The sequence below is a fragment of the Pararge aegeria genome, chromosome 14 (genome assembly GCF_905163445.1).
Source record: "Pararge aegeria chromosome 14, ilParAegt1.1, whole genome shotgun sequence".
Lineage (NCBI taxonomy): Eukaryota > Metazoa > Arthropoda > Insecta > Lepidoptera > Nymphalidae > Pararge > Pararge aegeria.
This window is the reverse complement of record NC_053193.1, coordinates 14,679,914-14,740,861: the sequence shown is the minus strand read 5'-3', so window position 1 is coordinate 14,740,861 and position 60,948 is coordinate 14,679,914. Positions and strand designations below refer to the sequence as shown.

The 60,948-nt window shown below is 35.8% G+C and overlaps 3 protein-coding genes across 8 annotated transcripts; 1 reads left to right on the top strand and 2 right to left on the bottom strand.

Moving 5' to 3' along the window:
* Positions 1-8,041: 8,041 nt before the first annotated feature.
* Positions 8,042-36,365, bottom strand: LOC120629146 (zinc finger protein with KRAB and SCAN domains 5-like). 5 transcript variants are annotated; one of them, XM_039897941.1, is made up of 15 exons: positions 35,977-36,106; positions 32,834-32,966; positions 30,114-30,243; positions 29,024-29,128; positions 25,970-26,053; positions 24,414-24,434; positions 22,487-22,587; positions 20,161-20,283; positions 18,878-18,979; positions 17,810-18,005; positions 16,130-16,352; positions 11,463-11,629; positions 10,196-10,377; positions 8,652-8,840; positions 8,042-8,262 (listed from the first exon to the last, which is right to left on the bottom strand). In XM_039897941.1, exons 1-14 carry the CDS (start codon positions 36,009-36,011, stop codon positions 8,682-8,684), a joined length of 1,761 nt encoding a protein of 586 aa, XP_039753875.1. In that variant the 5' UTR covers positions 36,012-36,106; the 3' UTR covers positions 8,042-8,262; positions 8,652-8,681. The 5 variants fall into 5 exon arrangements, with proteins under 5 accessions (XP_039753875.1, XP_039753877.1, XP_039753876.1 ...); XM_039897943.1 differs by having other exon boundaries at positions 17,810-17,972; XM_039897942.1 differs by lacking the exon at positions 24,414-24,434.
* A 209-nt stretch (positions 36,366-36,574) lies between these two features.
* LOC120629342 lies at positions 36,575-37,283 on the bottom strand. Its single transcript, XM_039898260.1, has 2 exons — positions 37,085-37,283; positions 36,575-36,978 (listed from the first exon to the last, which is right to left on the bottom strand). The coding sequence occupies exons 1-2, from the start codon at positions 37,171-37,173 to the stop codon at positions 36,678-36,680; spliced, it is 390 nt and encodes a 129-aa protein (XP_039754194.1). The 5' UTR covers positions 37,174-37,283; the 3' UTR covers positions 36,575-36,677.
* Positions 37,284-37,897: 614 nt separating this feature from the next.
* Positions 37,898-40,428, top strand: LOC120629493 (peroxynitrite isomerase THAP4-like). 2 transcript variants are annotated; one of them, XM_039898434.1, is made up of 4 exons: positions 37,898-38,109; positions 38,328-38,511; positions 38,711-38,767; positions 40,339-40,428. In XM_039898434.1, the coding sequence occupies exons 1-4, from the start codon at positions 38,036-38,038 to the stop codon at positions 40,345-40,347; spliced, it is 324 nt and encodes a 107-aa protein (XP_039754368.1). In that variant the 5' UTR covers positions 37,898-38,035; the 3' UTR covers positions 40,348-40,428. The 2 variants fall into 2 exon arrangements, with proteins under 2 accessions (XP_039754368.1, XP_039754367.1); XM_039898433.1 differs by lacking the exon at positions 40,339-40,428 and having other exon boundaries at positions 38,711-39,230.
* Positions 40,429-60,948: the final 20,520 nt, after the last annotated feature.

Below are 60,948 nucleotides of genomic sequence, written 5' to 3'. Positions count from 1 at the left end.
ATGGGACAACGATCCAATGCATGCGTACCATCCTACTAATATTATAAATGCGAAAGTTTGTGAGGATAGATGTTTCAACTAAAATAATGGCAACTTACGAACTCAGTCTACCACGTAAAATAATAGCTAGCTACGATGGTTATGATGTTATTATACAAATGATTAAATTTTGTCTCAATTCGAAGCACCAAATGTGACAAACGATTATCTCTGGCGCTATTACTTTTTAATTACTGAAAACACTATAGGGTTTTCAGTAATTAAATTTTGTATCCTTGGAAGTTATTGGCAGGAATCGACCGCCTCAATTTATTTTTGCATTAAATTACTTGACGTCATTTTGTCGCTAACTAAAATTAGAGTAAATTTTATTAGTTTCAGAGAAAATCGTATGTCACATGTGGCGCTGCGAATGGGAACAATATTTAAGCTGAAATTTGTATATTGACAGCCAGTCCGGTGTTATTGTGGTTATTACCAGAGGTCAGTGCGTTAAATTGATTGGAACATTCTAGCATGGCCTGATGTCAACATGTCCGACAAAAAAATACATTTCGTGGTCAGCTTATATTGTGAATAGTGGGAATCAGAGCCTAGCTTAGCTTCTATACTTTGCTAAGGTTGTTGCTGTAGTAGTAGAACTGCTTGTGACGGGAGATTGTCCGGGGAAATACTGTACTTATTTCTGTCCTGTGTTCCTTGCATGCCCGCGGAGTGCAAAGTTTAGAGGCGATGGATTTCCACTAACTACCAGGTTTATAGGTATATAAAACACCTCCGTCTGCAGTGCCTGATTAAGCAAGCGCGGGCCCGCTAATTCTTTAAAATAGCTCTTGATGTTTGCTATAGTTCTTAAGTTTAAAGTAGTCAAAATACAATTCAATACTAAATAAGTATAAAAGTTAAATACGTATAAAAACAATACGTATTTTCTATTTATAGGTAACAATTTTGTGGTTAATTAATACCTAGTGTAGTAAATTACTATAGGCGATGTCTGTGTGCGTGTCTGTCAGTCAGTCAGTCAGTCAGTCGGTCAGTCAGGCAGAGATGAGTGGTATTAAATATGCGCGGCCCTCTTACGCGCGGGGCGCAGGGCTTGTAGCAATTGCTACTCTTGCTCCGTGGTTATTCGGCACTGCCCTTCTGTAGAAATAATGAAACAAAAAGTAAGAAATCAGCGACTTTATTTTTTTAATCTCATCGTTTACAAATACGTTTGCATACAAAAAAAAAATACATCGTAACTCATCAATGGAGCTTGAATTGTCTATTTACTTAGTATAAAGCTTTACAGATTAAAATACTTGAATACTACACAGTAAAAAAATGTATAAAAATAACGATCTAACTTGGTTAACTTTTATCTCTAATTACGAGAAAAATTCGAACTTTTTAATTGTACAGTGCTTTGATTCGAGTTGAAGTGTTTAAACAAACATACTCGTACCAGGAATTTATGTTAATTTTTACTACTCACACTGAGTTTAATGGTGTTTACCCTGTGCTCATACATAAGAAAAGGTTAAAACATGTCAAATTTTAAGTCCATGGAATAAATTTAAGTCCATTGACAACCTACCTACTTACATGCTTTACAACTCTAGTTCTAGCCCTTTTCAGCCATCAGAAACTATCGTCGACGAGTTTTGTTTACTTAAAAACTTATACTTAAAGCACTGTTAAATATAAAACTACAATACTTATAAAATCTAAACTGACATATGCAAAACGAAACGGCCTTAGGCGAAACTTGTTAGACAAATTGCGATTTTTTTATTAAATCCAACAATCAACGATTTAATCTGTTATTTTAAAGCGAGCATAAATAATATGTTTTCGGTTAAAACGTGTGGGAACTATAGACAAATATAGTTTACTCAGTTTTATGTAATTCGTTATTTGTATTCGCCTCTTCAAAATAGCAGATTCAATTGCAACGTTCGTCTATCACCATTTCTGTACGGCCGCCTCTAGTGGACTTTTAGGTCTTGAACACAGAGTAAAAGATAAAAGACAGACAATAGACCCTCGAGATAAGATGTTAAGTTGGACAAAAATGGACGTTAATGCTATGTTTTGAGGTCGTTTCCGCTCTGGCTGAGGACACAATTGAATTTTGTTTGTGACGGTAGTAGTGTTGGTGGTACCACCAAATCGTAGAATGCAGAATAAATAACGTTCATAAAAAGCTAAGCTAAACGTAAGAATTAAATCAGCCGATGATTTAATTCTTAAGTTAAAACTTTTCGATTTTTAATGTGAAAACTTATTGTAAAGTTTATGACAAAACGAAAAGTGCACATCGTAGTATTTTCTCCATTTTTAGTCTCTTAGCACCCGCAACAAAGTGTCGTCGTGTGTATGGTTCTAATTAAAATCCTCTTTAAAGTATGCTGCCACCTTTACACAACGTTTATTGCCAGTCCGTTAACCTTTAACCTGTGCTCGTTAGTTACTGGTATTAGCGTCTATCTTGACTTAAATACTAAAACTTTACAAAATACCTAGTAAAAAAACGTTCCGAATACAAAACTTTAAGAGCACCTCAATTCAATAGGGATATTCACGTCAATCAAAAGGATGATAACTTAATGAATGTTCATTCTCGAAATATATTTACAGTGATGAAAGGAGTACATAAATGTTAAAGGTGTTAAAGACTAATTCACCTAGTTGTGTGTTTTTTAATTTTTTTATCACTTCGAACTCCACAATTGAATTTTGTTTATGCTTTACACATTTAATCTAAATCATAATTTTTAACCTATTTACTTATAATAATTATGTAAAAATTTTATACTTAGACCCTATTTTTCGGCTTAAAGTCTGGAGTCAAACATCTAAGAGGTCGTCTACACTAGAGAGCGAACCGCAGCGATAGATATTTTATTGGCTTTCGTAGACTGCGTCAACTCAACACGAACTAGCGTCTAAGCAAACCGTTGAAATTGTGAGTTTTATGTTTTTTGATAATAAGGGGTGCTTGAGGTGTGAAACGCGCAACGAATAGTCCCCGTCGAGTTGGTGGGAAACTAAAAAACCAATATCGAATCGAATCTCGTGATCTCTGTAAAATAACTTTACTATATTTTATATAGCTATATTTGTGATGTAAATATTTTACTCGTAGTAAATGATCATTAATGCTTTTGGAAATCAAAGAAAACAAATACAATCTTCATCCTGCATTTTTCAAATTGTTACATTTTAATATAAACATGTAAAATATTTGATAAGAACAATTAACATATGAAAGCTTTGTGGGCATTCATAATTAATAGCCAATATTTATGTTTGGAGAGATCATCAATCATTGATTATGGCTTACCTATAATTAACGGGCATAAATATGCAAAATTATTATATTTTGCTTTGCATGTTTTATTAGAAATATGTTATCGTGAATTATAACTATTTAAGAAGAAAAATTACACCAAAAGGGTCGCAGCGTTTCTCCCGATCGTGTATTGACCGCCTAACACATAAAGCTAAGTACAAAAATATAATTCGAAATTAATTAAACATCTAGGTACGATTAAAGCTGACGCGTAATATCGTGCGATTTAAAGTTGATGTGCACAACTTTTTGTCATTTTCAAGTTGCAGCCACTACATTCGAAATGAGTGAAAAAAAATATAAAAAGGGTTCCGTGGTCATACAAACAAAAAACATAGTAACGAAAACCTCAAGTTTAACCAAACAAAAAAATTATCGGTTGCCTTATTTACGCTTATATACGAATAGTTTCTACAAAGAAGTATACGTAGTACACACCGGAGGAAATTGAAATTATTCTAGTAGTGGCTTATGAGTTAATTGAGTCTTTATAATGCTTTAGAATTTTTCAGACTTATAAATACTACTTTAATAAATTTACTTTAGAGAATTATACGAAAACGATAATCAAATTGACTTTTGGATTAATCTATGAAAATGAGTTATATTTTAGAGGTGATTTCATTTTTAAGGTGATAATTTATTCTTTCTTTCATATAATCAATATTATTTTTCTTTAATGTGACTTAATTTAATCTGATTGACAAGTATTGATATAAAGATAGACGGACAGACTGATGTGACTACACATACATAAAATATGGATACGTCGTTTGACAACGGAACCCTGAAATCGTATCGGAAGCGGAAATACAATGATTATCAATTTAATTATTTAAAAATTCTACTTGTACCGGAAAATATGTAATCCATTGATGGTATACTGATAAGAAAGCCTTTAAAAAATCCTATTATAAATATTGTTCCTTTTATTTACAATTATTTTTACAAAAATAAAATTAAAATACTCATATTATAGTATACAGTCACTTCAAAACCGTATAATCCATTTCTTGATTTCCAGTACCAATTTTAGCACATAGAGTACTTCCAGCGACATATTCAGCTTACATATGCAATTTCAATTTGTTTTTGGACAATTCCTTGGTTTGATTGTATTCAAGGTCAACAGCTGTTTTCCGTATAAACTTCTCGGATTATTAAAAGTAGTTTCGGCGCGACCTTGAAGTTTTTTTTTATTGTATAAAACATAACTGCAAGCTGAATGTGACACAGAGTTATTAATCGCATGTTGAATATTATCATAATAAATCCATAGCATGCATCCGTTTAGAGTTCAGGTACAAGCATGCGTTTTATTATCACTTCCTTTTAACATAATCACAATGAGCGTATCCAAAACAAAGGCGGAAGCGGTCACGGGCGCGTTTGGTCACATTAGCAATACGGTATCCTTGCGTGGACAGGTAATGTAAGCGTATGTAGTTTTTACACAAACTATCATCTGCTGCCTTAAATCAGTACAATTCTTAAATTAAATCTTATTTTACATACACATTATAAATTTAAGGATTAAAATTCTGAAACAAAGAGTTAAAAGTATTAATACAATACTGATTTATGCACCGCGGCAAAGAAGCGCGCTACGAGATAATTATGTCTATCATTAGCCCTGACGGCTAGCATGGATAGAATTATCTCCCCTGGGATAGGATAAAAATGTATCTTCTCCCACAGCTTTATCTATATATTCTCTATGTGTAATAAACGGGGGTAAACTTCTCCTATTTTACCGTGCTCTAGCAGGTGGACACGTTCATCATATCCCCTGTCAGGGGATATAATCGGGGGATATCATTGTCTCCTGCCCGTGTTAGCCCTGCTGTTGTAGGTATAGAAAACGAGCCGAGCTCGATTGAAGCGATTTTTGTGAAGATGAAAATATTATTAAATCCAATTGTTTAAGACACGCAGCGGGATTGGTTGCAGTATTTGCGGGTGCGAACGATTGCCTGTTGCGTGTGCGTGTGATTGTAGATCGTGTCCACACCACACCGCCTTCGCGTCTGTTTGGACAACGCTTTATCGTGACTATACTCCGTAAGACACGCGTACGCTGATTCAGCACTTAGCGTTGCGTAAAAAGTAATAGAAAAATGTAAAAAAATTGTTAGATTACAAGTGACAAATAGTTACACAAACTGGCAGATCTATAGAAAAATATTAATTCAGTTAAGTTTAAAATATTCAATATATTATTATTATTGGTAACATTAGGGTATTACACTCTTAACCAAATATTAATTTATTTTCAACAGATACAAAATAAAATGAAAATTTATAGTGAATCACAAAAAATAAATCAAATTGACTGAATTGTAAAAAAAGTAAAATGCATTAAAGTTTGAAGAGGTCAAAGATATTTAAAGTATTTTATGAAGTGCCTAAAGTCCATATCATGCGTAAACAACGTAACATGAAGGTAAATAATCTCCTCAGATTAGTGTATTGTCATCGGTCCTCGAATATGTCTACAAAGTTTGAACGAAATCTGGCCGTTTAAAGTGGGTCAAAATCGCGCCCAAAGAAGTCGGTTACAAACAAACATACAAACATACAGGTGAAGCTAATAAAAAGCGTGTAAAAACCATGCCCATCGCGCCATTTCGAGCGCGCAATTAAAGGAAAGTTACAGTAAATTATATATAGCACTACCAGTGAAAAGTTCATAAGTTTTGTTTCCAATGTTGTTTTTTTATATTAATTTGTGTAATAAAGAGTTCTGGGGTCTTAAGGTGCTGGAATGGCGACCCCGCACCGGTAAGCGCAGCGTAGGTCGGCCCCCAGCAAGGTGGACAGATGACATCAGGCGAGTCGCTGGGAGCCGCTGGAGGCAAGCGGCCCAGGACCTACAAAAGACCTATGTCCAGCAGTTGACGGCCATTTTGGTTGAAATGATGATCAAAGAGTTTTACTATTATTAATAAATAAAATTATAGTGTGTAATACCCTATTATTAGAACATGATTCCGTCTTATTAATAAGTCTTAATACTAAATACGTACTAATCGCTGTACAGTTTTTATACTGATATGTGTATTTTTCCAGACAGCCAGCCAATAAAAACGACTGTGGTAGGTACCAAGTGACGACGCACAATATCAAAATATATTCCGTCCCCCAAATTTACTATGAGCGAGCGATTTATTAGTTTTTTTATTATTCCTCTACAAGTTAGCTTTTGATTGCATTCTCACCTGGTGGTAAGTGATGATGCAGTCTAAGATGCTAAAGGGCTAATCTGTAAGGGTATCGCAGTTATATTAAACCCATCCTCCCCACCCAACTCTACCCTAATCGCTAGATGCCAGAATTTATATTAGCTGACTGTACTCATTACTGAGTTATTAAGTTTTTAAATGAACAAATGTAAAGCCAATAAATGAAATGTAAAGCCTAATTCATAAAATAGCTAAAGAGTTTGTCTGTTTTGACGCGCTAAGCACTGGGACAATTAGTCGTATTTGAAAAATCTATATAATTGATAGCCCAATCAAAACCAAAGATTAAATGCTATCTAACATCAAGTTCGACTTCAGCAGACAAGCAAACTAAATAAACGCGCGGGAGGGCGATGCGACGCGGTGGGTCGCGGAGTAAATTATGCAGATTGGATGATCAAAGTTTGTATGGAAAAAACTTACTGTACCAGTAGTTGTGTTAAATGGTGCTATTAAATAATAAAGTTTATACGTCCATTTGAAATAACAGAATTATTCTAACTACGCTGACAGCCATGAAATGTTTATTTAGCTTACTCCAAGATGGTGCTGTTTCTATAATAATAGATAGTAACGATCATAATAGATCGGCAACTATCGACCCGGCATTGGGGTTTAATTGTAATAAAATTCATTCACTTAAAAACTTATATAAACGGTACTGATATACAAAATTCTTAGTGAGACAACACATGTAATACATTTTCATTATTATAAAGCTTTACATTGCCCTCAGCTGCCTCCTTTATTATCGCAGAGAGCTACAGTTTAAACCCACCACAACGCTCCAATGCGGATAGGTGGGCTTATTTTTTTAAACACATTGTTACATGTGCCCTCTTAACGCACCGAAAATATCATTTTTCCCAATCGCCGTGCCGTACACTATTTTCCAACAGCACTTTACACTAAAACGTGTAGACTGTGTTTTAAAAAATTATGTCAAATTCTGTAGCCTTGGAATAATTCCGCGCGAATGGCAAACATGCGATTCGAGCTTATTTTTAAATTTTGCGCGAATGAAAATATAGTTTCATGCAAGTACGGACTCAATACTATACAGTACGTTATCACTATGCGGTCAAACGCACTCCAAAAACCCTCCGGATGCCCGCAGAATGCGGTTTAACATGCGGCTAACCGCATAGCGGGTAATCGCTATCGCAACATCCGTTTAAAGCGATCCCTTGAAACGCACAGTGCGATCGGAAAACTATGCGGTTGACCGGCATGACATTTACACGCGTGCCCAGTGAGACGATCAAAAATCGCGCGTAAATAATTCGGTCATTGATATGTTTCACTGAAACTCTCATACACAGAAAGACTCAGCACCCGGTCATAGATACTGCCTATATATAGTTAGAAAATACCGTGCATCAGCCTATTGCGTAAAATCCGCGAGATACTGTTATTCAATTCCGTAACACTCTTTTAATTGTACTTAGGTAACAATAAGTTCGTGTGCAGTATTCGCGCGTAAGAATAACTTATTTCTGAAAAAGCCATGATTAAAACTTAATTATTTATCCAGTGTTTAAAGGTTGTTTTCCAAGCGCCGGTGAATGTTTCAATAACGGAGATTTAAGTAACAAATACGTGAATTTAATCAGGTATTTGTTATGCAGAAGAAATTAGCATAACTCGCATTTCTCTTGTTTTTGGAGCGTTTGTGGAAATCTGAAACAAATAGAATAATATATATATATATATGTATATAATTAAGAACGCAACACTGCAGTAATTAATTAGATAAGTTATTTCAACTCAATAGCAATAATTTTTAAATATAATTAAGTAATCCTGAAAAAGACAAAGAATTTTTAAAAGAAAGATACGAATCAGTTTTAATGTATAAGAATTATTTAATTGTACACAGAAGAAAAAAAGCATTTTACAATTCTTTGGTTAACGAATACAGAAAAAACATTACAAAAATATTCGTCATAATATATATATATTTTTTTAAATTATGCGCCCAAGGATCCCTTTGGGTAAAGACCTACTTGATACAAAAAAAAATAGAGGGTAAAATGTGCAGAGAACGCTGTGTCGTGTGGGTGACGCACCTGAGAGCGCAGCCCGCACCGGCTGTGACGTCACGTGTGTTGCGCAAGTAGCGCGTCTAGCTGCGCATGCGCATCGTTGTTATCGTGCTGTACGGTGCTCGCGGAAGCCTGCGCGGCGGCGAGTGAGGTCATCACGTGCTGGGGGATGTTGATCTGGACGGGCATTTGAAGGTTCGAACTTGTTGGCACCTTGAACAATTCAATTAAAACCCTTCGTTCTTTTATCATTATTAACTCGAATGCATCTATTAAAAGTCAAGTAAAATATTTAATTATTCAAATAGGCACATAGATAGGCACTTTTAAAATACGTACATTGTATTGTCATGGCGATAACTAACAGTAACCCGAAGTGGTAATGTTGCGGTGAGAGTTATTTATTTTTTTATTTTTCTGTTCATTTCTGTTTGTCTGTTCTGTTCTTTTGGGTTTTCTTTGGGTAATATTATTGTATTCAAAAATTCAAATTCAAAATTCAAAATTCATTTATTTCTTATCATGGGAAAAAAGGAACAAGTCCTACAAAGTACCTGACTGTGTCATCGATTGAGGCGTAGGTGTAAATCCTCATGTGCCTATCAACCACACCTTCTTCTGACTGACATTTTAATTTTAATTTCATTTAATAATTCTATTTTGTGTAAAGTCAAAGTCAAATATTTCTTTATTCAAATATGCACATAGGTGACACTTTTAATGCATTGATTATATACAAAATGTGTACATAGCAGTGAGTAGTGATGGCGATAACTACAATCGTAAACTTAAAACTAAAGCTACGAGGGTTCCAAACGCGCCCTGGTCTAAGAAGAAGCCCACAACAAACTTTGCCGTTCTTTTTGTAATCACCATCTCACATTGTACGTTAAATTTTCAAATATGTATTGGCAGTTGACTGTCATTTTTTTAACATCTTTAAAACATGTAATGTGTGTAATATGTAATTATTTAATATTATAATATTGTAATCTTTTAATGTAACCATGATTAAAGAAAAATAAATAATTATGTTTGCAACGCCCTGACAGGGTCCTTGATAGGGTGTACCTACATAATAGTGAACTATATGAAATAAATAAAGGTTGGTCGTCACGTTGTTATTGGTTGGGTGGGACGTTGGTGCAAGATGGCAGCTGTAAACTCTCTGTGTATAGTCATCTCGGGCAGGCTATTATTTGAATTGGCGGTAATGTTGGTTTTGACGTTGATAATACATAATAATAAATAGATGACTATAAACGTGCGAACTCACGTGTCATCGCGGGTAGGATGTTGTTGAAAATCGCGGTGATGGTAGGTTTGGACGTTGGTGTAAGACGACAACTATGAACTCACGTGTATCGTATTCTCGGGCAGGATGGTATTGGAATTGGCGGTGATGTTGGTCTCCACATTTATTTTGGACGTTGTTTCAAGACGACAGATATCAACACACATTTATATTAATTTCCGGCCGGATAGTATTGGAACTGGCGGTGTTGTTGGGCGCCATGTTTTTATTGGTAGGTTTGGACGTTGGTAGAAGACGACATCTATGAACTCACATGTATCGTAATCTCTGGCAGGATGGTATTGGAATTGGCTGTGATGTTGGTGGCCACGTTGTTGTTGGTGGGGTTGGCAGTTTGCGCAGTCTTCGTGTCCGTTGTTCCCTCGTGGTGCGTGCGCGCAGTTTTGTATTCGTGCGACCTCGTGTGCTTGCGGAGGTGGTCTTTCCGGTAGAAACCTAGTAATGGAAAACATACTTAGACGACTTAAATTCTTTTTTTAATTGCGTAAAACAACTGGAATGTACTGCTACTTTAGTGTAAGTAATGTTTTTGACGTGACAACGTCTTATAATTCGATGGAGCCGGCTGCACGCACGAAAAAGAAAGACTCATGCGGCGTTACCTCGATCGGAGGCGTTCCATTTAAGGCTTGAAGTGCAAGCGAGAGCGCAAACGAAAAGAGGCACAATCGGCCTCCGCGTTTGGCAGCGTAAGACATCTGTCTCTCACCTACTTGAGTGAGCGATGCGTCCGCGTGGACAGCTACTATACAATAATACATTTACATGTTTTCGTCAAGTATGAAGTGCAGTCGAAAGTGAATGTGGTGTCAATTGTTTATAGCAAAAAAAAATTTACATAATTGTATTTATGCGTACAAATAAATGTTACTTGATCAATTCAATTGTGATTTGCATTAACCTCCTCCTCTATATCCATACAAAATATCTATCAAACAAATAAAATTAAAATTTTCTTTTTAAAAATGCAACCATTCCATCAGTATTTTCTTATGACGTTGTCACGTTCAACTATCGTCAGTAAAGCGACTTTACAGACAACCGATTTTTATATAGGAAATATATCATAAGAGGGCTTACATGGTCACTCAGCGGGCGATGGAGTTATGTTAAGTGTCTACCTGATAAAATTATAAATTTAGAGGTCCGTAGAAGAACTAGAGTTACCTACATAGCTCAACGAGTCGCGAATCTTAAGTGGCAATGGGCGGGGCACATAGCTCGGAGAACCGATGGACTATGGGGTTGAAGGTGCTGGAATGGCGACTCTGAACTCGACCGGTTTCCAGCACCTTCAACCAGTGGTCTGAGATGTGAGCAAACGACATCAAGCTAGTCGCTTTGAGCAGCTGGCAACAAGCGGCCCAGGACCGTGGTTTTTGAATGTTTTACAAAAGACCTATGTCCAGCAGTAGACGTCAATCGGTTTAAGTTTCGATGATGAAAGGAAGGCCAAAACAAAAACACACTTTTGCATTTATAATATTAGTAAGGAGTTGTAACTTGTAAGTATTATATACCTTTCCCGCATTGTCCGCACATCTCTGTCTTCACGCCGGAATGTATAACTGCGTGCAGATTGAGATGCTCCCGCCGCTTGAACCCCTTGCCGCAAACACCGCAAACGTACGGCCGCTCCGGATTGTGGCCCAATTTGTGCCGCTCTAAGTGCTCCTTGCGTTTCAATCTGCAACACACGAGACGGAATAGTAGAGCTGTTTGTCAGAGCTCGTCCAGGGAAGTTCTTATTTCTGCCGAAAAGCAGCATTGCTATGTTCCGGCCTACAGGGCGTGATTGCCGGTGTAAATACACGCACATCTCCACCAATCTGAAGGACAGGTTGGTGGCACTTTCTAGGACGCTTTCCATGGACGCTTAATTTGCTATACTCCGCGAAAAGCAGGAGAACCTGTATGGTCTAATTTATAATTTCTTCAATCCTTATGCTCCACACCAAACAGATCTTCGGCAATGTAACCTCTACGCTAGTTTCGCTCCGAAACCGGAGCATCCTCAGGAGATTGTTGACTTTACAATGAATAATTGTTAAGAATTTTTTTTTTTTTTTTTATTAGCTTTTCAAGGGAAACAAACAGTAAAATTATACATAAAAGTAATGCCGTATTTTTGTATCACATAGACCAATAAAGTTTCCACAACTTGGTTATACATATAACACGATAACATTAACCACAGTTGCTTAGGAGTAAGTACCTAGTAAGCAATTATTATACAAAAAAAAGAAAAAATAATAATAATGTAAGTAAAACAAAAATGAAAAACAAAAACTTTGTGTCCATTGTTTTTTTTTTACTATTTGTGGTTTACAAATAAAGTGTATAAATAAATAAATAAAATAAAATAATATGATATGAAATACATTGTTTATCTGTATTTTATAAGTATTTCTGTATTTTATTTATAAATTTATTATAATATAAATATACTACGACACCGACAGACCGACAGATCGCCATCTAGCCCCAAAGTAATCGTAGCTTGTGTTATAGGTACTAAGATGACTGATGAATAAATTTATAAATAAAATACAGAAATACTTATAAAATACAGATAAACAATGTATTTCATATCATATTATTTTATTTTATTTATTTATTTATACACTTTATTTGTAAACCACAAATAGTAAAAAAAAAACAATGGACACAACAAAAATAAACTTAAAAAGTAGGATACAAAGGGCGGCCTTATCGCTTAGTAGCGATCTCTTCCAGGCAACCTTAGGATTAGGAAAATATTAGTATGTAATAGGGTGAGGAAAAAGTCTTTTCGCATAGTAGGATATATGAACTTGTAATAAAATCTCTTTGGTTAATTCCAAAATCCAACTAGGAAAATGTGTGATTTTTATTTGTTTTTCGTACTGTGAAGATGAGTGAATCTAATGAAGAAATTCGATTTTAAAATTTTACTACAAAAAAGGTAAAATGCAAAGGAAGCCGCGAAAAAAATTTGCCATGTTTATGGATCTAGTGCAGCGTCTGTGAGAGTAGCACAAATTTGGTTTAAGCGTCTTCAATCCGGAAATTTTGATGTCTTTTTGCACCTCGCTCTGGATGTCCGGTCGTACGGATAAAATGGATGCCATTTTTGAAAAAGTGGAGCAAGATCGGCATATTAATATGCACCACCAACATCTCGTCTTGAGCAGTGTTTTACGCCATTGGTTGCCTGGAAGAGATCGCTATGTATCGGTAAGGCCGCCTAATTGTATACTTCGTGTATAGTTTTTTTTTTATAATTTTCCCCGTATTTCTATGTGGTGTACAAGAAAAGTTTATTTATTCATTAATTCATAAACACCCAGACGCTGAAAAACATTAATGTTCATCACAGAAAATTTTGGCCGGCCTTGGACTCAAAAAGCACAACTGCGCCAACTGCGCCAATTGGCCGTCAAAATTGTTAAAAAAAACATCTTTTTTATATGAAAGAAATGACTGCCATCAGTAATGGAGGCCATTACTGATGCTCTTAAGCACCTCTTCTTCTGTACATGCCTTTCCATTAAAAAAGGCCACCTTTTCAGTTTGCCGGGAGCCGAGCTCGAATCCCAGCACGCACCTCCAACTTTTTTAAGTTATCTGCGTTTTAATTAATTAAAATATCACTTGCTTCAACGGTGAAGGGAAACATCGTAATAAAACCAAATCGTAATGCCTGAGAGTTCTCCATAATGTTCTCAAAGGTGTGTGGAGTTCACCAATCCGCACTGGGCCAGCGTGGCGGACTACGGCCCTAAGGCCTTCTCATGTTGGGAGGTGACCAGTGCCCTGTAGAGGGCCGTTAATTGGTTGATATGATGATAGATTGCAATGTCAAAATGGATATTTTTTTCCCAAGCAACATCAGGTTACCGGGTGATTTAAAAATATAGCATTTACAAAAAGGTACTAAGGCTATATATAGGCCGGGCCCATCTCGTAGTAAATGCACGAGTCATTGCACTTGTGACAATGCAAGCATATATTGTACAAACATGTAATTAATACCACTCAGGTCCCGAAAGCTTGGAAGATTGCCAACGTGCAACCTGTTCCAAAAAAGGGTAGCCGTGCCGACCCATCTAACTACAGACCAATTGCTATCACCTCTTTATTATGTAAAAGTCTGGAGCGTGTACTTAATAACAGACTTCTGGCATACCTAGAAAACAACGAACTCCTGTCAGACCGTCAGTACGGTTTTCGACGAAATCGGTCAACAGGGGATCTTTTAGTGTATGCCACGCACATCTGGGGTGAAGCCATGGATAAGCACGGTGAAGCGCTCGCCGTTTCACTCGATGTATCGAAAGCTTTTGACCGTGTCTGGCATGAAAGTCTTCTGCACAAGCTTCCAGCCTACGGGTTACCCATTAGTTTTTGCAACTGGATCGCTGATTTCTTGAGTGGACGATTTTTTCGGGTTGTCGTCGATGGGTCCTCGTCTGACCTAATGGCCATCAACGCTGGTGTCCCTCAGGGATCGGTTCTTTCCGCTACGCTCTTCCTGCTGCATATAAATGATCTTTTAAAACCCGGCATCTTTGGGTATGCAGATGACAGCACTGTGACGGTTAGATACATGTCCAGTCCACGAGCTAGTGGAGAAGAAACTCTTGTGCTCAGAGAGGCCTTGGTGGAACGCGTTAATCTGGCCTTAAGCGAGGTGTCCGATTGGGGTGACACTAATCTGGTACAGTTTAATGGTTCCAAAACCCAAGCGTGTTTGTTTTCCGCCAAACGGAGTCCGTTCCCCCTAACTCCGACTTTCCGAAATGTATCTGTGCCAATCACAAATAGTATTGAGCTCCTAGGTATCAGCATTTCGTCCAATCTAAACTTTGGACAATGCATCGAGTCCAAAGCTAAAACTGCTGGCAAAAAACTTGGCATCCTCAGCAAAGTTAAGCGCTACTTCACGCCAGAACAGCTTCTAACCCTGTACCAAGCTCAGGTTCGGTCGTGCATGGAGTACTGCAGCCATTTATGGGATGGCTCTGCCAAGTACCAGCTCGATGCTTTGGATTCGGTGGATCGTCGTGCTAGGAGACTCATTGGCAACGACCTTGTAGTCAGTAGACTTCAAAGCCTTGAACACCGGCGCAAGGTTGCTTGTCTGGCTGTTTTCTACAAGATACATTTCGGAGAGTGTGCTCAGGAGCTATTCGATTTGGTCAAACCATCTCCTTTCTACCATCGAACTGCGAGGCACCGTAAGAATCTGCACCGTTACGTGGTTGAAATACCATCAACACGTACGAAGCGTTTTGCCTCTTCCTTTCTGATCCGCACCGCAAAGGCCTGGAATGCCCTCCCATCTTCCGTCTTCCCTGATACCTATAATCTGGGTACCTTCAAATCAAGAGTGAATAGGCATCTTCTAGGCAAGCGCGCTTCATCTTAGGCTGCATCATCATTTACCATCAGGTGTGATTGCAGTCAAGCTCTTGTCTATATACTTTAAAAAAAAAATGTAATTAATACATTAAAAATAAATATATATAAAAAAAAATCCTGTGCAATTTATTTACACACGGCAGAAGTGTAACTTCTGTAAAGTAGCCTACGAGAGATTGAGGTGGATGTAGAGTATCAGAACTATTAGGATAAATGTAAGGTTTATTATTTAGTTTCCACGGTAACTTGAATAGTTAAAAAAATGTTTAAGGTTTCCTACTCACTCTGTCCCATACATGTGTCGTCTATAAATCTGTCTCTTTCTTGATCGTGAAGCATTGCGTTAAATCGAGTTTAAAATCAGTAATTCTAATCCGCCGGCTCAATCCTACACATTTTTGTATTTGTGTGCTCTTAGTTGACGGCCGAGTGGCGCAGTGGGCAGCGACCCTGCTTTCTGAGTCTAAGGTCGTGGGTTCGATTCCCACAACTGGAAAATGTTTGTGTGATGAACATGAATGTTTTTCGATGTTTGGGTGTTTATCTGTATATTGTAAGTATTTATGTGTATTATATTTGTAATAAAATAATCATCAGCTGTCTCAGTGCCCATAACACAAGCTACGCTTACTTTGGGGCTAGGTGGCGATGTGTGTGTATTGTCGTAGTATATTTATTTTTATTTATTTACTTTATCTTACCTGTCGTTTTTTCCGTTGCATCCGGTTCGAAATCACAACGATTCTAAAGATGTTACACTTCAAAAAGTGTGATGGTAACTTACCCAGCTCCACAAATGCCGCAAATGAACCGCCTCTCGATCTTGTGAACTGAGAGATGCATTTCGAGTTGTTCCTTTTCGATATAGGCCATGTTACACTCGGGACAGCAGTACATGGGCGTGCCATCGGCCGCGACTGTTATGTTAACTTGCCCGGGCCTCGGTCGGGCTGCTTTAGGTTTTTTCTTATATTTCTTCTTCTTCTTTTGGATTGTAGTATTGCCATCTGGAAGAGAAATTTAAGTAAAGTTCAACCGTACAAGAGTAGACTTCCTATTTTTTTATAATAATGACTGACAGACCCAACAGAACTCTTACACTGGAATTTATAGAGTAATAATCGACGGACCAAAGAGATGACGGACCAATAATTTTAAATAACAATGTGAGATGGTGATAACAAAAAAAAACACCCGGCTAAGTTTGTTGTGGGCATCTTCTTAGACCAGGACGCGTTTGGAACCCTCGTAGCTTTATTTTTATGTTTACGAATATGGTTATCGCCATCATCTCATTATTCGCATGTACGCATCAAAAGTGCCACCTGTGGGCCTACTTGAATAAAGATATTTTGACTTTGATGGCTCTCTTACACATTTCAATAGTAATAATTGAAAGACAAACAGATGTCTCTCTTACACTGGCATTTCAATAGTAATAATTGTAGGACAAACAGATGTCTCTCTTACACTGGTATTTCAATAGTAATAATGAAAGACTAATATACGTCTCTTTTACACTGGAATTTCCATAGTAATAATTGAAGGACAAACAGATGTCTCTCTTACACTGGAATTTCAATAGTAATAATTGTAGGATAAACAGATGTCTCTCTTACACTGGCATTTCAATAGTAATAATTGAAGGACAAATAAATGTCTCTTTTACACTGGAATTTCAATAGTAACAATTGTAGGACCAAGCAGATGGCTCTCTTACATTGGCATTTCAATAGTAATAATTGTAGGACAAACAGATGTCTCTTTTACACTGGCATTTCAATAGTAATAATTGTAGGACACTTAAATGTCTCTTTTACATTGGAATTTTAATAGTAATAATTGTAGGACAAACAGATATCTCTCTTACACTGGCATTTCAATAGTAATAATTGTAGGACAAACAGATGTCTCTCTTACACTGACATTTTAATAGTAATAATTGAAGGACAAATAAATGTCTCTTTTACACTGGAATTTCAATAGTAATAATTGTAGGACCAAGCAGATGGCTCTCTTACATTGGCATTTAAATATAGGACAAACAGATGTCTCTCTTACACTGGCATTTCAATAGTAATAATTGTAGGATAAACAGCTGATGTCTCTCTTACACTGGCATTTCAATAGCAATAATTGAAGGACAAATAAATGTCTCTGTTACACTGGAATTTCAATAGTAATAATTGTAGGAATTTTTATAGTCATAATCGACGGACCAAGAGAGAACGATTTTCTTTTGTTTTTCCAACTACAAGATAGCGTTTGACTGCAATCTCGCAGATGCAGTCTAAGATGGTAGTGGGCTAACTTGTTAAGGATTATACCAGTTATAATGGATCCATACCACTAATCGGTTTCTACGCGACATCGTACCGGAACGCTAATTCGCTTAGCGGCACGTCTTTATCGTTAGCCTCGGCCGAAGCCAGGAAAAATTTATTATTAATATTACAAAGCCTACCTTCGTCCATTACAGTTTCAGTATTTCTCTCTATTAGTAAATCACTCTTGTCGTTATCGGTGGTCATTTCCACATCAATGGCGACTTCGCTCCTCTTAACTTCCGCCGGATTGTGTTTCAGGAACTGTTGTAAGGATAGGGGGAGGGGTAATGTTTGCGTTTGCTGTAACAACATTTGCATCACTTCTAAATTTTGCTGCAACAACAATAACAAGGGTTTTAAATTATGATACACAAAAAAAACAAAAAAAAACTTACTATCTAATACAAACGCAGGACCGTAGGGGTCCTGCCAGGTGGAAAGATAACATCAAACGAGTCGGGGCTGTCGAGTCGCTTGAATTTTATGAAAATTAAGCTTAATTTTCTATACTCCGCGAAAAGCAGGAGTATCCGTATGGTGTAATTTATATATATAATTATTTATTTAAGATATAATTTCTTCACTCCTTATAATCCACACCAATTAGATCTTTAGCAATGTACCCGCTACGCAGGTTTCGCTGTGAAATCGGAGCATCCTCAGATGTTGACTTTACAATGAATAATTGTTTCACTTAACAATTATTCATTGTAAAGTCAACATCTCCTTTAAATTACACAATACAGATTCTCCTGCTTTTCGTGGAGTATAATAAATTAAGCTTAATTTTCATAATATATAATGGATTTCCGCAAAATAACGCCTGCTTCTATAAAATAAGTCGCTTAAAACAAGCGGCCCAGAATCGTGTGGTTTGGAACGCCCTACAAACACAGCAGCAGACGTCAATCTGTTGAAGTGATGATGTTGACGATGAACTAATACTGAATTTAAAAAAAAAAAAAAATCTGATTTTTTTTTTAAAGTCTTCTTGTGAACAGAGAACCGGCAGCAGAGCCCTGTGCTACTACTACCATGAATTTCGACCACCAATCTATCTGCCCGGAGGCCTTTAGTCCAGCAATGGACAGCTATAGAAGATGGCTCTGTGTGTCATTTTATCCCTGAGGGTAATTAAAAGCCCAAGAAACGGACAAAGCTGCTGGCAACAGCTAGTATAACAAAAAAAAAAGAGGTTGACTTACTTGCGGCGGTAATGTGTTGAGATATTTGACCAGGTCCTGCGTAGAACTAGCGGGCAGCCATGATGGTACGCCTTCATTTGTTTCAGTGCCTTGTGAACTTTCCTGAAGACACACTTTAAATTAATGTCATTTTTTTATTTTTAAATAAATAAATATACTACGACAATACACACTTCGCCATCTAGCCCCAAAGTAAGCATAGCTTGTGTTATCGGTACTAAGATGACTGATGTATAATTATATGAATAATAAACATAAATACTTATAATATATAGATAAACACCCAGGCACTGAAAAACATTCATGTTCATCATACAAACATTGTCCAGTTGTGGGAATCGAACCCACGGCCTTGGCTCAGAAAGTAGGGTCGCTGCCCACTGCGCCACTCGGCCGTCAAAATTATGACATTAAAATATTTTGTACTTTACATTTCTTAAATATAGCTTCAACGGGTACACGGTTCACGGTTACATTTCTTAAATATAGTTGCATGGATCGTGGTCCCGTCGTGACTGGGTCGAAATATCGACAAATCCAAAATATTATCGTAGTATGTGCCCGTTGAACTATATTTAAGAAATGTTGATTAACCACGAAAATCTTATTTTAATTTTGTACTTTACTTTATAATTTTACATGCACGTAAATTAATTCATTGTGATAATTATTTTCTTTTCCTTATTAGTTATTTTTTATTATTAATTGGATATAAATTATATAAAATTCACTAGTGTCCACTAGTGTAAAAGTCATTAATGGATAGGAATTTAATTATCAAAAAATAATTGAATCATTAAATTATAATCTGTCCATACAGCATGGCCATGTTTTATTTATTATTATTAGAACAAGAAAAAGAATAATCGATAATCGAATATATTCATTAATAATTATACAACACATAATCTTTACAAGCTATCAAAATTATCATCCTAAAATTGACAAAGTACTGGCCGACTGGTGCCGTAGACAGCGACCCTGCTTTCTGAGTCCAAGGCCCCAGCCTTGTTGGATTCCCGCAAATGGAAAATGTTTGTGTGATGAGCATGAATGTTTTTCAGTGTCTCGGTGTTCATCTGTATTTTATAAGTATTTATGTATATTATTCATAAAAATATTCAACAGTCATCTTAGTACCCATAAAACAAGCTACGCTTACTTTGGGGCTAGATGGCGATGTTTATATTGTCGTAGTATATTTATTTTTATTTTGTATTTTATATTTTCTATCTACACCGGACTTCTCGATCCACAGTCAGAACATAAACAAAGGTACTCACGTCATCGTTTTCATCGCACTCCTCCTTTATAATGATATTCGTGATTTCAGGATTATTGTTTGTCATTTGAGACTTCACGTCGGGGCCATTTATTATTATCTGGTTGTTTGGCGTTATAAATACCTGGTGAAGAAAAAAAAAATTTCAAATGAAAAATTCTTTTTTTAAATAGTTATTTATTGTCAGACTGAGCAGATGGGCCACATGCTAGTAGAAAACAATTGCCTATAAACACTTCTCAGGGTATACAAAGAACACGGCGTACAAAGTATAGGTGTTACCTCATATGCCTGTAATTACACCCTCTTTGCTATGTGCGTTAAAATCCCTACCAATATTATAAATGTCAATGTAAGTTTGTTTGTTACGCTTTCACGCAAAAACTACAAAACCGATCCTGATGAAACTTTGGACACATATTCTTGGAAGTGTTAGAAGTAATATAGGATACTTTATATCCTGACATTAAACTCGGTTCCTTTGGGAGAGAGGATGAAAGTGTTTGACGATTTTACACCATAACTCCGACAAATTATAACCGATTTAAAAAAATATTTTTGTACTAAGTATAGAGGTTATAATATGTGTTTAATTTTGCCGAAACTGTGGTTGGAGATAGAGGACAGAACTCCTCAGCAGACAGCAGCAAACCCCTCATTTAAGGATTAGCGATACTGAATATTTTAAAGTTTTTTAGAACTACAACAAAATTGAATGCCACATCAAAAAACAAAATCAAATGCAGACGAAGTCGCGGGCAACGGCTAGTCTACAATAAATAAGATGCCGGTCTAAAAAATCAACCTACGCGTTTTTTTTAAAGAAAAATCTGGCGCACTAGCTGTGTACAAAATGTTTCTATACAATATCCGAGTATCTGACTTCGAATTAAAAATAATATTATTTTGACATTATTATGATAACATTGATATTACCTGTATAATTTAATTATTAACTTTTCAATGCTTGCTCAACAAGATTTTGCAGACATGTGTAATGATTGTTCTTGTTGTGCACTTTACATTTCGCATGCTTAATAGTAGAATATGGAGGAATGTTATATTATAATAAGAGAGAGAGAAGCTCATATTCAGCGAATATAATTTCATTTCATTTCATTTCATTACACCGGCAACCACGCCCTTCGGACTGGAACACAGCAAAACCGCTAGGCGGCAGAAATACCCGTGGTAAATGCTTCCCTGACGAGCCTTATACGCTTCTCTATTATTTTCTTTTGTTGATCAAGAATAGGTGACGTAGGAAACAGGTAGGATAGTTTTTGCAAACTTAATTTTTTTTATATTCCACTACAAGTAAGACCTTAGAAGCACCCAGTTGGAGGTGACGATGCAGTCTAAAATGGTATATGACAGTTATATATCAATGAATTTCATTAGTCAAGTATTCTTATTTATTTTATTCTATATTTTGTTGGAATCAATTAATTTAATTAATATAATTGGTGGTTTTGTACGTTCTTATTGAAATGGCAATAAATAAATAAATATTTAACTCATAACCCTTATCGGTTAGTACGCTACATCCTGATATAGTGAACTATACAATTACCCTGAGGCTAGCACAGGCATGAGACAAAAATTATATCCCCTTACAGGGGATATAATTAACGTGTCCACCTGCTAAATCACTAGAAGATGGAATAGGAGAAGTTTACCCCCTTTTATTAATACACATTTTTTATTTGGATATTACTTCCACTTGTGCGCCAGTGCTCTGAGAGTTGATAGAGCTGTAGGAGAAGGTAAATTTTTATCCTTTCCCGGGGAGATAATTGTCTCCAGCACGGCTAGCATGGGCAGGAGATTTTATTCCCAGGGAAAGGAAAAAAAAAATATCTTCTCCCACAGCTTTATCAACTTTCAGAGCACTGGCGCACAAGTAGAAAAAATATCCAAATAATATTTGTGTAATAATACACCGGAGTAAACTTCTGTACCTGATATAGTGAATGAAATACGCTACATTTGTCCCTTAATTTTTTTGTGGTTCATTTTATGTTGGTTAATTCTGATGCTTCAACCACCCCATAAAAATTCTCATCGCCCTAAAATACCAAAGTGGTTTAAAAAAAAAACGAGGGATGGCCTAGCCAGAATTATTTTGGCACATATTGGATATAAGCAGGCGTGTTACTTTGCGGAATTCCATGATATATTATGAAAATTAAACTTAGTATACTCCGCGAAAAGTAGGTGAATCTGTAGAAATTATAAATTACACCTTACATATACTACATACTTTTCGCGGATTATTTAAGCAAATTAAGCTTAATTCCCATAATTCATTTGTACACATTATTTACCTGATGCTGTATAGCTTGCTGTACTTGGTCCTTGTTTTCTTGCGCTTGTTGAGGGTGTATCAGTTGCATCTCTTGCGGCATCGCTGCCAGCACTTGCAGACCTGTCCGAGACACATGACACATAAGCTGGCAATAGATATGTTCGTAACTTACGGATTACTAACCGTTTTCACTAAAACTAGGGAACGCTTACATCGGATTTTTATTTGACGTTCGAGTGGCGCAGTGGGTAGCGACCCTGCTTTCTGAGTCCAAGGCCGTGGGTTCGATTCCTACAACTAGAGAGTGTTTGTGTGATGAACATGAATGTTTTTCAGTGTCTGGGTATTTATCTGAATATTATAAGTATTTATGTGTATTATATTCATAAAAAAATATTCATCAGCTATCTCAGTACCCATAATACAAGCTACGCTTACTTTGGGGCTAAATGGCGATGTGTGTATTGTCGTAGTATTTATTTTATATTTATTTTTAAAAAATTAAAATGTAATTGGTTAAAGCGCTCAGGCCGCGATTGCCCTAGAGTCGCAGGTTCAAATCCGGTCGTTTCCGAATTTTTTTTAATGAATTTTAATTTCATAAAAATTAAGTTTATTTTACGTAAAGTCGAGCCTGCACGGTCAAGCTCACCGTTTTTAAATATTGGATAGAAGCAGGCGTTACTTTGCGGATATCCATGATAAATTATGATAATTAAGCTTAATTTGCTATACTCCGCGAAAAGCAAAGGAGAATCTGTGTGGTGTAGTTTATAATTTCTTCAATCCTTATACTCCACACCAAATAGATCTTCGGTAATGTACCCTCTACGCACGTTTCGCTCCGAAACCGAAGCATGAAAATTGTTCGTCAAACAATCAGTGAAGCTTAATTTTCATAATATATAAGGGAGCAAATCGCCACCTGTCGGCAATAATTGGCAACTATTGATATTTATGTTTTAGTTTATCGTTAAAGTGAATATTTTATTAAAGAAATATCTGAAATATATCAGATTTAAATTCAAATAGTTATCTGTTAACATGAAACCGTTACTTATTAGGGCCTGATATTTAATAGACACTGTTTTGACCGTTTGAATGTTTGATGTTCCATTTATTGTTAAACTACTTTATTTTCTGTGAAAATGTTCAAATTAATATCTTATAGAATGAATATCATTATTCTGTATCAAACTTTATTATTTCATGCAATAAGTCTTTCTTTATTTCATTTTAAATCTTGCCTGCAGCGCCATCTATACACTGACTAATGTTTGTTGCAATTAAATGAACAAACATCTGTATTATATAAATGATTAATCATTTTAAGTAATTTAAATTGATTAAACATTTATTATAAATATTAAGGAATATTTTAAGAGTTATTTTGCAGTACCTAATTTAATTTGTTTGTTTCATAAGAAGTTGTATTTGCTATATCCGTTTTAGCCTTTGTAAGGAAACTATAAAAGCGTTTAATTTATGTAAAACGGCTCTGTTCTATACTAGCAATTGTGCGAAAATAAACTACGTGATATTTAGTACGTTATTTTAATATAATGGACACCGAGCGTGAAAACCCTGGCGTATCGCCGACATATATCATGGATATCCTTAAAGAGAAAAAAAAAAAGAAGGGATACTATTTTTATCTGGAAAAAAATGGATTGCTTCGTGATATTAAAACAAAAACTAAACGCATACTACAAGTGCCCAAACACCCTGTGATTTGTATACAAATAACATGAAATGCTACAAGATAGTGTTACGACATAGCTCTTAAAAAACGTTCTAACGTTGCCATATGTATGACATTCTCTATTCAAAGCAACACATGAATGTCCCATGTAATTAAATGTTAGATAAGGTGCAATATGACTGATTGGTGTATAGGCCCCAATGTTAGAACACTGAACATATATTAACTGTCAAATGCTAATCACCTGTCCGCATCCTGAATGTACCTGAACAAAGGTTTGTATTATTATCACGTTACAAAATAATCCTGGAGATTTTGTACTTCTTACTCCGGGGAGACAAATTATATCTATGGAATTGAAACATCATCATACAATATGAACTGGGGTTTTGCCAGTTTGTTTCTATTATAACCCCTGAATCTAGGGGGGTTGGCAGACCGAGTTACAAAAACTCATATATTAACATGCCTGAGAGTTCTACATAATGTCCTAAAAGGTGTGTGGAGTCCACCAATCCGCACTGGGCCAGCGTAGTGGACGCCTTAACCCCTCATTGTGGCAGGAGACCCGCCTTGTAGTGTGCCGGTAATGGATTAATATGATGATGAAGTATTTCTTAGGACTGTGGTAATGATGATGTATTAAAAACTTTTTTTTTTTCGATAAAAAGCTTAGAATCCAAAAAGACACGGCCTCGTATCGACCATTCATTTGATTTAGGAACGAATCCCACACATTTTTGAATACATAGTTTGATGTTTCCACCTACACGGCTAGCATGGACAGGGGACTATAATATCCCCGGGGGAAGGATGCAAAAAATATCTTCTCCCACAGCTTTATCGACTGTCACAGCACTGACGCACGAGTGGAAATAATATATGTGTAATAATAAACGAGAGTTAACTTCTCCTATTCCATGTTCCCGTGCTTTAGCAGGTTGACACGTTCTTTATATCCCATGTCAGGGGATATAATCGGGGGATATAATTTTTATCACCTATCCGTGTTAGCCCTGCTGGGGAATCCCGTCCCGTCCTCGCTCCGCACCGTTTATGCTATGTCCATGGCTTCGTCGGACCCATAGAAATCTTAATAAGAAGACTTAGACAATTCGTATTACATGGCTATAACTTTATATATATAAGAATTTGCCTCTCACGACTTTTAGAAGAGTTATTAAGAGAGAGAGAGTTATAAAGAGTATTTTCAAAACACTTACCGATAAAATTTACTGTAGTGTTAACGAATATTTCAATGAAAATTAAATCTAAAATTTGACTTGAAATCTTTCGACTTAAATAATTTCATTTTCTTAACTAATATTTTTTTTTCTTCTGTTTCAACGAGTTTAAATATTATTCAGTATAATCAGAAAAAAATTGCACACTGTCGTTGACAGTAAATTATAGGAGTATGAGTGGATTTTAATTATTGTAAAACAACTTATTGTGACCCACAATTCTAGCAAATAAATTATTATTATTATCTATCATTTATTTATATACTTCTTTTTTTTTTTAATTTTAAACAGTGAAATTATAAAAGAAAAATAAAAAAAATTATTAAATTCACTATTAAATTATTATTATTATTATAGAAAACATTTGTCGCCGAACCGTCGCTCCCGGCAAAACCGCTAATCGTTAAGAGTAGAAGAGAGAGAGCGAGTTCTCGCTCGCGCCGACAAGGTGGCACGTAAACAACAAGTTCTAGTATAAGATTTTTATGGTCAGACCACTGTGTGACTATCCTTACTCTGTTTTTAAGTTGCGGTCTTACGAAAGCCAAAGTCTCACCTTCCGGCAGCGTGTTTCCTATGATCTGGAAAGCACCACTATCATTTGCATCCGGCGAGTATGCTAACGTGAGTACAGTGCCACCTGCAAAAGACAAATTGTATGTAAGAAATCTGACTGACTTGAAGGTTAAGTAAAAATTGCTGCGTGGTGGCGACTGATCAGAATACAGTTCTCACCGTCCTTGCTCATCCTGCGGGATTCGTACGTATGAGGGAATATAAAGGAGAGCGGGCAACGACGTCCTCTGTCCTAATACTACAATCTACTGCGATCGCCAACCTGTTTATCGAGCGTGATAATTAAAAGCCAACCCTCCCACTGGCAGGCCTTCAGTTTAGTAGTGGACTTTTATAGGCTCTTGATGAAGTCAGTTAGGGCAGGGCACGTAGCTCGGAGAAATGATGGACGTTGGGGTCCCAAGGTGCTGGAATGGCAGCCCCGCACTGGTAAGCGCAGCGTTGGTCGACCTTTAACGAGTTCGACAGACGACGTTAAACGCGTCGCAGGTAGCCGCTGGACCCAATCGGCACAAAACCAGTGGCGTGCACTTCATACATGCACAAAAGCACTGCATACCGTCAAATTGAAATGTAGCCCGTATAAGAAGACGGTGTTTTCCATTTCGTGCAATTTTCCTGCTGTATACCCTGGTAAAAAACCCAGTGCACGCCAGTGCACAAAACCGTGGAATTTGGAACGTCCAACACAAGACCTATGTCCAGCAACGGTCAATCATATCAAATGATTAAGTTAAAAATAAGACAAATATTACAGAATATATACCAATTAGGCACTCGTTGCACCGCTGACAACAAACTACACCTCCGATTATTTCGGACAACCCGCACAGTTAAAGAATGGATTTATAAAATGCGGCTGATGTCATGCTTTCTCATTCGCACGATTTTGGCACACCCGTATATTGGAATCCTATATATATCCTTTATTGAGGGTAGAGGTAAGGAGGATCATCTGTGTATATGAAAAAGTGTCGTCAGAATGTATTAAATTAGGATGGCGCCACATTTGCATCAAGGTAACTCTTAAAAGAAGCGCCAAATATAAATATTGTTAGAGTAGGCTTGAAAAATAAACAAGGAAGTAAGGTTATATTTACGACAATATTTTGTACAACGTAAGTTGTTGAAATTCTCAATAATTAACTACTTTAGTCGATAATGACATTAAATTTTTTAACTCGGCATACTTCAATTCATCTACGATTGCTACATTCATACCATACCCTGTGCATCCACCAGCGCCATTGTGGAGGATTTTTGAACTGTTATTTAGCGCATACAACTGGACACTTTTTCAACTTTTCTTCCATATAAGATGACTCTCCTTACCTCTACCCTCCATAATATCCTTAGCGTTCTTTGGACACTCGTATTGCAGTTTCGCACTTACATACCACAGCTAAAAGTGCCCAATGATAGTTTTTTTTTCTATAGCGATAATTGTTGGGCCAAGCAGAAGGTCCATCTGTTGTTAAGTGGGAAACCATGGTCTGTAAACAGAGGAATACTTCGTAGGGCATGCGGGAACGCGTCCTACATATTTCCGCCCTTTGTCCGTCAACCGTCATAAAGTATAAAGTATAAATAGATAGTTGTATTCTTTAACGTCCATTTTCAGTATACCATCTATCCGTAATCTGTGGATTCATTGCTTGGTAACGTGGTTATTGTTAAAAATATACACATACAATTTTTAACAAATAGCAGCTTGTCTAAGCGGCATATCAATGGATTGTGGATGCATTGAATATTGATAGCGGACGTTGGGAAGTAAGTATACATCTCAGTTCTTATTACTCATTTTTATTTTGATTTTCTCTTACTTTTATATCGGTATCAATTACATGATCAAGCTAAAGAATATTTGTATGTTTTTTTCCACTACAAGTTAAACCTTGTCTGCAATCTCACCTGCGGCCTGATTCAGTAACTTTGCAACAAGTTGCCTACTGGGTCTATTTCATACTTAACGCATAATTTGACAGTTGTTAAACCATCGCAATATACAGACAGAGCACCACCGAGTAGCAACCGAAAGAAAATATACTGAATAGGATTGCTGTTAGTAAGATAAGGCAATCTAAGATGGTAGCGGCCTAACTTTTATAATTAAACTGTCAAATCTTTTGCTTTAGGTTTTCAAAACTCAAAAAAAAAACGAACAAACTAATCTATGGTTCACCTTAGAATTTTAAAATTAGAATTATAAAAAAATAGACAATAATGTGCGTCAAACTTCCTAGGCACAGAATAAATAATGAATAATAACTTATCTATTATCTATTAATAGTGTTGTGACATATATTGTATATGTAATATGGAGGGTAGAGGTAAGGAGAGTCATCTTATATGGGAGAAAAGTTGAAAAAGTGTCCAGTTGTTGCGCTAAATAACAGTTCAAAAATCCTCCACAATGGCGCTGGTGGATGCACAGGGTATGGTATGAATGTAGCAATCGTAGATGAATTGAAGTATGCCGAGTTAAAAAATTTAATGTCATTATCGACTAAAGTAGTTAATTATTGAGAATTTCAACAACTTACGTTGTACAAAATATTGTGGTAAATATAACCTTACTTCCTTGTATCTCCATACTTCCTTGTTTATTTTTCAAGCCTACTCTAACAATATTTATATCTGGCGCTTCTTTTAAGAGTTACCCTGATGCAAATGTGGCGCCATCCTAATTTAATACATTTTGACGACACTTTTTCATATACACAGATACTCTCCTTACCTCTACCCTCCATAATATGTAATTGTATATTAATCTCATATGTTACACCTGTAATTGACAAACATAAAGTACATGTTATAATAAGATTAACAGTGTATGTTGGTGAAAATAAATAAATAAATCTTGGGCGTAGGTGCCAAGCCACACGTGCCTGTAATTACACCGGCAATCGCATCCTTCAGACCGGAATTAAACAATGCTGCTTGGGCGGCAGAAATAAGAATGGCGGTAGTACTACACTGGACGAGTTCTACTATTACTCTTAAGTATTAAAACCAATACTTCTAGCCTTACCTTGTTGGAAGCCCTGGATAGGTATTTGCATTTGGTATTTCGGCTGCTGTTGCTGCAAAACGTTCGGAGACAGCACCTGGATTTGTACTATCGACTGCGGATCGCCTGCATACATTTTGTTCATCATTTATTAAGTCGAGAATTTCTGACTTAGAATAAATAATCAGTTAATTTACTATACAACGTGTACATGAAAACCGTAATAATACTTCACAGGCGTAAAAGGTACTTTATGTTATCTGTGAAACCGAAAACGTAATAGTTTTTGAGTAAACCACTGCCATAGTTTTTACTGAATGAAATCATTTACAGCCCTAACATGCAAAATTAAAGTCTTGTGACTTCTGTCACTTTATTAAGTATGCGTCGCGTAGCGTAAGTACTATGCGCGTGTCGGTCTTTTATCTGCAATAGGGTTTTCATAAGTAAACACTAGGAATGTTTTGAATTCGATTGTATGGAAAAATAAATATGAATCTTTTGATTTAATATTTTTACAGAGTGACTCTTAATGAAATATATTTATGCATCCTTCAATATTATTTCGTTATTCTTTTACACGTTGTATAAGGGGTGATAGCCTAGGGTTAGAGCTTCCCTTTAGGGGGTTTTTTCGGGTAACTTTTCGGAGTTATGTGCGTTTTTAATAGACTTGATTGACTTATTTTGAAAAACTGCCCTATGATGTTCGGAAGTATCTGCTTATATCCAAAATCTATATTATTTTTTCAGAAATAAAAGGTTTTGTTGTATATGTTGCATTAAGAAAAAATATTTCCTGCGAAAACGCTCGCCTGTTTTCATGCAGAGATGACGCAGATATTTTCGTAAACGTAAACGAAATACTATAGTAATAATAATTATTTACAGTTCCCCAAACTCTAAATTCATTTATTTCAAGTAAGCCCAGTTTACAAGCACTTTTGAAACGTCAACTCAGTCTGTTTGTTGTGACTTTACCACCGGTTCGGAAGGCAGATACAGAGCCGGCAAGAAACTCACTCAAAGGCATGTCAAGTCTAGCGAATCTATATACGCTGGCTTTATGTTAGTGGGCCGGTAATGAGTTGAACAATCAATCAAAACTTACCAGGTTTAGCGCCCGGTAAGGTGACGGGCACAGATATGAGTTGCGGCGTGCCTTGTTGCGAGCTCCCGTCGATGGTGCGGACGTACTGCACACCGTCACCCATGTTGACTCCACCAACCATGCCAACTACCTGCATAGAGTTGCGAAGAGTTTAAATTCAAAAATCCATGCCAAATCATCGAAAGTCTTCGAAAAGTGCGTGTTGCCAGTAATGACTTACGGCTCCGAAACGTAGTCGCTTATATGTCCCTAATATAAAGGATCAGGGTCACTCAGCGGGCGATGAAGCAACTATGCTTGGAGTATTGCTTCGAGATCGAATAAGGAATGAGGAGTTCCGTAGAAGAGCCAGAGTAGCTCAATGTCGGAAACCTAGGAATCGCTTTAATCGGATGCCTAGTGATTTAGGTGATTCCTAGAGAGAGGAAAACATTTCACGAACTCTCATGTGATATCTATCGACGTTAAGTTAGGATAATACACACACAAAATATGACACCTTGTGGCAAGAACCGTAGATGGTACGAGTTGCCCATTGAAAATCGATTGGTGAAAAATAAATGTATGCCTAGGAATCTTCTTTCAATTGATCGGAAAGACCCCTTTTTATATTTAAATTGCAAGGCTATTCATAAGCAGAAAAAGATTGCCTTCTTTTTAAAATTAGCATTTTTTCATGCATTATTATTTACACGGATCTCACCTGTCTCTGTTCCACAAATTTTAACATGGAACATGATGACATCAAAGTTTATTTATTGTTTCACAAGTGGACCCCCGCAACTTCGTCCGCTTACAACTTCTGATAATTTTACACTACAAACCGCTATTTCACCCGCAATTCTACACAATGTACCTCAAACCACTGAGTGGCATCACTCTAACGTACTATAAATTTACGCTTGCTCCTGCGCTCGTAGCGTGATGTTAAATCGTTTTTCATATTACATAAGATCACATGGTAACCTGGAACTTCAAACCCAAAACCATAGCGTCGCCCGCTGCGCCAGAGAGGTTGAAAGGCTAGTGGGAAAGATTGTACTAGGAAACCATAAAACCCATCACTAATGTGCGATTCAGAGACATGACTTCGAAATAACGATTCCATTTTTTTTCTTTTAAAAGTAAAGTATTTTTCATTAAGGTGATTTTTTAGCACAGCATAGCTGAGAACTGTTGTACGTTGGGTCCCAATGTGCTGGACTGGCGACCCCGCACCGATAAAAACGCAGCGTTGCTCGACTCCCAGACAGACGATATTAAGAGTTGTCTGGGAGTCGGAGCCACTGGAAACCAACGATCTCGGAACTTCCTACCTAGAAGACCTATGTCCAGCAGTGGACATCAATTGATCTAAATGACGATGATGAGAATGATAAATTATTATAAGATTTTTCTTGCCTAGGGAGGAAATCGACGACTCCATGCAACTTTCCCGACTTACTTGCTCTCTGATCGGGCCCCGCTCCCACCATGCGTTAAGGGCGGCGATGATAACATAGCGTCATGTCATTTACCGTGACGACATGCTAGACGACTCTACTTAAGTCGCGCAAATACATGTAGTAGAAAAGGGTATTTAACAAACTAAAAGTCAATCTATCGACTACTTTTCTAGTTTTACGGGCACTTAGGTACGGAATCTGAATTGTTATAAAGATGCAAAGAATAAATTTAGACCTTCAGACAATGGGTTTATCGTTACAGGGTTCACGTGAGATAAATCTATCCGCGGAAGTGAAAGTCGTGACCACATAAGTCATACCACTGTACATATTGTTATGTAATGCCTAAGCTATATACCTACCGTCTACGAATCAGATATTTGACCTACTTCAAAAATGGAAGAGGAAATCGACTTCATTTGATGCGACATATTTTCTGTAACCTAATTATTTCAGCATTAGTATCATGGATCGCGACACCGTGGGTTCCATTCTCTATCGGTTATTACGTAAATAAAGCCGGGTCCAGATGCTTTCGTATCATGATTGCTTATCATCACACGATCACATTTGTGGTCATGGTACATGTTAAAAATACTGATAAGGGGATCATGCCAATTTTACATATAATATCTGTATTGGATAAAGGTTAGATTGGAGTCTTAACATTTATTCATAGCGAAGTCAACATCTCCAGCAGAGCTAGCACGGGCAAGAGACATAAATTATATCCCCTGTAAAAGGGGATATAATCGGGGGCAATATAATTAACGTGTCCACCTGCTAAAGTATGGGAATATGGAATAGGAGAAGTCTTAGTTGAAGAAGAAGTAATAGTTTATTATGACACATATAATAGTTGTATATTATTTCCACTTGTGTGCAAATGCTCTGAGAGTCGATAAAGTTGTGGGGATATAATTGTCTCCTGCTCATCCTAGCCGTGCTGAGGATGTAGCAAAACATGCGTAGAGGGTATAAGGATTGAAGAAATTATAAATTACACCATACAGATTCTAATGCTTTTCACGTAGTATAGCACATATAGCTTAATTTTCATAATATACACATCTGGACCCGGCTTAACATGTTATAATAATCGATAAAGCCTACTAACCTGCACTTGGTGCAGCGACGTGTTCTAATGCTCTAATTTGGTTCATCCAGAGACAAACAGAGTTTTTAATGCGTGCAAGCTTAACATAACCACTCAGTTACGCCCAACAAAGTTGTACGCATCAGGCATTATTTAAAAAAAAAGGCAATGGGTTGTACCTGCGACAAAGATGTTCCATTATTTGTCATATTCTGCTGCATTTTGGGCATCTGACCCCCAGTTGTCACAAAGTGAGTCCCCGGCCCTGCAACTGCCTGGAACGCAGCAAAATTCATTTCGGACTCTTCGTCACTGCAAACAAAAAATATATTTTATTTTTTAAAACTTAAAACATATTTTGGTTTAAGAATATATCATAACCCTCGTAGGTGTACCCAGCCTCCCTTCACTATGGGCAGTGCCTCAGGGCAGTATATTTGTAACATCATAATAACAGAATATATATATAAATATATATATATATATATAATGCATCAAAAGTGCCATCTATGTGCCTATTTGAATACAGAAATATTTGACTTTGACTTTGACTATATCTATGTTAATTAACAGTATTTAATTATTATATATAAGTAATTATATATAAATACAGAATATATAAAATATAAGAAGCAAAATATATTGTCTATAGGACAACACTGATTGGTTGATTTGATTACAATAGAAAGTAATATTATTTAAGTTTGGTTGTGAAACTTAAATGCTGAAGGCTGAGTGAGCCTCGATACTGGACCACTGTATCCTCTAATCTGCATCAGGTTCAGATTCAAATTTAAATTCAAAAATATTTTATTCATTTATACCTCATTACAGGCACTTATAAGCGTTTACACATTTAACATGTTACACTAATGTTAGTGATGGTGAGAACTGCATTCGTTAACTTTAAACTAAAGCTAGGAGGGTTCCAAACGCACCCTGGTCTAAGAAGAGCCCACAACAAACTTAACCAGGTTTTTTTTTTTTTAATCTAGACAATCAATGGATTGTCAATATACAATACAAGCTTTTGCAAATAAATCAAAGAAGTTTCACTTCTCTCCAGGTACACACTTATGAATACACGTTACTTTATTGAATATATTTAGCATCTACTTATTAATACCCCCACGGACTGAATGTTAGAAATCATACAACATAACTCTAGATACAGTGGAGAGATTTTGCAACGGACATGTTAATATTTCTTTAATTTATTATACCTTTACTGTCCAGGGACATTTTTGCACTTCGTTGGCCAGAAATCGTGTATGTGACCTTTAACTGTTATCGTGTAATGAGTTTTTATTTAGGGATTTTTAAAATTACATTATTAAGAGGGTAAAGCAGAGGATTAAAGACTGTTATAATAATAGTTAGGAAAGAGAAAGTTTACATGACTCTATCAAAGAGATTTTGTTTTATAAGGAAAAATAAAGTAAATACAAGGAATATAATATTCTTCAAAATGCTATAAAATAAAATAGTATCACTGTAATGATTTTTCTTTTATTGCAAGTTGACACGAATGAACAGAATCGATTCAAACAATAACAATTTTTTGATATAAACCCAGTATCTTAGTAAAACTTCTCTTTTGCAAATGTGATCTAATAATAATAATATAGACACTAGGATGTTGTATTTGTGTCATAGCGCTAGATATGTGATGCAACTTTCATGTATAGATTTCTAAATATAACTTGTGATAGAAATTGATGACTAACTGGATGACTTTAATATTCTTATGTTTCTAATATGTAGCATTAACTGTCTGTTTATTCAATAGCTTTAGGTGATATAGGTAACATTTGTTCCATTCATGATATTAAAACAAAACTAAAGAAAAAGTTGTTTGTCTACAAAGAATGCTGTATAAATTATTGCAGTATATTCTGTCATATTTCCAAAAGTTGTTATTTAAAATGTATCTACTTTGGATATTACATAAACAGACGCAACTTTAAGTATTTAAACTGGGACAATTATTATAACTCAACAACAAAAAGTTATATATTTGGCAATGTTGGCCTGTATACATAGTTAATGCTTAAAAATAAAAAGTTACAATATTAGGTAGACCATAAATATTTGGTGGACTGGATAATTATATTATTAAAAAAAATTTATAAGAATAATTTCTCCCCTACCAAGAATCATCGTCTCTTGTAGGCATTTTCTGCATATCACACATTCTTCACCCACTTTTTCGCAGGCGGGTGAAAAGAGACCACTGTCCCACTTGAGTCACTAACCACCGTATCCCCACGCGATCCCACCACCGACCATCGGGACTACACTGGGAACGATGGTAGGGGCCAGGGCACACCACTACCAACCACCAAACACGAAACACTAAAATTGCGATTCAGAGACCGCGAGATTCGCCTCTCACTCGTGATCGCAACTACGAAGAAAGTAGGTTAAAGAAAGTTTTTTTAGCAGACCTGAGCCGATACTTGACTGGTTTAGTCCGCCGTCAGTTATACGCAGTTTGTATGTTCGTATAGTTACTTGGTTTGGTATGATGCTCACTTTCTCTTTGCTGTACTTTCACAAGGCAAGGTGTGGCTGTGGTTCAGTTACTGTAGGAAGCCTGTTAGTTGGGTAATCGGCTTGTTACATACCTTTGGATTTATATGTGTGCTATTGTGTGTGTGTACGTGTGAATAGCTTTAAGTTCTAATTAATCTATTACGATACGTAATTTGTCGTTCAATTGTATTTTTTAATTAGCGTTGGAGTAACTTGTTTGAGATTTTGTTTTATAAAGATAAAATCTCCCGCAATATCTTACGGTACTATTTGTTTAGCCGTTAAGGAAAATTAAAAAAAAATAGTTAAAGACGAGCAATTTAATTTTAATGATTTAATCAATTGCAACATAATTATGACAAATATATTTGTATAAGCGGTGTTTTATTTATCTCATTCAAAATTGTCTTATTGATTTGTATCGCTATTGTCGTTAGAGCATTTACGACGAAGTTGGATAAAGATAAAAATTTGTAATAGGTAACTTATTAACTTAGTTTTCATTTCAAGGCCGGCTAGATATTAATATAACAGTTTGGACATCTGAACTTTGAGGCAAGGTCACCCCAAGTGTAGACTGTGGCATGCGAACGAGACAAAGAAATTCTTACAAATGGCCGTTTTTACGAGAGTTCAGTTACGCAATGGATGGATTTTTCTCGTGTTTTAATTCATAAATTTTCGTTTGTATCCGTTTGCTCGTAGGCGGAACGTACAAAAGGTGCAAGGTTGTTCACCCCTACCAGTTCCTTTTGCCCAGCTGAGTGTCCATCAAACGCGGCTATACCTACGCATCCCCACCAAGATGCGGATCCCCTCCATATGCTTTTCGATACACGAACTCACTCCCGCTCCCGGCTCCTTCCACCACCGCCAGGAAAACCGCGAGAGGAGGGGTTGTACGGCCCTCTCGCCCGGCTGCGGCACTCTCGCGACAACACAGGGACAGCCACGCGCCCGTCTAACGGTACACAAAGTACCGCTTCCAAAATAAGGTCACGGATATTCACACGTTACGAATAACATCGACATTTATTTACTCACCTCACACCATTGATAAATTACAGACACCAAAAACTGTTATTGTTTGTTTTTGTAACTTGTTAACTTAAATTAAAATATATTTCATTACAAGACACAAATAAATAACAACGTTCCCTCGCACACAACAAATGATATCCGCCATTACTGTTATTAGCGTTCCCAAACTTAACGCCAGGTGGCGCTCTAATAGTTTAAATATGATTGGTCGATGTAATATTCAAGATAATTCATCATACAAAAACTTGAATACAATACAATAGTGCAGCTGCAGTAATAATAAATTAGGTCATCATATTATAGGTTTCCAGTTAATTAGTAATAAATAAAATAAAGCATTATAATTTAAACAAAATTTATTAACATATTTAGTGTAATATAATTAATAATATTAGGCGTAACAATACAGGTAGGTACCCAACTTATAAAATTACACTAACCTAAAGTTTAAAAAGGGAATTGCTGTCCAGTTCTTTGTATTCTTTCTAAGTGTAATTCGAAAAGTAACTTATTTTCGAAGTAATACCTACTCTCCGATGAGTTGATTCCAGGGTCATAACTGGGCCTTCTTTCTGAATCAGATAATGGACTAGGCGACGATATTCCATTTTCTATAGCAATGGCACTGCTCTGACTAGAATCTGAAGACTGAGATAATGTACTGGTCAAGTTATTGTTGATATGCAAATTATTTATCCTTTTTGATAGAGGCATAAATTCACATGAATCCTCTTCTCGAGATCTCTTCCTGAAAGCAAGAAACACAGCTTAGATTAATAAAACTTAAAAATACATGAGATAAATAAAAACTAGACGAGATAGGGGGAATTATTGAGAAATATAAACTTGTGTACCTATTTTCTGTCATATTTCTAAATATAACATGGCCATAGCATTCATTAAAAGTGTTCCAGTTGATTGTGCTGTTTATCCCATAAGTCATCTGTTTACAAATGATGTTGTATGGGCATGCAAATTGCAAATATAATAATAATTTAGTAAACTAATAGGAAATAATTTGCTGGATGATAGTAACAGCAATGACACACAGTTTGACAGAAGAGGCGACAGCTGTTTTATTTTTCTTTATTTTAACTGGCAGCATTTATGGTTGGATGGATCATAGAACTTACTATGTTTGCAAATTAGTCACATAAAACGGAAAATAATAAATAAATAATAAAAGATAATTAATTAAGTTTTTTTATTGAGATAAAATAATGTTTTGGTAAAAACTTAAGTAAAGAAAATAATTGAATAGGTACATATGTTATCTGTTAAGGTCACAGGTATAGGAGGTGAGGTTATATAACTGGCAACACAAATGACATGCATGTTTACTATATACAATAGAAGATGGCGCTACGAACCTTTACAGAACTGTCTAATAAAAAAAAACATTAGAATATGCTTTTTAAAACAGAATCTGAAGACTGCTACACTTTATAAATAAACATTATAATGTATAAAAATTTAAAAGTCCATTTGATAATTTACTTAAGTTTAACAAACACGCCTACCGACTGGCAGATGGCGTTAGGTGTATAGTAAGTCTGAGACGCAGGGAAATCAATAACCTGTTATTGATAAACTGAGACGGGTATACGTACAGGGTACGGGGACAGAGCGGGAAAAAAAAGTTTTTTTCATCGCCATTGTTCGTTGTTTTGTACACAAAAATGTGGCCAATTGGCAACTGGAATAAAGGCCAATTGGCAACTGCTTGAACAGTCTTGTGTCCGTTTTTAATTTGGGCGGTTGTGAGCGTGATTTTTTATTGGAAATAAATAGTTTTCTCTCTAACTATGCCGACTTGCGTGTTACGCTACTGCAAATCTCGGTCTGGTCGATGCCCTGAATCTAACTGGAGTTTTTTCTCGTAAGTATTGTTCATTTTCAATAAATAGTAATGTCTGCTACTTGTGACGATTGATTGCCCTTCTATTATTATTAGAGCAATTTGCAGATACTACGTGCTACTTATTTTTGGTAAATACTACTCTTGATTTTAAAAGTGATGTGCTTATAATCAATAAAAATCAATAGTATTTATCGATAACATCTATAAAATAAAATTTAAATATTTTGCTACTGTAGGTTTCCTTCAGTTGGTAACAAAACTCGTAAGGAATGGATACGATTTGTCCAAAAAGAACGAAGAGAAGAAAATTGGCTCCCTTCTAGTGCATCAAAATTATGCTCAAAACATTTCAGAAATAAAGATATTAAAGTTGGAAAAACGGGAAGAGCTTGTTTGAAAAAAGGATCATTACCTTGCGAGGTAAGTTTTACGATTCTGAATAATTCATTAAACGGCACTCTTATGACACTGAGAAGCATAGAGGAAGCCCAGTTAGTGTTTGGAGCTTTTGGGTAAACCATTTAAATGCAAAACGCCACGGAACTTCAACGCTTACTTGTACTGCAATGGATTTCTTTTTACATATTTTTTATTATCATTATTGTTATTTATATTTCAGGATAAAAAACCCAAGGCCGCTACATCAGAAAGCGATGAAGAATCTGATTCAAAATCAGTAAGTGATGATGAGTCCGACTCAAAACTAGTACCCGATGACGTCTCCGACTCAAAACCAGTGGCGGAAGACTCAAAACGAATATTCGAAGATAAAATAGAAATTTCATTGAAATCTCAAGTTAATACATTGCAAAAACAAAGAATCCGGCAAAAAGGCAAAATTAAAAAATTAGAGCAAGAAAATGAAGTGCTAAAACGCAAACTGTCGAAATTGAAAAATTTCGTTATCCATTTAGTCAAAAAGTATGATCTTCAAATTACTGGTCAAATGCAGGTCACGCCACGGGAATGAACAGTTCGTTAGTCGTTACCTTTACCATTAATCTAATTAATAGCCCACTGCTGGGCACAAATGGTCTTCTAAGGCTTCTTGATAACAATTTCATCAGAGGCAAGAGTTAACCTGAAAAAGTACTTATCTACACTTTTTAAAAGTCTTAATTTGAATGGTGGCCTTATGATCGTTCGAAAGATTTTTAATTTCTGTCATCACATCTTTGGTACTTCATTGTACAAGTGTTTCTTTATAAAATAAATGTATTTTTTATAAAAGCTTGAATAATTCGTGTATCACCACACATTAAAAATGTTTGACAGATAATATAAAATCAAACGATTTATTCCTAAATAGCGGTTGGCCGCGACTTCGTCTGCGTTTATTTTTTGATGTGACATTAAATTTAGTTGTAGTTCTAAAAAAAATTGAGTTTTCGGTCTCGCTAAGACAAATGAGGGGTTTGCTGCTGTCCGCTGAAGAGTTCTGTCCTCTATCTCCAACCACAGTTTGGGCAAAATTAAACACATATACTTCTATAGTACAAATATAATTATTTAAATCGGTTATAATTTGTCGGAGTTATGGTGTAAAATCGTCAAACACTCATCCCTTCTCTCAAAGGAACCAAGCTTAATGTCGGGATAAAAAGTATCCTATATTACTTCTAACACTTCCAAGAATATGTGTACAAAGTTTCATGAGGATCGGTTTAGTAGTTTTTGCGTGAAAGCGTAACAAACAAACTAACATTGACATTTATAATATTAGTAGGGATAGGGATTGTTATAGATACAAGTTAGCAATCACTATGTGCTATGTTTCTATAACTCATTTAGTTCTGGCAATGGTGCCAGTATTATAATAAAATGACAGTTTATTTCACATACCTTGACGTGCTTAAAATAAGGATATTACAATAATACTGCCACAAGCAATAGTGTGGCCCCAGTTTCTGTTCACCTATCGAAAAAAAATAACCAAAGTCGCGTGACTCCCTCTAGATAATCGAACTGCGTTTGGTTTGAGCTAGATTCGAAAGAGTTCGACAGTACAGTAAATATATGTATGAGTAAATATTCTAAATAAATATATTTACTATGTACCTATCCTGGCTATAAAATTTGAGGATTTCCCTCGATTTCCATGGGATCTCCTAATAAGATGCCTACTTAGTGACGAAACACATTTCAAATAATAAAATTAGCCGTTGACTGAGCCCGTGGGAATCGATGAATATACCACAGAAAACTACATTATATGCACTCGAAAATAGAACCTGCTCTTTTTTTCAGGCCTATTAAAAAAAGAAAAGATGAACGTCAGACGAACTTGAGAGACGTGCTTGGTTGTTCAGACTTGAAGCGTCAAACGATCGAGGTCACGGTCAGGGACGCTGTGCTTGTGTATTTTATTCGCGTTGCGATCCATTGGATAAGTCGTTTCTTATGATTTTTGTAATAAAGAATTATTTTATCCATGGTTATGCTTTTAATACTCTACTACTTTTATACTTTCTCACGCCAGATGAAATTAAATTGACTGGTTTTTTATTTAATTTCAATACTTTATTTTACGCACAAATAATAATATAATTAAGAAAAAAAAACAATATAGCAGCCTAACAAATTAAGCGTGCATAGGTAGTCTTATCGCTAAAAGTAAGTAAGTAAGTAAGTAAGTAAGCCCATTCTATATCCCCAGACAACTTTTGGCGAGAGGAAATCCTACAGAACGGTGCAGCATTTACTTTTATTACATTTTGTTCTCGCTCATTTTGCCCTAATCCTAAGGTTCCCTGGCGGTGATAGCTTCTAAGCGATAAGGCCTTTTGAATTTACTCAGGTATCTGTGTTTCTCTCTATTCTCCCCTTTTTTCCTTACTGTGTAGTGTTGTTACAAATAGAAAGTTTCAATAATATAAAATAAATAATAAATTTAAAAAAAATAATTAGTAGCTTAATAATTAATTGGTATTCAGAATTTGAACGACTTGTTTTTTAGTCAAATTATGACATTTTATAGGTTTTTGTCCGTTTATAAAAGTTTTGTCGATACATAAAATTTATTTAAAAATAAAATAGCTCGTTTTTAGAAAACTAATGTCTAACGAAATTTAAGGATCCATTGCTCCCCGCATTGCATTGGCTCAGTAGATTCAAGTCGTGTTACACACCTACCTGCAGTCTACCAGTAAAATTATCCCCAATCTCAGTTGTCATATTAGGTAGGCACCTACATACGTTAAGAAATCCAAATACTAATTTTACAGCACTAACTGATGTGGTGCACCAAAGCGTTTTAGCCAAACTAGGCGATGCCTCAAATGGACGGGAATAGCCATAAGGCACGGCAGATGGCCTCAGCTTGAGCGACCGTATTTGTAAACTGTAGGCCGCGCCGTAGCGTATCAGAAACACAACATCTAAAAACCAGTGGCGTGCACTTCATACATGCACAAAAGCAATGCATACCCTAAAATTTTCATATAACTGGCAACGGAGGAGGATTTTGCCATTTTATGCCATTTTACTTCTTTATGCTTACCCTGGTCTAAATTCCTGTGCACGCCACTGCTAAAAACATGCCATATAATATATATTCATATATTTGCGCTCTATTTTCTACATACCTTTTATGCTATATTTATGAATATCAGCAATTAAAATATCACTTGCTTCAACGGTGAAGAAATACATCGTAAGGAAATCTGCATACCTGAGAGTTCTAATTAATGTTCTCAAAGCTGTGTGAAGTCCACCAACCAACACTTGGCCAGCGTGGTGGACTACGGCCTTTAAACATACTGCTATTTATTTTCTGGTGTAAAAATGTAAATATATAGTTATGTATTTCGATAACGGGTAACCTTATGAATCAGCTGACGCTCCGCTATTTAATAAAATACAAAGAGAGAGTCGGTTTTGTTGCCGTCTAATTAAAAAATATTAAATTAACATTTTTCCGTTAGCTACATCACATCTTGCTACTTAAATGTCCGAGATTTAGGGATGGCGATTAATATAATAATATGTTTTTTCACATTAATTTTAAATACAACCTCTGCGTGAATATCAGTAGTTTGTATCTATCCACTGTTCCAGCCAACTCCATGCTTATTTCTTTCGCTGAGCAGCATATTGCAGTCAGCGGCGTGCATACGGAGTATGCACATGGTATGCACTAATCGGGCAGATGATAAAAAAGAAAAAATCCAGTGTGACTCATATAAAAGTAAGGATTAGGCATTGTAAGAGTTATAAAAAGCCTACCCTTAAGTTTTCATAACTTGTACTGGAGATTTTCTTCATTTTATATCATCTGCATACCCTGTGCATACCTTCCATGCACGCCACTGGTTGCAGTGCTGTGTTCCAGTCTGAAGGGCGTGTATACCGGTGTAATTACAGGTCCACGAGGCACCTTCACCTCAGGTTACAGACACAAGGACACAGGGCGGCACGTGGAAGGGCGAGTTTCTTGCGTTCCCTGCGAAGTGTTACTCTTTATAGGCAATGGTTTTCCACTTACCATAAGCCCACCTGATCTGCTTAATCTGCATCAAGATCTGCTTGGCCCGTCAATTATTACTATAAAAAAAACCTCTGGCCATTTGCTTGAAGTAATAGGCACTCTGTGTTGAAGAAGTTGATCGAACCTTCTTAGAACTCGTTGCTTAAGAGTTGAAGAGGTTAATAGAACCTTCTTAGAACTTGTTGCTTAAGAATTAAGATAGCATAATCGTCATCATCGGGTAAGGTAGTGTTTGAGTGACTTCTTACAAAAACCCAAAGAACGGTTATCACCATCACTAGCATAAGAGTCCACTGCTGGACTAATTGCCTCTCCTGACGGGTGGATTTGCCGATAATCACCAAGCTGGGCAGAGGGGTTTATGATCGCAGAAGATGGTAGTCGCACTACCATCTGCGCTCTATATACGCTCTTATACTCATGGGCGTATCCAGGGTGAGGCAGGGGATGGCAGCTCCCCTCCCCCCTCACTGGATATCTCGCAGAAAATGTATGAACCGTCTTAAAAAATGTATGACGGCCAAGATACAGACAGGCATTAACAACAGTTTTGGCGATCTTAGAAGGCACTTTAAAACACAAAACAGCCGCGGATGATCTGACCCCTGCACCAGAAGCTGGGTACGCCCATGGATATATTCCCTCCCTTCTCATACGACACCTGCGGTGATGACAGTTGACATTCTGATCTGATAATGACAATGATTTATTTAACGCGATACTTTATTAATTGTGTCTTTATAATGCCAGCCCTGCAGACAAATCATAGGTGCGTAGTAGCCTTCCAAGTGCATCGGTGCGTAAAGCTCGGCTTATCCGCTCTGACGGCTGTCGCTTGGTATTCACGCCAAATATGGTAGGATTCTGCTCTGATCCACTCCTTCGTCCATTGTTAGTGTCAGGGCGTGGGAATGGACCGTGACCTATATTTCATTCGATAATAGTTTTGATAGTTTACACAGCTTCCTAGACGCTAAATGGTCCGTGAAATTTAAAATGTACTATTAGCATGGATACAAGTACCTACATAATATACATCACAAGCTGTTGCCTGCGGCTTCGTCAGCGTTTGTCTTTTTTTTAATGCATCGCGTATTTGAAAGACGCGTAGCTCCACTGACATTTTGAAGTTGTCTGTAAAAAATGAAGTGTAGTTTTTAAAAGTAAATGTTTTGTTTAGGTGTAGTCCTTAATAGATATAGATTAATATAGCGATGTCTTATTTTGCACGTACCTTTGAGATAAAGAAGTAACACTCTGTCGAAACGAAAATCTTTGTAAACGATAAAAAGTCAATTCTTTAAACTCGCTATATTATCTAAATTAAATATCTGATTGTAATGAATTAAAAAGTATATACCCTTGATGATAAAACCATCTATTTTAATAAGAATGAATACTGCGATACTAATGCAACCAAATTTTGTTTTTAACGACGCGGCGGCGATCTAATAAAATTTTAGAACACAAAATTGCGGAAATTTTACTACTATGGCTTACAATATTGTAATTTTCTTAAGTATCTCTAATTATTTTTAATTTAATTATAACCTATGGTACTTCGTGATAGTTCAGCTGTTTTGGCAAAAATATGGTTGAAACCGGAGACAAACAAACAAAAAAATATTAATATAGATCATCAGCATTATTATCACTTCGACGTAGGATTTTTTGTTTACCGGTGCGGAGTCACCAATGCAGCACCTTGGGACCCCAACTTCCACAGGTTAAATACATCGCATCAAATCAAAACTTTCTTTAGGACTATATTATAGCTCATTTGCATAATATCATATTTTTTGCATTTTTGTGCTATGATCATTACCAATAGATTAACAATAAGCAATGCTACGTAGGTGCTAAAAGCGGCCTACTCTTCTTATTTTAAGAAATTGTTAATTCTTTGAAAAAAAAACATGGACATCACGTTTGAAATACATGTGAAACATAGAAATTATTTTGGATAGATAATAAATTAATAAAGATGAGGTTTAATAAATGAATATGCAATCAATATGCCAGAAAAATATTCAGTATTATTTAAAAGAAAAAAAAAATCCTGTCTTATACAAAAGGGAACTTAACTTAACTTAAGACCTGATGGTATGACGCTCATACCGTTGAGATGAAAACCTGGATAGCAGCTTCATTTTTGTGCCTTTTGGAGTAGAGACTTTGGGACCGTGGGGTCCGGAGGCACGAGCTCTTTTCAAACAATTATCGAAAAGGGTTATTGAGTCTAACGGTGATCCTAGAGCGGGCCAACGAATTAGTTTGGACATCCAAAGGGGCAATGCTGCCAGCATCTTAATAGTTTATTTTAGGTTATATTTATAAAACAATTTTTTTAAAGAATAAATAAACATTTAACTATTACAGGTGAAATAAAAAATAATAATTATCTTTTTAAAAGGGAACTCGATTTTAACATTATTAAATTTTTTGTATGTAAGAATTGATAAGTAAGTGGCATATGAAATTAATCATATTATTGTCAGAACTAAATCGTTCTTGTTAATATAATGACACGACTTTTAATTCTGTTAATTTTGTAAATTTCATAAATGTACCTACTAATGTGTGTGTGTTGACGACCTCCCTTGCGCAACGGTAAGCGCAGGAGGTCCCGGGTTCGAATTTGGGAATTTATAATTTGTGAATTTTCTCTGGTCTGGTCTTGGGTGCCGCTAAGCGATTTAGTGTTCTGGTGCGATGTCGCGTAGAAACCGATAAAGGGTATGACTACCATACTTCCCAACAGGTCAGCCCGCTACCATCTTAGACTGCATCATCACTTCCCACAATGTCATGTTGGGAATAAAAAATGTCAAAGCCATACGAGTAAGAGAAAATTTATTTTTATTTCCTACCCATAAGTATTCGTTATGGCGCCATTACGTCACTAACTATCTCTTACACGACATTTTTAGTAGGAAACGATGATGGGAAGTTCAACAGATGAAGTCTTTGATCGAAGAAATACTAAATCTGTGACTATTTGGTTTTTACTTTATACGATGACGAAGCTTCGTCATCATTACAACTAATTTTCTGAATTGAGACTATGATATTTAGTCATTGGTCTGGTACATACGACTTTTAGATTAAACTTTCACAGATGACTATCATCAGTGACTCTCATGTTAAAAGAAAAAAAGTTCAACGACCCGGCAGCAATAATGCAAATAAATCGGATAGTTTCTAGTTCTTTTTAACGCGTTGAAAGGTTGTTTAATTTTGTTGCGAAAAATTTTTTTTTTTTACATCTATAAGAGACCATATAAGAGTTTCGTTTGTTCTAATATAAGATTCGGAACCCTAAAAAGTCTTGTTAATTACCCACTTACATATTAATGTACATATTTATACCTATATGCTCTTATTTTTCTCATAATGCATTCGCCAAAAGCTACTTTTAATTGCAAATTTTTTAGAAATCTGTATTTTTTGGATGTTCCGCTTCACGGCTGCGTTTCGATCTAAGAGTGTATTAAGCAAGTTCCCTAGAATATGGAAGCTGCTTTCCTCTCGTTCACAGTGGCTATACTTTCTCTATTCATACATATTCTTTTACTTTCACGTGCGAGTCTCCGTTGAGAACCGAGATTGTTTGCTATATGGGTACATTTGACGCCACATTGTTTCAAGAGCGTTCAGAAGAAAACTGGCACGGATTCATGTTGTTTTTTTTACAATTCATCTTTTATTACTTGGTTACGTTGTGGAAAATAAGAGCCCAACGATAAGTTTCGATTTAACTAAGAACTAAAAGTACAGAGGATTTATTGTTGGGGCTAGTAGGTGAGTTTCTAGGATTTTCTGTGCACAATTGACGGAGAAATCGCAAAATAAACATACAGAACTGTGGCAAGGCATAATGGATTTTATGATACACACATACACTTATTTAAATGATTTTAGCTTTATTAGTATTTTTGTCAAATAAGTAGCATGTCTGTAGGTTTCTCGCGTAATATATTGTCTGATGACGCATAACTCAATACTCAGAATTCAAGAGTTCTGTTTGTTTTTATAACATAAATTGTAGGTAATTCAAATGTCAACGGTCCATTTAATGTTTTGTTAGTTAATTTGAAACATAATACATAGATATTGCTCGCATTACTATTTTGACGAAAATTCAATAGAACTAAGAGTCCAAATTTGACTCGCTAAAATAGTCTTAAAGTGAAACAGACTATTTCTGAAGTCGATTAAGGGTAAGATAAAGTTATTTCAGATTGTCATGAATTTGTTGGAGTATTTATGCAGCTGTTATGAATGAGAGTCTATTAAAATGACTAGGTTATTATATATAGTTGCATACAATCTACAAACAGGAAAATATAAGTAAAATCAATAATATTTCCATGGTTACTATGAATATTTGGCATATAACTATCAGGTTCAGTATTTTCGAATTAATAGTTGTTAAAATCAATAAACACGTATAAAAAAATCTAAAGTAATCCCAAATGTACCGACCATATAACCTGCGTACCTACCTTAATAACAAAAAAGATAGGTAGAGATAGGTATAAAGCCCATACAGCAAAGTTACCCGTCGTTATAAAGTTTATACTTTTAATTGCATTTGGTGGCAGATAGTAATGGCGTATATGGTACATTAATATATTTTGCCTGTCCTTTTCTTTGCTTCAGTTTATGAAGATATTGCTAAATGTATCGAAAAGAGCCACATTTTGATACTGCTACCATATTTATAACAATAAAAACATTTCGATACGGAAGTAGACATTAAATACAAGTAACTTCGTTACATATCAATAGCAAATACAAGACATCGCGTAACCACATGGCACATTGGCGTGTCTTTAATACTTTGGTACATACATAGTTAACAGTGAAAATTAGTTAGGGAGTGTTTGACAACTAAGTATATTTTCACTATTACTTAAGTTACACTATATATATACCTATATTTAAGGTTTAGAAAATTTCCGTAACACAATCTTCACTTATATACTTGATACCTTTGTTGAGGCAAGACAGTCAAAATAGCATTTATGCGGTAACTCTCTTAAAATAAGCCTGATAACATGTATCATTAGCAAACATTAATAAATAAAGAATTATTTTATTCTCACTAATTATATATATATATGTATATATATATATATAACATTTATGATTTAGTTGGTTGCTATTCAAGAAGTAGCGTATCTATTATTTAATTTAGATATCAGTGAATCTCTTTACATGTCGATACAAATAACTTCGTTCAGTAAATCAACGTTTAAATGCCTTCCTTCGTACCTAATCAAAGATCATTTGACTGAATCGAGTAAAACACTAGGTATATTGAAACTAAACTAAACTAAACCATAGATTGTTAGTTGTTACGAGTTAAGTGGTTAAAGTAAATCTAGCAAAAAGTCGAAAGTTTTCAATATTTTTATAGTTTTTTTTTTTTAACTCAGACGACTTTGAATTTAGTTTTAATAAAATAAATAAATAAATATACTAGGACAGTACACACATCGCCATCTAGCCCCAAAGTAAGCGTAGCTTGTGTTATGGGTACTAAGACAACTGATGAATATTTTTATGAATAACATACATAAATACTTAAAATATACATATAAACACCCAGACACTGAAAAATATAAATGCTCATCACACAGACATTTTCCAGTAGTGGGAATCGAACCCACGGCCTGGGGCTCAGAAAGCAGGATCGCTGCAAACTGCGCCAATCGGCCGTCAGTTTAGTAACAGAACTTCTGTTTAATGTTTAATTTATTAAAGCAACCCCGAATCTTATCTAAAACTTCCAAAAGAGAAAGAAGGAGCACTGCTCTTAAATTAAATCAGAGTTACATAATTTTTAATTTTGCAACTAACCTACAAGAAATTTAAAGAGTTTCAAAAAATTGTGCATTCAAGTCCACACAGCACAATACTTGTATCTACCTAAAGGTGCAGTTTTACATTACAAGTGAAAGTTATTGATTATTGCATAACTCGGAAAACGACCTGAATTTTAATAATCTTATTTGGCTTGTAGTGAATTTAAAGTTATTAAAGAGCAGATCCTTAAAATGCCGAAAAGGTTGCCGCTCGTAAAAAACATAACTGCTAAGTTGAGTAACTTTGACCATTTTTATTTCAGATATTAAAGGAACAACTATTAAAGAAACATTTACTCTTTTAAAAAACAAATGATACCAAATGTACCAGCCTTATTTGAAAATTAAACTTATTTAAGATCTCTGTTATAAGGGTCGTAACCTTAAAAATTTAGATAATATCTCTATTGCTCATCGCTGTTAATAAAATAACCACTAATATTGAGTTAATCACGCTTAACTTTAGACGACAAATGTCGTAAACTTAGTGATGTAACTGTTGACGTGCAAGCCAAGCCAACGTAACGTACAAAATTCGAAACAAACGATTTTCCACAAGGTCAATGCGACGCGTCAGGAATTTTAAGACTTGATGTTTTGTTTAGTTAGGCCATCATCGCGTCATCGATTATTATATTAACAAATAATACTTCATGGAAATATACCTGCTTAATAGTGATATAATAACTAGATGAGACCGTGAAATATCAAACGTTTACTAAAATATTGCGCACCAGTACGTTAGTACAACGTACATAAGACCGTATTATCAGAGGATGTTCCATTTATTTAAATCGGTTCAAAAGCATTTGAACTTTACCAGTCAACTTGACATTAGTAATGGAATGGAAGGTTAATTTTCAATGGTCATTTTTGTTCAATAATAATTAAAAAAACATTTCACATAGATCAGATATGATCACCTTCTGGTGGTCGCAAATCCTTCCTTATATTCGGAGGAGCCATTCCTTCACAAAATTGGACATGTCCGCTAGCCAAAATAAAAATCGTTGTGTTTCGAATTTAAATTCGCAACGGACATGGAAAGAGTCCGAGGGCAAGGACTTCGCGTCGTTTGTTATGGCGGCCATATTGGCTTGCTAATAGTTAGAATTAAATGGGTGCGTCATTCTTTAACCGATTTGGTTATCATTAAGACTAATTCGTTTCCAGATGGTTTTCAGGGTTTTAGTTTTTAAATATATTTTTTTTACTAACATAACTGAGTAGCTATAATATTATTCATAACATGAATTTTAGACATGTTTTTCCAACCGTATCCGGATATGAAATCATATAGATAACAACCCTGATTATGATGATATTGTTCACAGAATTAGGAACTTACAGAAATTGTGTACAACAGTAATATTGAAGCATTCAATACCACTCCACTTTAGTAGTGTATATCGAACAGGCGGTTAGTTACTTTATTCAGGAGTTGACAGTTATTATTTTACCTCTAATATTCTATACGTTTACCTTAAACGGAGAAAACGGGAAAAGTTCGTGAAGTGTGATATGCCGTTTTCACTGTTTATGGCATATATTGCCAAAAACAGTGAAAACTGAATTCTGTATGATTCTGTACGATACTATGATCAGCACCGACTGCTTTGTGCCCTGCATTCTTTGCAGAGGGGGTGGAAAAAGCTGTTTTTCTACATTCAGAATAACTAGTTTAAGTGTAGATGAAATTAGTAATCCCAATTTCATCGACACTCAAACTTAACTATATTTATTATCTTAATACACGTGAAAGAGTTATGTGAACATAATGGAATTTGTGTTTATGTCAATCCGATATAACAAAAGGCTTTCTTGACAGAAGAACCTAACACCTAACAATTTTGGAGCTGTCTCGGGGAAACGAATGCAGTGGCCAGCCTTCGTGTCGAACATCTACCACTAGATCGAAAACGCAAATGGCTTGCTAAATATAGTTATTCGTGGGCAGACCGGCGCAGTAGGCAGCGACCCTGCTTTCTGAATCCAAGGCCGTGGGTTCGATTCCCACTACTGGAAAATGTTTGTGTGATGAACATGATTGTTTTTCAGTGTCTGGGTGTTTATCTGTATATTAGAAGTATTTATTTGTATTATATTCATAAAAATATTCATTAGCTATCTTGGTATACATAACACAAGCTGCGCTTACTTTGGGGCGAGATGGCGATGTGTTTAATGACATAGTACCTATATTTAGTATATTTATTTAAATACTAAGTAGCTGACGCACGTTCTTCGTCCGCGTTTATTATCTACGTTTATTTACAGATCCCTTTGGAAACGTTTGTATTCCTGGAATGAAAGGTAACTCTCTGCTCTCTCAACTAACTCTGTGCCATATTTTTTGTGTCTGGTATGGTGAGAGACTACGTGGCTAGATGATGATCATCTATTTTAGATCATGTGAGGTTGCAGTTAAGGGCCAACTTGTAGTTGAATGAAAACTATATATATGGGTGCTTCAGTGATTGATTTTAATGTGAAAGGGTTTATTTTGTTTGAGCATCGATACTAACGCCCATCGGAACTCCGGAGTGCAGGATTGTAAGGAAACCGGTTTTGGCACATTGGCCGAATTTGATGAGCGAAGTTCTATGGAATTTGTAGGGCGTGGGAGTATTCGTAACATATTATTACTAACGTTATATTATTGAAATTAAGTCAAGGACTGTAAATTTGTAAGTTTTCCATGTGTTTCTGTGTTGTCGTAGATTAATAATTAAGAACTAAAAATCTAATTACAACCTGAATTCTACATCGTAAAGTTAGTTCTAGGTGGCATGCAAATCGATAACTATGTTCAAGTTGTATATTCTAGTATTTTTATATTTAGAACACGTGTTTCGTAACAGTACAAACAGTGTGAATAAATAAATATTATCTACGTTAATAAAACCTTTTTTATTTAAATAAAATCTTTTTGATTAATTTTATTATTTGTCGTTAATGACTCCTGCATTTTTATTAGTTTTTCATACGCCAAAGAAGTATAACTTCTAACGCGTGTACATAAGTACACACACTTTTTTTTTTTTCACCGATCAATCTCGTTCGTGCCTTCTCTGTGAATTTAAGGTATTGTTATCCTCGATGTTTTCCTCCATCAAGCGATTATATTTTAAATTTCTTGAATTAAATAAATATAGTTATCGTGGTTGGTAGAAATTCACTGGTTATAGATATACTTACCACACACGTATCTTTAATAAGGAAACTTTGTTTACATTTACGATATATAACCTTACTTAACTCAAATCCAAGGTGAGAGATAAAACCATGCACTTATAAGGATGTTTCGCGAGTCTTGCGTTTCGCCTTGACACCGAAGCATGTGTTTCCTTCCGTCCGCTTCCACCCAACATCTGGAGATATTCTGTAAAGCCTGGCACGTTTACTTAAAAAAAAAATGCATAATTGCTCACGACACAGATAAACAGGAAATCCGGTTATTATCTATTATTTTTAAATGTTTCCCTAGCTTAACAACGTTCTATTTTTTTACTTTTAATTTTCGTTATTATGTAATCAATTTTTAGTGAAAGTATATGAATTATCTATGTTCATAACTCTCCGTTTTCATTGTTGTTTTTAATATTTTATGATGATTCAATAAGAAGATTGTGCAGTAAGAAAAAATGGAATGTAAATCAGGGTAGGTATGTTATACCAAGTTATTCTTAGTTAAGTATTATAACTCGAGAACATATCGACATCATTTGTTTAATATTTTAATATAGCGTGCGTCTATCCCACTTCCCATATTCATGGAAAAGAGTAGGTATTTGGATTAATATATTTAATTTAAAGTTTTATCTAGACCGAAGAATGCACGGCACTCTCTCTCCCAAAAGATATTCTTTGTTTGATATCAGCCGTCAATAAAACATTTAAAATAAATTTTAATAACAAAAGTTTAAATTCTAAATTACGCTTAAAAAAATATTAACGAACGCGATTGAACTTATCGAACTCAACTAAAAATAACATGTTCTCGTGTCAACAGCTGTAGAACACGAACATGTGACGTGCCATTACAGATATCGACATTTCTCCCATTGTGGGAATGTAGGTTAGCAATTAGCGACAAAAACGCCATATATGCGAAGTCATTGAGTCCTGAGACTGGCGAGAGCATACAAAGCGATTGTTCCATTACGATTTCGCGATAGAAACTTGAATCTAGTCTTATTAAGGCATATAGTGCTTGTGTTAGCTGGTTACAGGCGGCCCAAGGTTTCTGTTATACTTCCAAAAATGGCGTGGAGGCGACTCGACGCGCCTGCGCCGTCGGGATGCCTTTTAAGGTTTCTCGAGTGCCTTTAGAGGGCTAGCTGTTTACGAAGGCAAACTTGAAATAGGACGACGAATGCTACATTTTACTTTGTAATATAAGACAGGAGGGCGTATGGATAATGAACGCCGGCTGAATATTAAATTGCAATAGCGGATGACGTCCTCTTTGTATGCAAAGCGTTTGGGATGATTATATTTCTCTTCTATCCGTTTACAGCGCCAAGTATAAGAGTTATTTTTGTACGGAGGTATGTTACCTATATAATCAATTTATTTCACACCATGTATCTTCTTAGTAAAGAACCCTTAACACAGACAATCCGTTCGCAATAATCGAATGCGTGCAGATCGCAGCAAAACTATGATCTACACACGTGTACATCTAAGTTTTTAAAGCCTAAAGGGTTACTTAAGCTATCCTGCATGCCTAAGAGTTAAGTAACGTGTGTGAATTCTACCCAATCACTAGAATTTCTAACTAAAATGGCAGCACGTCTTTGTCGGTAGGTTGGTAACTAGCCACAGCCGATATCTTCCACTACACTACGACAAGCAATAAATCAAAAGAAGAAGAAGACCATAGACTTATTTTTTATACTTGATAGACTTGCGCTTGACAACTATCATGCCTGACGTAAGTTTATGAATAAATTATAACTTTCCAAAATGTCACTACCGGGGTTCTGCACACATAAGACACAGAGCTCACCACCGCGCCCGGGAGGGTTCTGTTGGAAAAATAGATGCATATTAGTCTTCTAACTTTAAGCCAATTAATCAGCTTATACAAACGAAGCGATCGCATTAGCGTATATTTAACCTAGTTATAGTGGATTCCAAGCGTGCAATATAGAGCCGAATATTACAATAATTACGTATTAGTAATTTAGTGCCAGTTTAATAACCCATGCGTGCTGGCATAGTAATTTAGTAAACTAATAATATTACAGAATAGCATTGTAGCCTGCGACTTCTCTAGTGTTTATTATCGATAAAATAGACAATATAAACCTAATTTTCAATAGGTACTCCGCGAAAAGTAGGAGAATCTGTATGGTGTAATTTATAATTTCTTCAATCTTTATTCTCCACACAAAACAGATCTTCGGCAATGCACTCTGTACCCACTGGAGCAAAACGTGTGTTCACTTTACAATTCATAAGTGTTAAGTGAGCTTCCTGAATTCTTCATAAAGTCAACATCTCCTGAGGATGTTCCGGTGTATGTCGGAGCAAAACGTGTGTAGAGAAAAAGAGAGTACCTACATTGCTGTGTCACAAAAATCTCTTCAATATACTACAAAAATCCTACATTGGTCTTTTCATCCCAGCCATAGAGTTTCACTGGCTATAGGTTTCTTGCAAAATTCCATGCATTACGATCTATGACGCTTGTATCTAGCGAATCAATGTGTGTCACTTAATGTCACTTAGTGGGTTCTACTCGTAGACTACTTAGTGTCTCGTTTGGAATCAAATCTGTGCTTTGATAACTGGGACTCTGGATATCTTGGTGTTATTAGGTTCTCTAAGATCATCTGTAGCCAATAACATTCACTATTGGACTAAAGGCCTCTTCCAAGGGGAGGGTTTGCCCATAAAAATCACGCTGGGCCGGATTGGTGAGCGCAGTAGATGGTAGTAGTAGGACAGACAGGCTTTATTACCACCCTGACGTCTAACTAGAGCTATTATTGCCACACTAAACACTTCAGCTTCTATATTTACTGTGGTTATGGTGCATCTACGGATTTCTTGATTGCAGATTTAAAAGCGTAGCTTGCTTACTAATATTAGCATCAGTCCATTGCCAGATAAGTGTCTATGAGCTTTCTTATCAGGCCCATTGTACTTACGCATCTTTACACAAACCAATTTGCACTTTAAGGAATCCGAGCGTTCAATCACTATATATATGTATAGCTATGTTTAATACTTGCTTCCTTACAATTCCTTATTTCCTTACAATACATATAAAAGTGTTTTTGTTTGTTCGACTGTTTGTCCCTTACGGTCTAAGGAACTAATCAACTGGATTTTGGCATAGATTTAGTTCCAAGTACAGAGAGTAACATGGGCTACTTTTTATCCCAGGAAACCAAACGATTCCCAAGGGATTTGTTAAACCGTAATTAACGCGGACGAAGAAAGTGGGCAAATAATAGACAATATTTCGGATTCAAAGACAGACATTTTAATATTATTGATTTGTAATTATTTATATGTATATGATCGATGAACTTGAAGCAATAGGCGCAGTCCGAGCTGTTTCCCTAGACCTTTCGTTTGTAGCGATAATGCGCAATCATTGATGCATACATTATCGCATGATAATCCAACTAATGCCCGTTTTTACTAACGACTAGCCTAATTCTAAAAATAACCGTTTTCACAAATAAGTAGGTACAGCTATTTTCTAGACCTGAGTTTAGTGTAGAAAATTAAGAGAGAGTTATACAACAGAATAGGCACTATTTGTAAATGGTTTAGAGACGTCAGGCTGTCAAAGGAATACACATAATTCTCTACGTCATCTTCGTCATCTTCCTGTGAGAATTTAGTGTTTGTATCCTCTAAGTTAATTCTTTCACTTTATGGCCGCAACCGTTCATGTCGTTTACCGTTACCATTTCAAACGGGATAAAAGTATAAACAAAACGAAATTTTTAACACGTGTTAAATATAAAAATAATCTGTACCTAAGTAACAATATTAGAAGGCGCTCTGGGTGGTCGCTGGCCCATAAAACGGTCGGGCTGGGCTGTATCACACAATAAAATACATATTGTGGAATCTGCCCGAGTTTATTGAACTTGCATGACACGCATTTAGTGCGACTCTCAATTTACTAACGACTTTACGAATGTCTCGACTGCCGACCCTCGTCTCCAAAATGGCACCCCCTGTGAAGAAAATAAAAAAGTTGCGAAAAGAGGTAGTTATTTCCAAGTTATCGATAGTTGTTACTTGTATATATTATTCAAGTAAGCTTAAGAGTTTGTTTGTGTGATTGAATGATACTAAGCGAGCAATCCGATCTGTTTTTTTATAGTTTGACGGACCGAGCGAAAAGCCCCCTGATAGTAAGAGGAAATCATCGCCTATAAACAGAGTAGGGAATGCAAGGAAAGCCTGGTACCTACAAAGTGCCGCCCTGTGTCCATTAACCTCAGCCTTATGTGCCTGTTATTAACATCAGCGACCGCGCCCTTCAGACAGCAATTCTACTTGGCAGAAATAAACATGGCAGTAGTTCTTTCCCGGACGACCTCCATCGCAAAAAGCTCAACTTCTAGTTTTTTAAGAGTATTCTGTAGGTTAGCCCGTTTCTGAGGAAATTAAATGTATTGAATTAATGAAAGATTACACTTTTACACTTTTGACAGCTTACAAAACGTGCCAGCATGACGTTTTTTTTTATTTTTATGAAATTAAAAAAGGTGAACGAAAGGTGCAACCTACTGAAAATAATCTTCAGCAGAGCATTCTGTTGGCCAATGACAATTTTAAATAAAGGACCAGTAGTTTTTAGAAAAATATTAACATATAAACTATGTGAAACATAAATAAGAATGGTGGATTCCCAGGTGTTAGTCATAGTTAATTTAAAGCTAGTTAAGTATTATCATCATTTCAAGTCGCCTATAACATTCCACTGCTGGACTCGTAGCTTCTTGCAACGCAGAGTTTGCCATAAACCCGACGCTGCGAAGACAGGTTGATGATCGCAGTTAACAGTAGTAGCACAGAAAAGAGCCTCGATGCATGGTGACAACTGTATTCTGATCTGTCGTCACCACACGACTGAAGCGCGCAGATATGAATTCAAATTCAAATTCAAAATTCATTTATTTCAAGTAGGCCTAATTTATAAGCACTTTTGAAACGTCAAGTCAGTCTGTTTGTAGTGACTCTACGACGTGTTCGGAAGGCAGATTCCACTGAGAAGAGTCGGCAAGAAACTCAGCAGATTGCTCTTTTCCAACATCATTTTATAGTTTAACAATCTCTAGATTTTTTTCTGTCTTGTTAGAGATTAGACCGGAGTGGCCTGCTTCCAAGCAGCCTTGTCGTTAAGGAATTCATCAACCGTGTAGTAATAACGATCGTGTTTTAAATGTGTTTTAATATATTGTTTAAACTTAAGTATGAGTGTTATATGTTATATCAAAAGTTCCTGGTTAGATTAAGTAATAAATAAGTATTGCTCTACTTTTGTACGAAACCTACTAGGGCAATTTTGAAATCGATATTTAATCGTTTAAGAATGTTCTTATCTTCATTGGGCTTTATCACTTAATACTAAATATTTATTCGATGATGTAATCGATAAGTTTATTGCCCAGGGGCGTCGGAAGGTAAATTTCCAGGAGGGTTATTTCTTGAAAATACATGCACCTTTGAACAAGAAACTTTGACTTGAAACTCGAGAGACTGAACTGATACTTTACAATTTTTTTTAATCTGATTGGTGCATATTATGTCAAACTCTAAAATTTTTATTGTTTTTTTAAAATGTCTCTTAATTGGAATCGCACCTTTACCGCCTAACCTTTACCAAAAAAACACAAGAGAAGGTTTTATTAAGTATTTCTACCGATAAATGTGCTATTAAATTAAAATCTAACCGGATTGACATCGCAATTCTTAATTGCTTAGTGGCACGTCTTTGTAGTGGAATAAATGTTGTAACTAGCCACGGCCGAAGCCTCCCACTAGACAAGATCTTATGCCATTACACAGATTAGCCAATGGCGGGTAATGGCCCGATATTTATACGAGGCTATTAACCAAATTTAAATTCAAATGTGTTTTAATCATCTAGACCTATCACACTTCTGAAGCGTTGATACATATATGTTTTTGTACAGTACAAGTAAGTTGTTTTAATGATGGTAACTCGAAAACGTGTCTGTTTGTAAGAATTATACGTAGATTCTTAGTTATTATTTATTTAAAAGAATCCAAAGTGACGTGTCTGTATTCGAAACGGTCGAATGTCTCAATAGATACGTTTTCGTCACCGATCGATGAATCATGATATTATCAAGAACTCGTATGACTCATAACGTTGGCAAAGTAAGAGTTAGTTCCATGTTTTTATTTGTTATACGCAAAAATAATGGGGTTATAAGTTTGACGTGTCTATGTGTGTGTGTTTTGTCTGTGGCATCGTAGCGGCCGAACGGATGAACCGATTTATTTATTTTTTTATTCGAAAGGTGAATACGAAAAACACTGCCAATATGACAGTGTTACTAGGTATGTTTGATGAAAATCGGTCCAATATGGCCATCATATTTACAAAATTTTCGCATCAAATGAAAGGATAGTAAACTACCAGAAAACTATAAATTATGACATATTTCAAATACAAAATGGTGAATTACTTTTTTCATCCTTCAATATGGGTATCAAATTAATGGGCTTGAATTAATGGACTAGTAGAATACTGCACACAATATATATCCACAGTACAGTATTCTACGGAGGTTTTTAAAGTTTTGAATTTATAATATATTATTACTCCAATTGGGCTTGGAATTGTTATCCGTAGAAAGTCGGGGCGTGGGGTGACTCAGTGGGATGACGCATCAGCCATTGCACAGGGGTGCAGGGGATCGATACGCGCAGACTGCAAACTATATTTGTGTATAATATTACTCTAAGTTACAGTGCGGTAGAACTGCCTTTTGTACGGGATTGCGTGTTTTTATCCTATTTATTGCGGTTTTTTATTTATTGGTGATGGCCTCCTGGTTAGGACTCGGCTTCACTTTCAGCTAAAATTATATTCCCCGATTATATCCCCTGACAGGGGATATAATTAACGTGTCCACCTGCAAAGCACGGGAACATGGAATAGGAGAAGTTTATCCCAGTTTATTTTTACACAATATATTATTGAGATACTATTTTCACTTGTGCGTCAATGCTCTGAGAGTTGATAAAGCAGTGGGAGAAGATACATTTTTAACCTTTAGAAAATTCCTATTACCTATAGTATAAAGGACTACGTAGTCGATAAAAAAGCTTGGGGGTAAATTATTAATCTAACCAGGTCGCTCTTCTAATAATTTAAAATGACATTGTGAGATGGTGATAATAAAAAACAAAAAACACCCTGCTAAGTTTGATGTGGGCTTCTTAGACCAGGACGTGTTTGGAACCCTCGTAGGTTTAGTTTTAATTTTACGAATGTGGTTATCGCGACCATGCGGTTAGAAGAGCAACCTGGTTAGAGCAATAATTTACACCCAAGCTTTTTCATCGATTACATAGTCATACTATAATAGGACTTTTCTATAAGCTTACGTTTAATACAAACTTTGAACTTAAATGAAGTTATATGCATTTAGTGGTCTGTTTATTTAAGGTGCTGAATGCTGCTTAATGAGGTTACAAGAACTTCATCATTATCGACCCACGGGTAGACTCCTCATAAAATTAGAAAGGTTGAATTATTATGAATGTAACTTTTCACAGCGGTTTTTTTTTAATTCTTGACCTAACTAAATAGTTATTCCCCTTACACGTATCAGTAAAATATTCTCTATAGAAGAATATGTCTTATGTTACCGGTAACTGAAATTTCAAGTACGTTTTCCTTCATTATATATTAGAATTTCGGGATAGAATAAAAAAATACCTTATAAGAGTATTTTGGTAATAATCACTTATCAAATTGAATTCATATTGGACTCTCTGACGACTCCCAGACATCATAGAAATTAATTAATATTTAATATAATTTTCTTTTTTTTTTGTTCTTCCACGCACGCGTGAGTCTTTATTAAAATAACAATCTAGCCTTAAGACTAATAGTAACATATTTTTTTAACCTAAAGTTATACATTAGTTTAAATTTAAGAAATAGGTCCAATGACTTATCTTAGGTATTCTTAAGAGACACTTTGTTCTTGCAATCTTAAAATTGCATTAGCACAAACTCAAAAGTTTAAGTCCTTTTGAGTATTCTCACCATGTCCGTATTGTCAAGAAGCTGGATGTTAAATCATCATTGAAAAATGCAAAAAAAAAACTGTAACTTGCAACGTGAGATACTAAAATTGAATCCGATCAGGTCACGTTGTTGCTTTATCTTCTAAATTCTATGAGTCACGGAACATACGAGTTACCACAGCAACGCACGCCCAATGTTGCGATATTTACTTTAGGTCATTAACTGTCCATTTTGTTGTCTTCAAGGTGCTTAAAGTCGACAATAGTCCCTAACGAGGCATTAGTCATACGGTATCCAATGTTTTATATTATTTAAATGGAGAATAGAGGAATCAGACACACCTTTGAAGAGCTCATTACTTATTGTGTAAATATTCTGCCATTTTATTCCTAAACAAGTTAGCCCTTACTGCGGCAAGTGACGATGCATTCTAAGATGTAGCGGGCTAACCTTTTTGTTTACGTTTGGCGCCAACAATAGGTTTCTACGCGGCATCGCACGTACCGGAACACTAACATGCTTGCCAGACCAGAGAAATTTCGGAGATTATGAATTTCCAAACTGCCCCAGCCTGGAATCGAACTCGGGACCTCCAGTTATAAGCCGTCATTCGATTATCACTGCGCCGTCATGCAGGAGTCCAGTCCCATTGCTAAAGCCCCGAATCGGCTTTTGTACGTCATTTCAAACCCCATTTGCGAAAAGACTAAAGCCTGACAAGATACGGCAGAACGTAAAAGCATAGTAAGTAGTAGCAACCTAGCCTAAAAGTAAAGTAGCCTATAAACGCAGAGTGAGCTTTATGACAAATTAAACTTAAAGTGTTGTTCTCAAAAAAAGTAGGGAAACAAATGAGTTTCATGATTATTTATTTATTATGCATGCTCCATTGGCTTTCTCTTTTCCCTTAGTCTTGAATCGTGACACAATTCACAGAATAGAAGTACTTATTTTGATCTCCCTGAAGTAGCTTAGTCACATAATTATGTTGCAAATGTTTCCTCAAGAGTCACAAAATCGTTCGAAAGTAAAAGTGATCGCCCTAAAGATTACGGTTATAAATTACTTCCATATCCGAAACTGTAATAACAGCTGCTTTTAATAACTACGCTTTATGAAAGTGGAAATGACAAAAAAGATGTTAAATTAAACAAGTCAAACAAGTGTTTATATAAATAAATGCATTTTAAGGGAACACGGTTACATAAGAGCACAACTTTCGTAAAACACTACCA

What these genes read in the sequence shown, in the direction of transcription:
- LOC120629493 (XM_039898433.1), top strand. Translation starts at nt 38,036, where the DNA reads ATGCCGACTTGCGTGTTACGCTACTGCAAATCTCGGTCTGGTCGATGC. An exon ending in TCTAACTGGAGTTTTTTCTC is followed by an intron (nt 38,110 to 38,327) that starts GTAAGTATTGTT and finishes TTGCTACTGTAG; the next exon opens with GTTTCCTTCAGTTGGTAACA. An exon ending in AAGGATCATTACCTTGCGAG is followed by an intron (nt 38,512 to 38,710) that starts GTAAGTTTTACG and finishes TTTATATTTCAG; the next exon opens with GATAAAAAACCCAAGGCCGC.
- LOC120629342 (XM_039898260.1), bottom strand. Translation starts at nt 37,173, where the DNA reads ATGACTTATGGGATAAACAGCACAATCAACTGGAACACTTTTAATGAA. An exon ending in AGAAATATGACAGAAAATAG is followed by an intron (nt 36,979 to 37,084) that starts GTACACAAGTTT and finishes TCTTGCTTTCAG; the next exon opens with GAAGAGATCTCGAGAAGAGG.
- LOC120629146 (XM_039897941.1), bottom strand. Translation starts at nt 36,011, where the DNA reads ATGGAGGGGATCCGCATCTTGGTGGGGATGCGTAG. An exon ending in AGTGCGATGAAAACGATGAC is followed by an intron (nt 18,980 to 20,160) that starts GTGAGTACCTTT and finishes GTGTGTCTTCAG; the next exon opens with GAAAGTTCACAAGGCACTGA. An exon ending in TGCGGCATTTGTGGAGCTGG is followed by an intron (nt 11,630 to 16,129) that starts GTAAGTTACCAT and finishes CGTGTGTTGCAG; the next exon opens with ATTGAAACGCAAGGAGCACT.